Source organism: Uloborus diversus, chromosome 2, assembly GCF_026930045.1.
Source record: "Uloborus diversus isolate 005 chromosome 2, Udiv.v.3.1, whole genome shotgun sequence".
Lineage (NCBI taxonomy): Eukaryota > Metazoa > Arthropoda > Arachnida > Araneae > Uloboridae > Uloborus > Uloborus diversus.
This window is the reverse complement of record NC_072732.1, coordinates 61,058,741-61,113,183: the sequence shown is the minus strand read 5'-3', so window position 1 is coordinate 61,113,183 and position 54,443 is coordinate 61,058,741. Positions and strand designations below refer to the sequence as shown.

Sequence of the window (54,443 nt, the reverse complement as noted above, 5' to 3'; positions counted from 1 at the left end):
CACCACTTTAGGAGCATTCGTGGCCGAGCGGTCTATGGCGCGGCTCTTCGCTGACGTCCACCTCCGGGAATCATTGGTCTTGCGTTCTAATACCCCGTTTACACTGGCCGAGTTATACTAGTTTAACTGCGAAGTTGGTTTAAAATATGACGTCGTTCGGTCATGTGATAGTTTAACTTTGCTCGGAAGCGTGTTAAAATTAAGAGACTTCCGGAAACTCTCTTAACTGCTTTAAACACGTTTATTTACAACAATATGGCCGCCGCAACGCTAAATATGAAAAGGAAATTCGCCGGAAAAGGACATTAAGTTGCTGAAAAATTTATGAAAATCTGTCAGATGTGTTTTTAATGCTTTCATAACTATTATTTATGTTTTTATGATTATGTATGCATGATGCATCATATTTCAAAGTGCTTGAGACCAAATTTATTGCTGAAATCTGCTCATGTTTACAACTATTTTTACATTGAATTAATCGGGGAAGAAAAATAAAAATCGCTGAAGTGATCGGAAAATGAAAGCCTATAGATTAGCGTTGGAAGTGTTTAATATTACATACAAAAAATTAAAGGAAATCTATAACGTAAGTGAATTGTAAATTTTATGTAATTCAACACAAAATCAGAAAATCTGACATCTCTATTCTGGTAAGTTTGAATGCTTTTATTTCATTTATATTTTACCTTTCAAAATGCTTAACTAAAAAAAAACAGTACATAGTTCTAATTTTTTTAGTAAATATATAATATATTTGTAAAGCATTCATAAAATAAGTCATTGAATGTTTCAAAGCATTTTTCTTAGTTTCTTTTGGTTAAAGATCAATTCGTTGAGAATGAATTGAAATTAAGTACAAAATATTTAGTGGTAGATGTTTATTATTAAAATTTTTATTGTTTACTTTTTAAGAATCTTAAATTAATCTTCATTACTGTTCTGTACTAAAAGGGTTAAAAAGGAAAATTAAACTACTATGATTTATTAAAAGCAAAACTATACTGGCCATATTTTAACACTTTGTTAAAGGTGTTGCTTCCACATTAATTTTGCCCAGAAGTAAGATACCGCCTTAAAGTAGAACTGTTTTATCGGCAAGATTTTAATTCAGCTTGAAATTTGTTCCAATAAGTCATGATTATTTAACAGATAAAAGTCTCATATGATATAGAACTTTGAAACAAACCAGCTTTGGAATCATTCTTTGTAAAACCTTTCAATCCAGTTTTCTGTAAAAAGTAACAAAAAAGAAATTGATATTCTGTGTGTTGCGGACCAGCATCCAGGATAATACCTAACGCCTTGAAAATTTTAATTCTTACAGATAATGGAAATTGGAAAAATGCACAAAGCTTTGCCAAAATTTACTCTTTGCCATTCCTTATGTTTACATATGGAAAAACTTATTTGCAGCGCCGAGAAGGGTTATGTCACAAACCAGAGACCTGGCTCGGAATCAAAGCATTATACATTTTATGAGTTTATGTGAGAGAGGGACCCTTGTGAACCAAATTGATGAAGGGCCAGCCTTGGCCCCAGACGGCCTGGCGTATTTGAAGTAGTGACCCTGGAAACAGTTCTATGAGACGTTATGTACTACTTTGTGATAGTGAGTACAGTCAAACCCTGCAACACAAACTTGCTTATCGCAAAATTTCGCTTAGCATGAAGTAAATGCGACTCCCCATCAGATAAAGCTACAAATTAGTGTTAAATCTATCACTTAACACAAAAAGATTTTAGACGAATTCTTGCATAAGACAAAGAATATTTTAAAGTCTTGAAAAAAAAGGAAGAAGAAAAAATTAAATTCTCATTGTTTTATTTGAAATTACTTTTGAAAGTTAAAAGATCTGCACTTGGACACAAGCGACATGAATGCCAGCGAAAAAATTTCTCTCCTTGTTGTAGGGAAATCGTAAAAATCTCGCTGCTTCAAGTAAAAACAAACTTTAGCTGCAGACTATGCTTACAGTAAAAAAGCTTGGATGAACAGTGAAATCTTTACCAAGTGGCTGATAAACGTAGATTTAAAATTTCATCGTAAAAAAAGAAGTTTGATTCAAGACAACTGTTCTGCCGATGTAGAGGTTTATGGTCTAAAAGCAATAAATTGTGTTTATTTACCCACCAACACTGCAGCAAAAATCCAGTCTTTCGATCAGAAGTTTGAAAATGCACTTTCGTAAAGAAATGCCCTAAATAGCCAATGCCTGGTTCGAATTACTTGTGTTTCTTACTTGAACTATTAATACAAATGCTTGGGCGAACATTTTAGTACAAATGTACTTTGGTTACTATATTTTCTGAGTCACAAAAACAAAAAAAAAAAAAACTTGTCAGCTTCGACAAAATCCGGTAAATGTGGAAATCGGTTAACACGAAATATTTTGGGCTTCTTTGTCGAGTTCCTATTAACGAGGTTTGACTGTAGTACTAAATTGTTCCTATGAATGGAAATTTTTGTTTGCTATTCCTTACTCATTTTAATACTGTTTTAATACCTTGAATATTGGTTAAAATAATCCTGCTCACATACTTCTCAGAGTTACAACATGAATTGCGGAGTAATTTATTATTTTCCTGTATAACTTTTCAGCAATCGAAGTTTTTAGAGTCTTTCGATTTCATTACACCCATTGCGGTCTTTAGCTATTCATTGTAGTGAAACTTTGTACCTCTAATAATCCGCAACGTTATTCCGAATTTTATTCTCAGGACAACAGACATGAAAGTTTTACAATACATCAATACATGAGAATGAATGAACACCCAAGGCAAGGTGGGAATCGTACCCATAGCCTCCGGCTTAGAAGACTCAGCTTCTGCCAAGGAGGCCCCTAGAGTTATTTGAATTCAAGTTGATTTTGTTTATTGTGGTTTATCTAGTTCCAATCGCTACTACAATATGTGAATTTTTTTCCTAACCACATTTTTTTTTTTTTTTTTTGTATTTAGTGTAGAAAACTTGTTTTTGATCCCTTAAATACCTTGTTTCAACTTTATTAGAGTTCTTTGCACATGAAATAGCACCCTTTAGTCATCATTCCATTCATATTACCCAGTGCAATGATGCCCAACCTACAGCCCGCAGGCCACATCCGACCTGCAAATCTGATCCGTGTGGCATTATGTTTTGCTTTGAGTTACAGATCCAAAAGAACGATTTATGGCAATGTTACAAACTTAGAGCCAAGTACTGTGAAACTTACCTAAGTCAACCTTAGATAAGACAAAAACTGGTTAGTGGAAGTGAATATTTATTCCCGTTTAACTGAAAATCTAACGTATGTTACTTATTTTTGATAAGCTGAATTTCGTCGAGTCGAAATATTCAATAAGCTGAATTTGATTTCACGATTGTTGTCAAATTTCCCTCAGTAACAACGTAACTGTAGAAGTTCTAGCCATTGCAGTCCATCTCTACATGTTTGTTTCCCAAAATGCTCTGTTTAACTTTATTTTACAGTTATTTTAAGTCATATGTTATTTTCACTAATGGAAAATTAATCAAGTTTTTTTATTACAGAGAGGAGACTCCTAAAACTGAGGCACATCCATTCTACTCTGAAGAAGAGTGTTAACTGTAGCACATGTCTACGCATTAGTTTATTTCATGCAACAGTTTAAAAATTAAAATTTAGTTTTTGTAAAAACAATTTTTAAACACGCCAGCATTGACAGCTGCCAGTCCTAAGCCTGGATAAAGTGTGAAGGAAAATTGTAACATTTTTATCACATTTGTTTGCAGTTCCTTTCATTACCGAATGGCATATAACAGGGAGATTTGGTTTTAATTAATACCAACCTTTCTGTTTATGCTTTTCAGTTTGCATATACCTTAAAGAATTCTACAGAAAGAAGCGGATGGATTTCAAGAAAGAAGCTTTGTATTGCAGCATCTGAAGAAATTGATGTCACTGAAAATTTAAAATAATAAAACAAAGTTGTGTTACTCTCCTTTATATCAAACAACCAGATCTTTCACCATATAATTTTATTTTTAAAAAGGTTATTCAAAAACCTAGTACCTAGCAAGAAAGAATCCCAGACCAAAAGTTAAACTTGACCCATTAAACTTTTTAAGATCTATTTTTTAAGTATGTGTGTGATGCTAATAAAATATATTTTTTTTAATTGAAAACATGTGTGTTTATTATTATTTCACAACAATCTCCCTGGGGATATTTTCCCCTTTTCTTTTGATACAAAACTGAATATTTCTCTACTTTTTATGTCATCCGTACACTTTGGGCGTTCAGTTTTCTGAACTGGTGTTGATTTTGATAAACTCAGGAAATGAGGATTTAACTGTTTTCAGAAGATCACAGAAAAAAACAATGCATGGTGCAAATTCGAATTCATTGCAAATAGACTTTTTACTGGTACTGTCAAAGCACACTTTTACTCAAATGATTAATGTATGAATGTTCTCTAATAATGAAATGTGAAAATGTTTTGAGATTTCAATTCATTTTTGATTATTTATTTGATAATCAATTACATCTCCTAAAATGTATTGTTTAACATTCTGGGTTCCTTTTTGTCAGCGAGAACCTGGAATCATCAGGAAAAGTTATTTGTTTTATTAAAAAACTCATAAAATTGAAAACACCTAGAAGAACATCTTTTGCATCATAAACTGCAGCAGTAAGTAGGTTATTTTTTTTACCCACTGCTTTGAAACCAGAATGAATACATATAGTACCTTGTGAAGCGAGTACGTTCCCCAAGAGTTGCAATATCAGTGGAAATAAGCATTAAATCAAAGAATGAGTATCAATTTTTGTTGAAATGCTGTACTTTGTTTTTGCTTGTTTTAAAAGAAATCATAATTTACACTTCAAGTTAAACATATTACAGCTTTTATTTAATTCCTTTTTCTAAAACCAAGTTGTTAATAAGTTGATTTTACATTCTTTAAGAAAAAAGTACAGTATAAACCGACTTAACAATTGCCAAGGGAATCGTTGAATCCAGGAGCATGAACATTCAATGCAAGTGAAATCCGGAAAAGTGTATCATTAAATTGAGGAAATCGGGTGTTGTTAAACCAAAGTTGTACTGTATATTCATTACCCTTTTTTCTTCTCAAGTTATGAAAATACAGCTAACTTCCGGTTATTCTTAGAACAGGGCAGCAAGAAAAACATTGGATAAGCTAATTTGCCGGATAATCCGAAAGAAGTAGAAAAGAAACTAATATATACAATAGCTTAGATTACCAGTAACATTAACACATGCATTGAAACTAAAAACATGTGAAAAACAAGAAAGATAGGCTCATCATTACAAAAGGATCATACGCATATGCAGAGGCAGACTGGGTACCCTAAGAGGCCGCAAATTAAAAATAAAACATGCACAGGTGCATAAAATCTGAAGTTGCACAGGTTTGTTCAAGGGCAAAAAAAAAAAAAAAGGCGCTCGGGTTCGAAGGTGGGAAAAAAATATACCGAAGAAGCACAGGTTTAAATGTGCAGTTCTTATGCCAAAATGTCCTAATTTTTGTCTTAGGAAAATTAAACTGAAAAAAAAAAGACTTTTTCTTGGGAAATCAATTTAGTAGGTACTTCTACGTGTAACAATTAAGAAACCATTCATACAGTTGGTTCTCCTTTCAGAGACATCCTTGCTAAATATATAAAAAATGCAATTTTTTCGCAATAAAAAAATTGTTTTTGCAGAAAAATGAGCATGAAAGTGAGAGGTTGCAATATAAATGGGTGTGGTCTGACAATATGTCGCAAAGTGAATTTTATTGTGTACTTGAAACAAATTAGAAACATACCGAGTACTCGGTAACTACTCGGTACTCGGCCAAATTCTGATCAGAAACTTGGCCAATACCGAGTAGTTGCAAAAAATTGAATATTGTCCAAGACAGATACTAAAATGTCTAAAAAAAAGAGCAAGCATTATATGCTGCAATCATTTACAATTAAAATTTGTAAGTCAAATTTAAATTTTGAGAGTAATGCAGTTTGTAATGCTTCAATAGAATAAATCTTTATTTTAATGTCCCCAAAGTAAATAAAACTTTTTATTAGAAATTATGCAAAAAAGGTAAGTATACCTTTACTACTTATGGAATTTTTATATTAAAAATGGATTTTTGCTACAAACAAAAATTAGTTATAAAAAATATAAAAATACCTTTGCTTAAAAAATAAAAGGAAACAAAACAATGTTAAAAGCACAGTGCATGAACACTGCAGACATGTGTTTTGGCGTTACAAGGAATTCCTTTTTCAATGCACAAAATGGGAGCTCGTAGATTTAAAGGCATCCGACAAAAGTCGGATTTTTTTGTCAAATGTCTTTACATTCTTTAACTCGCATGTTATGCACTGAAAAAGACGTTCCTTGTAACGGGCAGGGAGGGGGCAGTAACACGTGTCTGCAGTGTTTCTGCATATTTGTTTTATCTGCTTTTAAGAATTATTTATGTTTGGCGGACTAGAACTATGATTGGTATACAGTGGAACCCCTCCTAACAGACACACTTCAAAGGCGGACACCCCTCTTATGCGGACAATTTTTAATTCCCCAGTTCCAATGAAAATAACATTATTAAACCCCTGTCCTGCGAACACCTCTCTATTGCGGACAAAAAAAATTGTCCTGTTAGTGTCCGCATTAGAGGGATTTTGTTATTTGTTTTAATTCCAACTTGATTAATCATACCTTTTATTTATTTATTTTTAATTTTAAAAATAATTTTTTTGTAAAATTTTTGACACAAACAAAATTGTTTATGTAATGAGTAATTAAATTTCAGCAGGAATTTAGTTTTAAAAACCATTATATGGACCAGGAGGTCTATACTACTATTCCAATAAGTTCAAAATTCATCACATGTGTGTCGGTGGTTCTTAAAACGTAATTGGTACTTGGTAACTCGGTACTTGGTCAAAGTGCTACTTGGTACGTCTCTAAAACAAACGATTTGTATAGCATTTCATTATCGAAAGACTTTTTAAAAATGTTTTTCTGTGGGGAATTCGTGAGCACTCAGGGAAGAAATATGATCTTCATTTAAATTGCTTATTAAACAATATTTGAGATGTACGAAGTTGGTGAACAAGAATTCCTGAAAGGCAGAATTAGGCTATATTTGGCTAATTATGGGGGAAGGGGGTCTTATAATAACTTGAAATAACTATAAGTACTTACATTGAAAAGCAACCGTTTCAAATCGAAATAATTGTGCTGAGGAAAAGAAACGGATTTATATCCTTCTCGAAAGCAGTGATTGACGACTACGAAAGCTTTTTGAACAGAAATATAAATAAAAACCGGTTCTAAGGTAAATACACCCATAGTGGCCAGTGCTTCAGTCGTCGTGGCTATTTCAAGGTTTATATTTCAAAAATTAGGATTCCAGGTATTCCAATGAAATCACAATTTCATCAAATGTGCACTTACGATATTACCACCTGCATGTTTGAATCCATTGGAAAACCTGGAACCCTATTTTTTTCAAATATAAACGTTGAAGTGGGCACTGTTGAAGCAGTGGCCACTACCGATATGTTCACCTTAATTGGATGCATGTCAAATGCACTCAGCTGTGCAAAATGTAGACTAATGCACTGTAGATAAATTAAAAAGATTAGTGTATGATCTGTAGAACTGAAAAAGTACTAATTCATAAATACATATTCTCCATTCGGAAAAAAAGAACAAAGTGAACATTATTATTATTATTTTTATGTATTCATGAGAGTGACTGATCAAAATATTAGCTTTACTTTCAAGATAAAAAAAAAAAGTTAAAAAGTCAATTTTTGCTCGTTTGTAATTACAAATTCCTAATTTTTTCCAGGTAACTAAGAACACTTTTATTCTGTTCTAAACATTTTGAGATATTTATCAACCGAAAAATTTTACTCGTCAAAACTAGACAGTGCGTTTCACCTTTGAATTGTTATTGATGTACAAAATCTACTTTCTTCTCATCTATGAAACGTAAACATGAAGGAAAATGTAAAGGAAATCATTTATTTCCCAACAATGAAGTTTCAAAACACTCTATTAATCTGATTTCAAGTTCAAAGCTTTGATTTTGAAGGGGGTTTTTTTATTCGTGCACAAAATCAATGCTTCGAACATAAATTGCTTAAAAATAAATAAGAATCGTACAAACTGCTAAATATATTTCGCAATGTGCTTAGAAAATATGATTCAGTCTTGAATATTATTTTCTTTAATAACAAAAACAGTGTAAGCGAGCATGAAAATAAAAAAGCAACGACGCTACAGCAGAATGACAGAATGTAAACAAACAAAAAGTTACGGTTAAACGTGTTTAAACTAACGCTAGTGTAAACGCCCGTTTCGGCTCGCGGTTTAACTTTAACACCGTTTAAAAATAAACTAGTATATCTCGGCCAGTGTAAACGGGGTATTCTAGATATAGTAATCATTGTAAGGCCCCAGGAGCGGCAAAAGAGTTCTCGTACCCAGCGCCAGATGAGGGGGAGGGGATTATCATTTTGCTTTTATGTAATAAAAACGCTAAATTTAATCTCGTGAATTCTTCCTCTTGGAGAATTTATTTTTTCACGAGCAAAATCTGTAAAAACTCTTACTGGACTGCCCTATAGTCTCTATATATATATTTTTAAAACCATCAAACTTTTATGCCTGAGTGTTTGCGTGTGCCTGGTTTCCGATAGAGTCCTTGTTTTCTTATAGGGACTCTAGTTTCCACGATATCTATTATGTGTTCATGGGAAACAAATTTTTAACATTACCTTTTAATTCTCTTAACAATATTTATTTCTCGAAAAAAAAAAGATTTAAGAATTACTATTAGAGTTTTGAAAGCCATAGAATATATTGCTAATTTTTAGTTGTCAAGCCCTACTCAGAAAAACGTAAACACAAAAGTTGTAGTTATTTTCTAATCATGCGGAAACGAAACTGGCAATAACCTTGTCAAAATTTTCGTGATAGACCAGTTATTTGATCATTTAATGCGTGACACAAATAATAAATTTATACATTTTTAAAATTAATTACCTATCAGATACAAAAATATTTTAAATCAAAGTCGAACAATAAAGATGTTGAGATCTGTTATGGTGTTCCAACTACAGGAAACGGCTGATTCATAAATAAAGAGTAAGGCAGTAAACGAAAGTTGTTTTGTTGTTTACAATTGAATTCTACTAATTGAGATTTCCTAATTGGAGTGTAGCTATTTGCTATATATTTTTGAGAAATTTTATGAACTTTGTTTGTTAAAAGAAATTCATACTCGAAGTATAATGTCATTTCTTTCAATAAATCTTCGGTTTTTATGTTGCAGATTATTAACACGTTCATGAAACATTTCATTGCACTCCACAATTTAAGTTTTTTAAAATTCATTATCAAATCATTCTTTTTCAGTTAAAATGCCATTGGCAAAAGGAAAGTCACGGAAGTGGTATCTAGTAATCGTAGTACTTTACTTCGGCATTGCTGATGCTACGATCGAAGTTGTAAGTACTTAATGATATTTAATCAGTTCTTAATGAAATTAATATCTTTTTCATTTGATAGTTCATTGCACGGTACATTCATATCTGTTTTGCTTAACATTTCCTTTCCAAGCTAATGAAGGAGCATTTTAACTTGGTTGGCAAAATATACGTCATATTATTTGAGGAAAGGGACAAGCTGCTGCAGGTCCTTTTCTTACTTTGTAATTTTTGCTGTTGTAAGTGTAAATTGAGAGGATCAAGGTTTCTGGTTCTGCACCCGTTTTTTACTTTCTTCTATATTTTTACATTGTGACGGATTCGAATGTTTTGAGGTGTGCTGAGTTCATTTCGACCATTTTTGGAAAATGTCTGTCTGTTCGTGTGTGTGTACGTATGTGTGTGACCAGTTTTTTGTGGCGGCTCTACAGCAAAAATTACCGCATGAAATCAAACTAAATTTGGTACACATATGTGCCCCTATGTGAGCTTGTGCCCATTGATTTTTGGCGTGAATTCCTCCAAGGAGGATGGAACAATGGGACGTTTCTTGAGTTATGCATGCCTGCTATTCCCCAAGAACTAACTAGCGGGATCACACAAAATTTGATCCATATGTTGCCCCCAACAGGTACAATTCCTGATTCAATTTTGGTGTCAGTATCTCAAATGGAAGTTGAGCTGTATAACATTGTTGTCGTCAATTGTGACTGCTGTATGTAAAGAAATAACGAATGGTAACAAACAAAAATTTATCGACAAGTAGCCCTTAGAGGGTATAATAAGAGCTGATTATATTCTGGCATCAATAGCTGAAAAGAGGTTTCACAATCAAACCTTTTTTTTCCATTGTGAGTGCCATATCTCAAGAAGTAATGCTACATTCTGGATGAAAGTTGGAATAAATGTGAATCCATATGTGAACAGGTGTTGGTTCAATTTTGGCGCCAGATTTTTTTTGTGTGAATAAAAATAGCTTTATAAATGCAACAAATAAGAAAGATAAATCGTAATAGACTGTCGTCTGCGTATTTCACATGATTTTAAATGTTGGAAAATGACCAGGAAATTGCAATGATTTAAACTTTTTAACTGTTGCCATCTTGTGTTTGTTACTAACAAATAAATGTTTGTTATTATTTCAAGCATGGCTTTTAAAATAGTTTTCAATCTTCATTCTTTGCTTTTGAGATAAATCCGGAATTGGGATGATCTTCAAGTTTTGGGCGTGTCTAATTTTGTTTTTGTTGGGAATATTGCTTCCTCGTCAAGCATGGGGAGGGATCAGAATTATAAGAAAGATATAGAAGAAAGTTTAGTGATGGCCACAGCATACTAATTTATTCATAGAATTCAAATATAGTAGAGTCCCGACTTACGCGAGGGATGCGTTCCAAGACTCCTCACGTAAGTCGAATATTCGCGTTGGGGAAAAATGTATGCATAAACATTTTTTAGAAACATACCAAATTTTTTAGACATTTGTAAGCACCCCTCAAACTGCTTTAAAGCATTCCTCAACTATACATTAGTTTCTTACATAAAAAACTCAACTTTTACTGTTTAAAAAAAATAAAAAAGCTGTTTTATTCAGCATAAAATATTTAAAATGCACAAAAAAGAATGATTGATAAAATAAAACAACTTGATACGTACAGTATGTAGTAGTAATAAAATGTTGCACTATAATAGTACCTTACAGTAGATACAGGAATAATATTTATGAGTTAAAAAATGAAGATGATGAAGATTTATGCTGCATAATCAGATCGTTAGTTTTTATTAAATACATTTTAAAATACAGTTGCTCCACCTTTTCTTTTATAACGTTTCCATTTATGGCAACAATCCCCTCTTCCCAATCTCTTTAATCCACAATGCGAGAGCAGCTTTTGTTTGACTTTTTGTTTTGACTTTTAACTGTACGTATGGAAGATTCACTCATACTTATTGCATTGCTACTGTCAACTTTTGGTAGTTGTACAAGCAATATCGAGAAGCTTAATCTTCTTTTTATTGTCAGAAGCTTTATTTTTCCCCCCATCTTCATAAACTTTAGATGAAACAGCTCACTAAGGTGCCATTATATTTCATCAACTTTAAAGTTTAGAATGTAAAAAAAAAAAGAAAGCTGCTGAGCGGTTATTTTATGCACTAACAACGTGATGTTTAGACTAGTTTGACGTGGGAACTTTTGATGGTCAGTGTGATGCTAATGGGATGTAATAACGTTTGCAAAATGCATATTTAGTTGTCAATAACAAAGCCGCTAATTCCTTCTAAAGAAATTCGTGTTATGGACGAGGGCTTCGCTCGTGTCAGTTCTAAAATTTGCTACTCGTGGAAAATTCCTTGTTATAGCCATTTCGCGTACGTTGAATCGCGTTGTAGCGGGAGTTGACTGTATACCATTTCAGGGATTTCTTAAACATTGGAAATCGGGAACCTCCAACTTTACTGGTTATAATGATTTCTTCTTTAAAATTCGAGATTCATACGAAATGTATTCAGTGAGATCCTGTTACAATGAACTTCAAGTGAAGGCAAATTTTGTTTGTTGTAATGTAGTTCAAGCAATTTAATGGAAATAAAATTGAGACTAAAAATTTATTTTAATGAAACGGATATTTCGTTGTGTTGATATTTCTTATAACTATTCCATCGTACAGATTTTGCATTAAATTGTACTGTGTGCTAAATTTTATATGCAATGTTGTGTGTAAACAATTTAAAATTATTTAATCATTGTGATTCTATATTTAATTTTAACCGACTTCAAAAAGGAGGCGGTTATCAGTTCATACCGTATGTATGTTTTTTTTTTGTCCACTCACAGCATCTCACCTAGTGACCGGATTTTGATGATTATTTTTTTAATGGGTAGGGGATGGCTCAACTTAGGTCCCATTACTTTGTTTGACCATATTTCTTCATTAGAAAAAAAGTTATGGTCAAAAAACAGTAAATTTCATACAATTTCCCTATTAAATGATTAAATATAGAACCCACTGTTGCATAAGTTTGATGCCATACAGCAATAATATTAATAGTAACTGTAGTGATAATTTTGAATGAAGGCTTTACTGAAGCAAGCATCAAGTTTCTTCAGTGTTATTGCTCTGTAGTAGGGGTAAACCTAACCTGGAAGCGAGATAATGCAGTGATTAAGGTCTGCTTAGCCTTCGCAATGCTACCAGGTTAGGTTTGCTTTAACTAAAGTAGTATTTTTATCGTTATCATTTTTGCTAATAATAGATGATCCGTGTTAAATAACGAGATACAGGATTTTCATCACAAGCAACTTGTATGCTGTGAAATGTAAATTAGTTAGGGAAAACATAATATTTAAATGATTATAACTAAATTAGCACACAAATGAATTCCAGAGAGGAACAAAGAAATTTTTTAGTGCCAATTGCTTAAAGTGTAAGGCGGTTTTATAGTTTTTTTTTAGTATGGAGTATTTTTATTAAAAAAAATAAGGTGAAGTTTTGTGATGGTTCTTACTACTTCTGAAATACATTTACACTAAAAAGAATAAAATAAAAAAAAATTTTGAAAAAAAAAAAAATAGAACCGACTTCAAAATTGCTCTAAAAAGTGAAAAATAATTTTATTCTTTAAACATCATTGATAATACTTTTCAACATAATTTTTGAAGTTGGCGCAAAAACGATAGATAAAATCATTCACAGCCATAACTCAACTACAACTATAAATTTAACCAGGCCCAGTTTCTTGACTACCACATACATGATGCATTGTTGACAGCATATTTGTGTGTGAATAATGATATAAAGTTTCGTTCCTAAAACTTTGGATGATTTTCCGGGAAAAAAAAGAAAAAAATGAATGAAGCTTGGTTACACTGGATTTTATTTTTTGTTTTTGCGCCAACTTCAAAAATTATGTTTAAAAGTATTATCAATGATGTTTAAAGAATAAAATTATTTTTCACTTTTTAGAGCAATTTTAAAGTTGGTTCTTTTTTTTTTTTTTTTTTTCAAAATTTTTCATTTATTTATTTTGTTTATACTTACTAGATGAACATCTTAAACAGACCTGGCTCTTGGGGTAGGCAACTTAGGCGGCGACCCAGGATAACAGATTTTAGGGGAGGCAAAGTTCGAAATTGAATTTTTTTTAAGTATGGATATCTGTTTCAGTGTCCTAAGATTCACTGCTTCAATGTTAAAAAAATAATAATAATAATAATTTAGAGTGTATACCAGTGCAAAACATAGTTTGTAATTAAACTAGAAATTCAATTTACTTTTTAAGGCGGAAAATTGCGCGATTTAAAAATCATTTGAAAGTATTAACATCTGTTCCAGCGCCATACGATGCATAACTTTAATGTTAATAATAAAAATATAATTTGAACTGTACTTGGAGATGCAAAACCTGTTTGGAATGTAACCAAAATCACCCTTTAATTGTAAACATTTTACTATTATTTTTATTTTATTAAAACATCATTATTTTATATTAGCATTATTATTATTCAATGGGGGAAATGGCGGCACTTGTCAATGTAGCCTAGGGCAGCAGAACTGCTAGAGCCGGCCATGATCTTAAAAAAAGTATTTGATAAATTACCACTGTACCTCAATTTGTTGTAACATTTTCTTTGGTAAATTGCAATAACTGAAGATGCGTGGCACATTATAAAACTGCGTTACTATTTTCTCATGGCAATGTAGCAGTGGACTTCTCATTTACTAAAAGTCTTTTTGTAAAACATCTGGAAAGTCTCACTTCACAGTGAGAATCATATGATGTAGTTAAATTCCATGTATGAATCTATGAAGAAGGTACTTACAACATAAAAATTGCTAACATGTATCCCATGGTACTCTTAAAATTAGTGTCCACTAGGATGCTTTGTTTTGCATTTTTTTTTCTTGAGCAAAATGTAGGTAATATCTGCCAAAAGTGGCCAATCCCTATGGACAGTACAGTTATAAATTCATCTTCAAATCAAATAACGTCTTCCGTAAGAAGTATGGCCTCAAAATTTTGAGCAAAAATACTAAAAATGTTCTTTAATTTTAGTTATAGTAAAAAAAGTCAACTTTTGTGTTAAAAACAGTCGACTGTGGTGACATTTGATGATGTAATATGATAATATCTCTCTTATTTTTTGTTTTTATAGTCTAGATAATTTAAAATTGCTACTTTATGATGGGTTTATGAGATCACAAAAGGAGTGCAGAATGTGCAGTGAGCTTGGTAGCACTGAGGACATCAGCTTTACTTAATATTAGACGCAGGTCGCATTTGATCATGCGTATTTATCATAATATTTTGAAGAAAAGAGTAATGTGTGCAGGGAGGGAGGAAAAGATTAGGAGATTCAGATATCAGTGTAAGATCTTCAGTGTCTTAAAAGAGGAATTCTTTTAGTTCTTTAATTTTCGTCCTGAAGAATTAAGGATTTGGATCCCATTTGATTCCAATCCTACGGGATCGGGTTAAAATCCCTATTTTGAACCCATGCACTTCAACACATTTCTTTAAAATTCCTCGAGGAGGTTAACAAGAACATGAAATCTAGGCAGAACGGTCACTTCTGATGGTAACCCTCTCCTTAGCTTTGTTAAAGTGTCATAGCATTTTTCTGTATATCCCAAATACTACCATGGTCAATGTAACACCATCTCACATTCATTTTAAGAAATGAAAATTAGTTTAAAAAGTCTTTATAGTGAAATCTCTCTGAGCGGCCACTTTTGTTTAGCGACCACCCGTGTTAGTGGCCAGTTTTGCACAGCACAAAATTTTTGGCCCATGCGCACAATGTTAACTCAACCCTTCAGAGCGGCCACTCACACCCCTCTGAGCAACAGGGTTGTCGCCTGTCTGGACTTCGAAATAGACTGGCGATTGCTCTTCCCTTTTGGTTTATGATTTTATTTCTTGAAGGTTTTTCGTTAAGAGAATGACCAGATGTTTTCTATGTTTTGATTTTTGTGACGGGAGGCTGGGGTGGACATTTTGAGAAGGCTCGCATAGGTGTAAACTATCATTTCTCTCATTGGGCTGTTTTAGAAATCAATGAGAACTGATAATTTTTTGAAGTTAAATCTCTTGGCCATTTTCATTCTAGAGTTTTGACTACTGTGACGATGGCAAAGCAAGTTTATTTTACTTTAGATCAGGGAATAGAAGTTGGTTTGCATGAGTATGATGAAGGGAAAATCGGTAAGAAAGTTAGCCGAATATTTTAGTTGCGATAGGACACAATTTAACAAGATTATTAAGGAAAACCTGACATTTAGAAAGAATACGAAAATCTTAAGTTTCGTGGAGTTAATGTTAAATTACTCAGCAGAGTTCAGCAGTATTCTCATAAAAAAGAATTTTATTTTGACTCTAACAATGGCAAACAAACATATTAAACATATAACGTAACTACGAAACACGACACATAAAAAAAAAATGGAATAAACTGTTGAACTGAATCTAGAAGAATGCAGCACATACAAAACCCCTAAGAGTGTTGCCAAAATTGAAATTCCGATAAAAATATTAAGTAAAATTATGTAAATGAAGCTGATTGTTTTAAATTAGATTTAAAGTCTTAAATCTAACACCCCACCTCAAACAGCTACATCAGAAATAATTTTCTTCCAAAATTTTTCAAATTTAATTTTACCCAAAGGTTTCGTAAATATATCTGCTATCATATTTTCTGATTAACAATACTTAATGTCTATAGCTTTTTCTTTATACAATTCTCTAATGAAACAGTACCTAACATCAATATGTTTTGATCTTTGACTCACCCTTTCATTCTTGACCATTGCTATGCAGCCTTGATTATCCTCATGCATCACAAATGTTCTATTTTTATCACTTTCAATTTCAATCAGTAATTGTACTATCCACTTGCCTTCTTTACACGCTTCCGATACTGCAATAAATTTAGCTTCAGTTGAAGACAAGGATACTGAATTTTGTTTTCTACTTGCCCATGCAATCGGTGAACTTCCAAGCATGATGACGTAACCAGTTGTTGATTTTCGATCAGGAATATTTCCTGCCCAATCTGTATCGACAAATACTTCTAAACTGGCTGTATCTGTTCCAAATTTCAATTTAAAATGAGAGGTTTTCTTCAAGTATCGCATTACTTGCTTTACAGCTTTCCAATCCTTTTCTGTTGGCTTGCTTACTTTCCGTGATAAAATTCCAACTGTTGTAGCAATATCCGGTCGGGATGTTGTTGAAATGTACAAAAGTGATCCAATAACTTCTCTATACGCGACATTATTTTCTAATTCTTCTGATTTTTCTTCATCTTTTATAAATTCAGAATTCATCGGAATATTTGCTTCTTTTGCTTCAATTTATCCATATTTCTTTACTAGTTGCTTAATTTTCGTTTCTTGATTAATTGCAAAACTTCCATCTTCAAGTCGTTCTACTTGAACACCCAAGTAGTATGTGATTTTCCCTAAATCGGAAATTTCAAAATGCTGTTTAAACATATTTATAATTCTTAATTCTGTATCTTCATCCAAAGTATAAATCAGAATGTCATCAACGTAAAGTAGAATATAACTCCAACCATTCGATTCTTTTCTTGAGTAAAAACATGGATCTACGTTACTACTTAAATAACCATTTGAAGCTAAAACTTTGTTGATCTTTTCATTCCAAGCTCTTGCAGATTGCTTTAGACCATACAGACCTTTCTTTAACTTATATACTTTTTCTTTTGCATTTTCTTTAATATAGCCTTCTGGTTGTTTTATGTACAATTCCTCTGTTATCTCAGCATTGAGAAAAGCATTTTTCACGTCTAAGTGCTTAAACTTCGTATTTCTTGCTTGCTAATATGAGCAATAATCTAAATGTTGCATTATTCGAAACTGGAGCAAATGTCTGACTGAAATCCTCACCAGGCTTCTGGGTAAAACCTCTTGCACAAAGCCTCATTTTAAAGCGATTTATTTCGCCTGCTTCATCTCATTTGATTTTGAATACCCACTTTGTGTCAATTGCTGTTCTTCCTTTTGGCAAATCTGTCAGTTCTCATACATCTTTCTTTTGGATAGATTTCATTTCTTCATTTGCTGCTTCTATCCATTTTTCCTGCTCTTCCTGCGGCAACATTTTCATTTCTTTCCAAGAAGAAAGTTCTTCAACGAATTGAACAGTTTTATAAGTGCATAAGTATCTATCTGGTGGTACACCCTTGTTCGATCGTTCAGAACGTCTACATTTGTCTTTTGTCTCTTCAACTTCACACTTAGACTCATTTTCTTCATATAAGTCACAAGTTACTTCATTAATTTGCTTTTTATCTTCTTCAACTCTTGTTAAAATTTCATTGCTGCAATTGTCAACACAAAATACATTTCTTGTTAGAATTACATTGTTGCTTTCTTTATCTAATACAAGATATCCTTTTGATTTTTCTGCGTAACCGAGAAATATACCTTCTTTTCCTCTATTTTCCAATTTCTTCCTTCTTACAGATGGTATGTAATATACAACACTGCTCCCAAATATTTTTAGGTGTTGAACTGTCGGTTTTCTTCCATTCCGTATTTCATAAGGAGTTAAGTTGCACGCTTTTGTTGGTAAACGATTTTGCAAATAGCATGCTGTTATTGCTGCAGCTCCCCAAAACTTTTGGTCTAATTTGGAATCTTCTAGCATACATTTGACCATTTCAACCAAATATCTGTTTCGTCTTACCGCGACTCCATTTTGAGATGCAGAATAAGGTACTGTTTGCTGATGCTTTATGCCATTCCTTACAAAATAATTTTTCAGCTTCTCATTTACGAATTCCCCACCTCCATCGGTACGTAGTACTTTAGGAGTTCTTTCAAACTTGGTTTTCACATAATTGAAGAATTCTATTATCTTATCTGCTGCTTCACTTTTCTGTCTCAGCGGATAAACTGTAAGAAATCTTGACTTGTCATCTATCAAAGTCAATATGTAACGCATTTCACTTGGAGTTTGCTGGGGAAATGCTCCGCAAAGATCAGAGTGAAATAGATCTCCAACTTTCAATGCTCTATTTTCACTTTTCTGTGGATGAGGAATTTGAACAATCTTTGTCTTTACGCAACATAAAAATTTCATTTTACATTTACAGTTCCTCATTTTAAGACCGGTAACTAAATGTTCATCCTGTAGTTGTTGAATCGCTCGAGGCTCATGATGACCAAATATTCTGTGCTACATATGTATACAATTTAAATGCGATTCTTCTGTAACTTTACTTGCAACTTCAATAGTGTTCAATTTGTATAAATCATTTTCTAAGTGTCCTTCTATGATAACTTCATTATCTTTCTTAATTGTGCACATACTGGATCCAAATGTAATAAAATAGTTCTTCTGATCAAGACACTTGACAGATAACAAATTACTATCTAATTCAGGAATGTACAATAAGTAGCAGATTTTTATATACTTGGTTTCTTTATCTTTGCCTTCGTATTCAATAAAACCATCACCTATTCTTTTAATATCTAATAGCTGTCCACTAGCAACTCTTACTTTTCCTTGTTTTGACTTCATATTTCCAGAAAAGAAATCTTCGTCATTCGTCATATGTGCTGAACAAGCCGAATCAATGTACCAATTTTTACAAGAATTCCTAGAATTAATTTTGAAACATTGAAAATCTTTATCTTCTATCTGTTTGCATTCTTTATTTTCATCTAAAATTTTCTTGACTTTATGGTCTTCTAATTTACGTTGTTCCGCCTTCCACAAATAACAGAATTTCTTTATATGATTAGGCTTCTTACAAAAATGACAAACTCTTCTAAATTTATTTTCAGACATTGTCTTGAAGTTTTCAGTTTTAATCTTCTTAGATTTCACTGTTGTTTTTAACGCATTTTGCTCAAAGTTTAATTTCACAGTTTCTTCCCTACGTTCATATATAGCAATTAATTTTCCTTTCACCTATTCTAATGACAACTCTTCTGAAGGTCGCACTTCTAAACTTGTAATTAGCAAATCATAACTTTCCGACATTCCACACAACAGTTATGCCACTATATCATCTTCAGGAATAATTTTTCCCAAACCTCTAAGTTAATCGACAACTTCTAAAATATTTTGAATATAATCTTTCATGCTAACAGATTCTTCGTACTTGAATGTATGCAATTTTCTTTGCAAAAATAGCTGGGTATTTAAATGCTTCTGTTCATAAACTTTCCGTAAGGAATTCCACATACCTTTTGCATTTTCTTCATGATTGATATGAATCAGCTGATTATCTTCAACACACAGCGCACTATTACATCCCATAAGTCTTTATCAGTCAAGTACATTTCCATTTTAAGCTTCCAAACTTCATAGTTTGTGCCGTTAAGTTTCACGAAGGTTACTTTTTCTTCCACCATTTTACAAATACTATTGTCAAAATTTTTACTATTTGTTATTACATGTGTAGAGAATCACACGCCTGGGCCCATAACCCGTTAAACTACTCAGCAGAGTTCAGCAGTATTCTCATAAAAAAGAATTTTATTTTGACTAAAATTAAACAATGGTAAACAAACATATTAAACATATAACGTAACTACGAAACACGACACATAAAAAGAAATGGAATAAACTGTTGAACTGAATCTAGAAGAATGCAGCACGTACAAAACCCTAAGAGTGTTGCCAAAATTGAAATTCCGATTAAAACATTGTTAAGTAAAAAAGTCTTAAATCTAACAGTTAAGAGAGTGACAGGAGAAATTCACTAATATAAATGAAACTACTAGAATGGTTTAAAAATGCAAGGGCGAAGAATGGTTGTAAACAACATTTCTGTGCCTTTTAGGTGCTTCTAGCAAAAACACCCAGCATTGCCTGGGTCAGTAATAATTGTAAGAAACAATCACCAGGGGTCTGTCCAGGATTTTTCACAGGGTCCGTTTTTTGTGAAAAATCAAATAATTTTGTGAAAAATGAATTAATTTTGTGAAAAATCAAAAAATTTTGCAAAAAAAAAAAAAAAATTTTTTTTTGTTAAAACGAAGTTTTAGAATTTAGAGATGGCACAAACTGCATCAATTAAACTTAAAGTTGAGTGTTTTCCTCTTCTACGTCGAGAAAATCATTCTGGATTTTTTTCTGCTATTTGGCGGGGGGGGGGGGGGGAGGGGGGCATCGCTCTTTCAAGTATCAATATTTATCTACCATTCTACATTATGTTAAATTATACTAGATATATTTCTGTACAGTACTTAAAATAATTGTAACAAAAATATAAATAAATAAAATAAATTTCAGAATAGGGTTCAGCATTCAACTTTTTAACCCAAGACACTCTTAAAAAGCGCAGAATTTCGTTTAAAACTTATAAATTCCGTGATTTTAACAAAAATAAAAAGATATTTCAATTGTTTACCTCTTAACAAAGCGTAATAATCATTAAAAATTCGAAAAATCGGATTCCCATAGCAGATGCAAAGAGATCGCAATTCTCAAAGTGGATTCGTCAAAAGTATAAAAACGGCTTGTAAAAGAAATATTTTTGATAAAATTATTTTAAAATTGCATTTTAGAGTCCTATGATAAACATATCATTAATATCTGTGGACACAGTTGACCCATAAAATAAAATAAACCATCTATTTAGCATTTTATTTTTTGACTCATAACAGAAAATGGAATTTTGCTTTAAAAACTTGAAATGAGAGTTCTAACAGAAATAAAGAGACTTTTCATTTATTTGAATCCTAATAAAGCGAAGTTAGCTTGAAAAAAGAACAAAATATGATTCTCATATCGGATGTTAAAAGATTGCATTTTTCAAAATGTAGACATCTAAAGAAAAAATAAACGGTAATTAAAAGAGTTTATTTAAAGTTAGTCATCCTTGTTAGCATCGAAAAATCAAAACCCATATAATTTTCTCCCAAAATAACAATTAAACATCGCACCGCACCATAAAAACGCAAATATTGACAAGCTGGCAAAATGATGAGAATATTTTCTAATCAAGTGATTATAAAGGTTCAAGGCCAGACGCTAAGTGGTGATAATTTTGAAGTTGGTAACACTATCTGAAGCGATCATATTTTTTCTTCACCCTTACTATCCCTTTGCAGTTCTAAGTTCATTTTGCAGATGTATATTATTATTGTTTATTAAATCATGAGCGGAGAAAAGTGCTTACCAATGCCTTTTCAGAAAAGTTTACAAAAATACCGCTGCTAATTAGCTATGATAAAATAAACAACCATTATATTTATTTGGCAGTAGCAATTATTTATCGCTTGCAGCAGCATCCCAAGAGTGCCGTTTTTTTTTTTTTTTTTCAAAATTAGCCGATTTTGTATAAGCTGATCCCTCTAATTTGACTTAAAAAAGGTTCCAAAAATTATCGGTTTATACACAGAAATATGCGTTATTTTGCTTTCAGATTTGCTCTTTCAATAAACAATTTGACAGATCCGATCTTGTTTATCAGAATTTTGTGAAGGGTCCGTTTTGTTTGATCGGGATTTTGTGAAAGGTCCGTTTTGTTTGATCGGGATTTTGTGAAAGGTCCGTTTTGGTTGATCGGATTTTTGTGAAGGGTCCGTTAACGGACCCAAATATCCTCTGGCCAGACCCCTGATCACTACTTTCATTCGTTTTCAGTTTTAACTGAAAGAACTCAAAACATCCCGCTTTGATGTGATTCACCCATAAAAGTAAAATAGCAACAAGTATAAAGACAGAAATTGTATTTCGTTAGAAATGACAGCATGACATTTATGCAAAAAAATTTGAAGAATTTCCAAAACATGAAATTTCACTTGTTTATAAAGATTTATCAGGTTTTTTTTTCTTTCTTTTTGAACTTAGTCTAAAACTTTTTCTATATGGCTGTTGAAACACCAATGGTTTTAAAAAATATAGCCGCCCATAATCCCACTGTACTTGCTTTGTTTTGGGAAATTTCAATTATTGTGGGTTCTTGGTGCGATTTAAAATGTTACCAATTTTGCGGTAATCGTTTTGGGATACTTTAGATAATGCTCCCCCTCCTCCCTACTTTGTAAAACTGTCTGTTACTAATTTTCATCAAAGAGATATTGTTGCCAAATACTGAGATATTTGGTGATCATAAAATGATGCTAAATATTTTCTTCCGAAATTAGTGGCAAAACTTGACCAGTGTTTGAAATTGTGAACAAAGACAAACTAATGGAAGTTTTTGTGCTGTTTTTCAGATCTACCTAATTTAGTTAGCGGATTATTTTACATTTTAACAAAAGTTTTAAAGATTATTTTAATTGCAATATTTTGGTTACATGGTGCAGCAAAAAGACATTTGGTTTCACAGAAAGCAGAAAAACATTATTACGTAGTCTTTGGCTGCAAAAACAGCACCAGTTGAAAAGATTGCCTTCCATTATAATTGATTTGTTATGATTAATTATTACTATGTTCTTATTTCTATGAAATAATTATATATATATATATTTAGTAATTGATTTCCAGTTGTATATTTGTTGCATAAACTCTTTTGTAAGTGCAAGTAATAAGTTTACAGATATTTTGAAAAGACTCTTTCTCTCAGAATAGGAAAAAATAGGTTTTTCTGCCTATATGTTAAAGCGTAATTGGTGAAAATATCTTTATGATTGAGAAAAATGGGTGTCATACTTAAAATCAGTGCATCCAGTAGAATAAAAGTCACTCAATACCGTACAATCACTTTTTCATGACCCGCATTTTGCAGCCCTGTGTAATTTTTGACAATAAACACTTTCTATTTTCCAACTGTTGCCAAAATCAATTGTCTTTTTACTTCGTTCCGTTATCGATTATTGGCATAGATGAGGATAAAAATCCTAAGCAAGCAATAAATTTCATGCTTGCTCCAGAGAAGCCTTGATTCAAAATTTTTTTTATGATAACTATTAATATTGCTGTTATAAGGCAACAAATTTTTGTAACAATGGGTTTTATATTTGTTCATTTAATGGGGAAATTACATGAAATTTACTGTTTTCTATCACAACTTTTTTAAATTGAGGTTTTTAGAAATAAATTATAGCCTATGTTGCTTCCTGATAATGTAGCTATCTATGGTGAAAAAATTGTTATTATTGTTTCAGTATTTTTGAAGCTTACCCCGGACATACATACAGAAGTAGCCATTTATGTATAAAGATTTTGGTATCAGATGATGAAGTTCCTGATATTATTTGTAATTAACAAAAAGTCATGTTTTCGGCTCGGCAAACTTTGGAGAAAATTGACGACACCATTGCTAATTCGGAAGCCATAGCTGATGACTCAATTTCATATTCGTTTTTACAAGTTAAAAACAAAGTTGAAAACAATTTGGTTTCTATAAAGCTGGAAAATTGTAAGCAAACACAAATTGAATCATTTGTAGAAATCATGAAATAAAGCATTTTCCTGTCTTAACTTTCGTAAAAAATAATTTTAAAGTGTTGAAGTGTATCATTAGTTGTTCAGTTCGAGTTCAATAATCAAAACACTTAAGAGTGGCCACCCCCTCTGTGCAGCCAAGTTTTGACGGAACCGAAGGGTGACCGCTCAGAGAGGTTTCACTGTACCATAATTCTGACACTTTTTTAAATCCTTGAAGACTGCTTGAAATAAAAGTTCATTTTAAATGCTTAAAATCCTTGAAAAAGTTTAAAATGTGTCTTTAGCTTTGAATTTTGTAAATTTTTTGAAAAGGTATATATTGAAAAAACTTGTCAAAAGTTTCGAAGTTTCTTGGATTTTATTTGTGCACTCCAAAATTCATCTTTAAAAACTCGATGATTTTGGGATTTTTTTTTTAACTGATGCCAAATTTAGTCTACTTAATTGACAGTCAAATAATTCATTTTTAAAAAATCTTATCTTTGGAACCTTATTGAGGTTAAGCTCCTGCTTTGCCAAAAATTGAATTCAGTGTTTGAAATTTCAATCCTTTTACTTCTTGTTAATTTTTCAATTATTTTTAAAGTTGGAAGCTATTTAGCATGCTTAGCTACCTTAAATCATTTTTTTTTGTACAGTTTATCAATTTATTTTGTTGGTTTGATTTAAGTCATTACATAACTGACCACAGCAGCAGCACTGTTATTTTCCAAAACTGCAGGTTCTTATACTAGCACATTTAGATCATATGTGAATAAAAACAATACTAGATTCCAAACTTGTGTGCACATAAAAAATAATGGCTTGTATAAAGCCAACAAGCATTCGGAAAATGCCTCATTATATTGTTCCTAATTTCAGTCACCGCAAAAATCTGATGTGAATTCTGAAATTGCTTTTGAAACTTGTTAAATTACTGACTGTACAACTTGTCAATTTTTAAAAATTTCAATTTTTTGTATGAACCATGTTACAAATCACGTGTCCAACTGCAATTTTTTAACCTAAAAATTATTGTTTTTTTTTTTTTTTTGAATGTATTATTTTAGTATCTCTTTAGTAAATCTTTGCTTTTGTAACAGTTTAGGTTCTTGTTTAATGATAGACTCAAACCTGTTTTGGGGCGATTTCACCGTTGCGTGTGTGACATTTTAACACTATCTTTTCTTTTTCAAGCTCTTTTTCAGTAGCTCAGCATCAAAAAATCAATTGGTCAATATTATCTGATTTTACATAGTGTTCTAAAACAATTACATACACAATATAATTATTCTCAATTCTTATAATTAAATATTGATTTTATAAAACTTGTGATGTGTGTGACAGTTTGGGATTTCAGTTGTGATGTGTTACAAGTTTTATAAAATTAATCATTAGATAAAAAAACTGAGAATAATTATACTGTGCATGTAATTGTTTTAGAAGAATGAAAAATCAGATAATAAAAATCGATATTTGATTTTTTGATATCAAGCTAATGAAAAATAACTTTGAATGAAAAGAAAAAAATAGTGTAAAAATTTCACGCACAATAAGGTGGAATTGCCTTTTTGTGTGGTGAATAGGGACCATATTAAACAAAAATCATTCAAAACTTAAGGAGTGACTGTAAAAATAGTTTTTGCAATAAAAATTACTGCAAAATTTCACAAAAAAAATCGAAAAAAAAAAAGCAGCTTTGAGTATATTATTGATTGGTTTAAAGCAACATTCATAATGTGACCATTTTCCTTAATGACAAATTTTCGCAGAAACCAGAGATGTTCTCTAAAGAGGCTCAGCTGTATGTAAAATATACTTGTATTTATACATATGTATCAGGGTCTAAAATTTTTTGGACAGAATGACAAGATTCCCATTTCAGTTTCTAATATTGCCTCCTTGAAAGTTGTTGAGGTCAGAGTACATGAAACTTAATGGAGAGTCTCGACTCCAAAAGTTATATTTTAAAATGCAAATTTTAGCCCCTATTTAAAAGTGAAGGTATATAATGTGAAATTCAGTATATGTTTCAATTTGTAGAATATGTAATTTCTTTTATGTTTTAACTCGTATGTTTCTTCTTTTTCTTTCCCAAAGTTACATATTTGTTTGAAATCAAAAATAAAAATTATTTGCTTTTTCAACAAAATTAGTCAGCTTTGAAATTTATTATTATGGCAACTGCTCATATCAATGTTTTCGAATGGAAATTTAATTAATTTATTTTTTGGTAGATTGATAGTTTTGGAAATCAAGTGGACAGTATCAAAGATAGAGAATCTGCATATGATGATGATTTTTTGACAATAGAGGTAAGTCTTAGTTAAGTCTCAAGTTATGTGTTTTAACCAGTGGTTGGAAAGTAACGCACTACAAGTAGCCACACTAGTGTAGTAGTTACATTTTTTAGTAGTTTGTAGTGTAGCACACTACTTTTCAGAAAAAGTAAAGTAGCGAGTAATTCAGTACAAAAAAAAGTAGCTTGTAGCATTTTCTGAAAACTACTTTATTAAAAAGTTTCAAAAAGAAAAATAAACAAGGTTTTAAATGAATCTGAGTGGTGCAAGTCTAATAGGGGTAAAACGTGCACCAACCAGATTCGTAAGACTCTGAAACCTCAAACTCTTGACCTTGCATATTATTTGACTTCATACGTTCTATCTGTTCGACGTCATTAATTTGTTTGGCATTTAAATTTTCACCTGTCCCCAATGTTCGCCTTGAATAGAATATGGCTTAGAAAGAAAAGAATAAGCCATAACTGCCAAGTGTAGTATCGCGTTTGTGTTTTCTGGCAGCAGAGAATGTCCAGTGGATGAACATTTTAGATGTCAATGAGATTCTTGTGCCAATATATCCTCCTAATATGGAAGGATATATTGGCACAAGAATTGGCTCAGAATCAATTGTGTTCTGAGCACAAGAATCTCGGAACACAATTCACCATGTGTTCTGAATATCGGTCAGAGCACATGGTTGAACGAGTGTAGCAACATTATTCGTTTTATTTTAATTAATTTTTTTTGTGGAAAAATTTCATAAACAGCAGTTTTTCTTCTTTGTATGCTCACCATACATATGGGGCTCACAATAACCATAAGGACAGTTAAATGTCATGTGTATAGCATGTTAGACCAAGCTATACAGGTTTCGCTTAATTGGACCAGCTGGTTATTAGGACCAAATTAACCTTGTATCAATATGGTCCTATTAACCAGATTCGACCGTATTCACTATCAGGAAAGGATTAAAAATTTGAAGATAGAATACCTTCAACTTTTAAAATAGGGCAGAGAATTTTCGTAAAAATTGTAAAAAAATTTTGAAATGACAAATCGGCTCAGTAAAGGAAAGAAAGAATAAATAATTCTTAGTAACATTCCATGTTCAAATGATCCAATTTATTAATCTAAACCCCTTTTTCAATTTTTTCGTTCAATCCCCAATCGGTTTGTATATGTTATGCCTTTCATTTATTTATTTTTTTAAACTAGTGAAGTAGCGACTACCTTGCAAAAGTAGTTTGTAGTTACTACATTTTAAAAAAAGTAGTTGTACTTGTAGTTTAGTCTTCAAGTTTTTCCCATATAGTTTTATCCTAGTATTAAGAGAAACAAAGGGCCAAACCCAAAGAGAGAGTTTTAGAGGTTAATCTCTCCTTTAAGGGGGAAAATAACAAATAATAAATTCAAGGAAATGATGTATCATTTTCGTTTTAAAGGGCAATGTAACGGCTTCTTACTCTAGCATTTTCAAATTTTTATCACCTAACAAACTTCCCGATTTTTTGGGGAATAAAAAAGCTCATTTTTATTTTTTCGTAAGTTTAAGCAATTTTTTTTCGTCATGAAGGACTACTAGTATCAACCTATTTTTTACTGTGCTTCTAATATGCTTAACTAACTACAACAAGAAAAAAGAAAGCTTCGTACTGAAAGTCCCTCATCGACTTTTTTAAGCTCAAAATGACGAGAACGGCATGTTTTCAACCATGATTCGACAACCAAAAATTTCTAATTAGGCTTAACCTAAATCTTTTCTTGTTATGCAAGACAAAAGTTCATTCTTTCACCTTTAAAGTAAGACATGTTTGATCTTCTTACTAATTTAAATGAATTTACTAGAACTTTTTGAAAAAAGATCAAAAATGACAAATGTTACTCATCCATGAAGCAAAAGAATAGCTATATCACAGGAATAAAATTTTTCTAAGAAAAAAAAAACAGTTTGGGGGTACAGAATATTGGTACATATTACTTACCAAATTTTATCAAAATCAAAAAAAGTTTGGCATGACCCATTTGTTGATTTAATACGAAATGACCCTAACATATTCCGACATCCAGATACTGACTGAAGTCCTTGATTAAGAAAAATTTAAATGTCAAAGGAAAATTCTTTTTTTTTCTTAGGTTTTTTTGTTTAAAATATCCTTAAACTCACTAGCTTGTAAGAGAACTAGTTTTTCCCAAGATAGATGGTGAAATCACCCTGGTAAATTCAGCAGTTCCGCCTGGATCTGGTTTTCAAAATTTTAATTATATTAATAACCTTTGTTTAAAATCGTAAGATATTTAAATAGTGCTTTTTAATATTTTTCAATTTTAATACATTCTTTAAAAAAATGACCTCAAAATTTCAACACAATCAACTATACAGAAAACTAACGAATCAAAAATGTCATTTCCTGCTCTTTTGGTATAGTTGGGCTTTCACTATAATTGAAGCCTTTTTTTTAACAGTTATACAATGTAAAATTATTTCAGAATATGTCACTACTGTAAACTCTCAGTTATCTGCAAACGGCTTATCTGCAGTCTTTTCCGATCTATTTTTAGGTCTTCTTTCATCGTCTCTCTCATCCAATGAGATCAAGGTCACCGAAACCTGACTAGTTAAAACTTATGATCTACGCTACTTACTGCTTTAGATCTGCAATACAAACTGATTTTTAAATGTACACTTGAAGTTGAAACTAAATTTTTGGACAGGGGCGGATACACAGGGCCGTCCGAAGGGGGAGGTAGGCAAATGCCCTGGGCGCGCTATGAAATGAGGGGACGCCGCAAGATGCCCCTCGTTTCGACGAAACACAACGACATTCACACGATGTGAGGGGCGCCTTTGGGGGGCCCCCCTCATTTTGTGGATCATAGATATAGTCATAGACGCACAAAATAGAGAATCATTACAATAATTCTGTATTTTTCCCAGGGCATGAAATTATTCCTCTCTCCTAGTCTCCAGAACATTCGTTTCCTTTTTATCATTGAAGCAGATATGGTTTCTGCGAATGTAACTGTTTTGAATCAAACAAAAGGGGCTTCTCCTTTGTCTAGTTCCCGCCAAATTTGCTTGAATTCTGCCCTTGCATGCAGTGATGTAACCAGAAAAGTTTTAGGGGGGGGGGGCACATTGAAAGAACAAAAAAAAACAAAAGAAAAAATGTTTTTTGATCAGATAGGAAAGGTAAATATTTTGAAACTTTTAGTTTTAAAAACACAATTTTAGCTTTAAAAACACGATTATGGGCCTTGTTTATTGACGTAAGAGTAAGGGAGGAAACTCAGAGACTGTTTCAGATGAATTATTTTTTTAAATAGATTGAAATCCATTCTTTCTCCCTCCAGCAAGTTTTCGAAATTGAAGTTTCAAAAACGCAACTTTGACAAACTTTGAAGATTTTATAGGTAGGAGGATTGGGAGCATTTCACTTTAAATTTTTTCAAAATTGTGGTCCAAAGAATTTAAGCAATGTTTCACATTAAATTTTTTGTAAGTTTCGATTGAAAACTCCATTGCTTGTGATAGTAAAGAAAGGCGGTATGGGGTCCCTTGCACGAATATTTTCATAAACTCAAGTCTTAAAATGCAATTGTAAGGCCATATTTTGTAATATTGGGGCCAGTAATTGTTCGAAGTTAGAGCTCCAAAAAGGTAATTTTGAGTGATTTTCGAAGTTGTTAAGTATTTGTAAGCTTTCCCCTAAAACTTACAAATATTTGATGCAAAAGAATGACATCTTTGTTTTTAACATATATGAAAGCTAGTACACGTAACACCAAAAAACTCTTAAAAAGAATCATTGGATGAGTCCAGATCGAAATTTGATTTTGATGTAATTTACTTCGATAAATACCCTTTATATTTATCATTGGCAAATTATTTATTCGTATTCTTAGTTTTATCAATATGAATTACTAATTCAGTTTTAACTGTTTGTTTTTTATCTAGTGGCAGAACATTTTACTAGATAAATCTTAGGATTTTAAACCTTTCCATTAATCTTAGGATTTTAAACCTTTCAATTTTTGACACATTTATGGGGTATTAATGTTTTACAAATAATAGAAACACATTCATTGCTTGTGTTTCAATTTGTATTATGCATAATCCACTGATTGCTCTGTTTATTAATATGTAAAAAATTCAAGTATGACTCATTCACGTGTATTTTGCACTGATGATATAACTAATTTGATTTTTTCTGTGTGTATAAAAGGAAGGGGGGCACCAGGAAACTTTCGCTCCGGGCGGCGTCAGCTCTTTGGACGACCCTGCGAATACAAATTACTATTTTAGGAGGGTTCACGCTGGATATGCCCCCCCCCCCCCCCCCCGTCCATTAACGTAATTTACAGTTATCAACACGAAAAATTTTTGAAATTGCTTAAATGCAGGGCTCCCAAATAGTCCGCTTTTCCCGCCAAAGTCTGTTTTTTAAGGTTAAGTCCGCTTTAGACCGCTTTTTAACATTTTGGTCCAATTAGTCCACTTTTATATTCTTTTTACTTAAAAATCAGATTTTAAAAGTTTCCATTGTGTTCAAAGATACTGTACACCCAAACACGCGGCCGCGGCACCTTAACCTGACTTTCCCGTATTATTTCACTTCAGATTGACGTCATTACTCCTCCAACCGCTGCAGCATGGAAATCCATATGAAAGAGGTTTGGGGGAAGAGTTATGACGTCGAATCGCGGAGCAGGGTACTACCGATATTTCTCGGAATTGCAGCCTCATGTTTGCAATGATGAATGAACTTTCCGATCTCGGATCTCGATAACTCAAATATTCATCTCAAAGTTTTCATTGGATCCCAAGCTCTTGAGACTGTTGCGTCGTGCGTTGACTGTAATAGTAACGCCGCTATGAACCACCTCTTTTTCAAATAAATTCGGAAGTAATCTCGTGGCGCATGCACCATTTTTTTACAGGCGCATATGTTCGTAAATTTTACGCCCTTGAAAAACCTTGAAAAGTTCCTGAAAAATATAAAGTTTTTTTTCCAAGTGCTTGAAAGTCTTGAAAAAGTATGAAAAGTTTCTTTATTGCTTGATTCTTTCAAAAATCATTACAAGCAATCTAAAGCATACTTTAGATTGCTAGTAATCCTTTTAAAAATATTTCATCAGTGCAATTTTCTGAACATAGGTTCGATATCCAGTATCGCAGAAAAATTGCTTTCGTGTTTGAGGTTTCAATCCTTTTGCATCTTGTAAATATTTTGATGTTTATGACAATAGGAAGTTATTTTGACATATACTACTTTAGATTAACTTATTTTTCACTTAATTTCAATAATTAACGAAGTAATTATTTTTTAAATCGTGGCAACATTGAACTTACTTGGACTTCGCGGAAAATGGGTTTTAGTGTTTGAAATTTCAATCTTTTTGCATCATGAAAATATTAAAATATTTTGCCCAATCGAATGTTATTTTCCCAAATGCTACCTAAGACTAGCATGTTTTGTGTTTAATTTAGTAAAAAATAAATAAATTATTTTATGGAAAGTATGCCAAAATTGAACTTGGTTCGTAAAAATTTGCTTACCTGAGCTTTCAATCGTTTTGCATCTAATAAATATTTTTGGCAATTTGAGGTTGTTTTGACATGCTGCATTAGATTAACTCGTTTTAATTTTTATTTAAATAACTAAAAAATTAATATTTTTTTTAAATTCAAATTTCTAGTTTTGCAACCTTAACTTGCAAACTTATGTTTAATTATTATTACCTTTTTTTCGGTTATTACTGTTTCTTATAGGGGGGGGGGGTATTAAATGTAAACAATTGAGTGCATAACATTTTAACTTAGTTTTTGTATTTAAAACAAAGTTGAAATATAAAAGTTTATAAAGGTGAATTTTTGTACATTTTTTTCATTGTCATGATGCCTGCTAAAGAGGGGAATCAGTCCCCGTCCCCCCACCCGCACAAAAGTTCAAAGCACTCATGGTCTTGCAATCATGGAGTTTTTTTAAATCTAAGTTGATCTGCTTCTCTTTGTGATTAAGCATTTCAGACATTTTTAGGAAAAGCTTCAATACAGTAAATCTTTTATTAAAGTATCTCTTGTAGAAAAAGCAGTTTGTTTTCGTATACTTTTTATATTACTTTCTTTTATTTATATGTTAGCATTAAATGAAATCTGCATGTAATATTTATAGTGCGAATTTAGGGTAGTACTTTGAAAAACATTTTTTTGCACTTGAAAAGTGCTTAATTTTTTTTTCTCCCTAAAGGGTATGAACCGTGTGATAAAGAGATTAAATTTAAAATTCAAACAGGAAATAATTTTATTATAAACTCAGTTGTAGCTTTGTTGAAAATCAAAACTATTTTTTAGGTTTCAGTGTGAGTCATGAGGAAGTGCAAATCTCTCAGCAGATAGTTAGATGAAACTGATGAAGATGGGAACAAAATTAGAGACTGGGGAAAACAACAAGAGAAAAAAGTTTTTTTTTTTGTTTGGTGTATGATAACGCTATATTAAGAAGCAGTAAAAGACAGAAAAACATAAAAATAATTTTAAACTGAATAAAGATGAAGTACAACTTCACCTATCCTTCAGAGAGACGTCAAAATGTATCATTATTCCTATTTAGTTCTAAAAAGGCTGCCTTTAGTGCTAAACTAAGTACCCTCCCCCTCAATGTTATGCACTTTTATCAATGGATTTTTAAAAAATTCAGTTTCACTGGTGATAAAAGAATTGTATCTCTCGTTATTAGAGTTAATTAACGAATTATCTTCACAAATTTAGCAGCTGGCAACTAATTTGCCTTTTGGTGCTTCATGGGTTTAACTATGAGTAGTCCTCCCAAGGTCCTCTTTTTGATCCTAACTGGTCCTCTTTAGTCCCCTTTTTGATTGAAAATGGTCCTCTTTTACCCTTTTCTGAAGCTAAAATGTGTTGGGAGCCCTGTTAAATGAATAAAAAGCACCAATTCAGCCAAGGATAAGGCATAAACGAAACAAATTAATTTCGCAAGCAATGAAAAGAAGTAGTATTTCAAACATGTCTTGATTTTCAAAAATAATTGATGAATTGAAAGTCTACTGAAATCCTTTACATTTTATTCATAAAATGTTTGAACATAATAGGGACGCATACTATTGTCAACGGTTTAGGGGGGGGGGGGGGGGTCATGACCCCCATGACCCACTTTGCATCCGCCACTGTTTTTAGACTTACATTATTTACTGATTTTTAAATCCACGCTACGTATGTGCAAAATGAATGATCAGATCAGTTTTGTTCAAAAAAAAAAAAAGAATAAATAAATACCCTTTCTTCCTTTATGTGTTTTTGGTGTAACCTTTGGTTGATTTGTTTCAGTTGATCTGTTGTTATTTACTCGCGCTTTTATTTTAGGTACCGAAAAAATGAGCTATGCTTGTTTAGCATTTACATTCACTATTATTTTTTTTAGCTCTAGTTTAAGTGTATGCAAGCAATATTGATTTTTTAAGCTATTGCAAATACTGGTATTGTTTTTTTTTTTAACCTATTTTGCAAATTATCTGAAATTTCCTTAACCACAGGTACTGTGCCACCCTATTCTCCAGATAATCGAGGGTTTGCTGCATTTATTTCTTCATTGTTTAGTTTAATGGGTTAGAATAAAGTTGGGAATATTTGAGAATATATTCAAGTTTTGACTGGTGCTTTTTCCATCTTTTTCTTACAAGTGTTGTTTTGAAAATGTTGCCCCCTTTTTAAATTGATTACTTTAAAGCTTGAAGTTATGACTTTAAAAACCTTGTACCTTGCGCTAAATGGCTCAAATTACAACTCAGAGTATATGGTAGTAATCATACAAATGTTCTGTATAAGCAGTATAGATAATTTTATTATGTAAACATTTATATTTTGGTCCAGTTTATGTGCCTATAGAAGATCTGTTTGCATTAATGTTTAATAATATTTTATGTTTTAAAATTCATATCATAACCTCTTAATGATATATAACTTTTTGTGCTTTCAGGGTTTCATAACATTAGCAGATCCACCAGAAGCATGCACACCTATTGCAAAGCCTACTTTCCTTACAAATTTTACTATGGGGAAGTTTGTTTTGATCAATGGAACTGATAAATGTGGATATAAAATGAAGGTATATTTCCTGTTTTTATGATTAATTTCTATTTTTAATTGGTTGAGAAGTTTAGTTGAGCACTTTTTCTGGAAAAAATGGCCTTTTTGCCAAGACAATTTAAAAAGACTAGTAAAAACCTTCAAAAAGAAGGAAAATTTGCTTTGTTCCAAAAAAAATTTAAATAATTCTCAAACAAAAATTCAAAATAGGTTGTGAATAACTAATGTATCCCAACTTTTTTCTGCATTTGTTATATAATTTTGAAAAAACAGAAAATGTTTGTTCTGATCTTTAAAATTCAATGGAATTTGGTGAGATTTAATAATTTTATGTTTATTATTTTCATTATTAAAGTTATAGTGTAGTACTGAATATAGTTTTTTTTTTTTCATGTTTGTATTACACATTAATTATTGTTTGTTTCACTTCAAATTTCTATTTTTCTGGTTCGCTACTTGTGTTAGAAATTGATTTGCAAGATACGAATTTGTTGTTTAATCATTACATATGTTATTTTCTAGTTTTATAACTTTAAGCTAAAGCGAGCGAGTAGTTTTATGGTTCTTTACGTTAAACTCCTACCTTTGCTCATGTTCTGGATTCATAGCAATTTTAAAAGGATTTTACTAAAAGGCATTTGAACTATTGTTTAAATGATATATTAAATATTCTAAGTTTGAAAAACAATTTATTTGGCATTTGTAATGTATAATTAGATTAGAGTTAAAACTAGTTAAAATAATTACATCCCAGTAAATATAGCAGACCTGTCTTTGCCCGAACAATTTTTTGCCATTAAGCAGTAAGTTATTGCCCTTAAGCCTAGGCTGAGCTAAGCCAGAACTACGTTGAATGCAAACTTTAAAGAAATTTTTTTGAATTTTAAAGAGATTGCAGTTTTGTCCTTGTTATGGACGCTTCAGTCTAGAATAGTAAAACACCTAGCTGGAGGAAAATGTCACTCTTTGAAGTTGAGAGTGCCAACAAATTGGTAGCTAAAGTAAATTTAACTCGCCAGCGAGTGCCTGCATTCATGGTTTAGTTCAACTGGTGTTTTCCAAGATTTTTATTGATTTTATCTTATATCAAAAATATGTGGAAACTAAAATTTGTTATTTAGTTGATACAATTTGTGAGAAATATAATCAGCAAAAACTATTAAGTGAGGTTGCAACTGGGGGGTGGGGTGTAAATTACATTTTTAAAAAAAGTTTGTTAATTTGCTGTAGACTCAAGGCGGAATTTTAGTGTTATGAATATTGTAATCAAATCTAAAAATAGAAAACTAAAGAGTTGAAACTTAATCATCAGTTCAAATAATATTTTTTTTCCTTCACAAAGCAAAAATAATGCTATTACTCCTTTTTTTCTTGCCTTTTCTGTTTAAAATTTACATGAAACTGGTATTCAGTTTTAGCTATAATTTTTAGAATAATATTTTGTGTCCAAGATTCATAACTCCTTATGGAATATTGAATAATCTTTCTTGTAATATTGTTCAGAGAATTAATACTGAGCGTTTTGCTTAATATATTTGAATAAAATTTTTGTGAACTTTTATTAATTTTATTTCAACAAAATTTTAACAAAGACCATGTTTAATGAATAATCCTAGATTCTTAATGCTGAAAATGCTGGATTTGACTTGGCTGTTATATTTGATCGAATATCTGCATTTCAATTCATTCGTCCAGGTAACTTTTTGTTCATTTTATCTTATTTTTTGGAGCATAATGCTATACTTTTTAGATGTGCTTTAGAATTAGAATTAAATATTCTTTAAATTTTTTGTCTATCATCAAAAATGATATTACAAAATAAGTGGACAAAAAAAAAGTAACATATTTGCTGCTAAATACTTATACTCCTGTCCCTTTTTTGAATGGGTCTTGAAAATATATTTCTTTTTAATCTCGTTATTTCCCCATTTTATCTCACGTAGTTGCTCCCCACCTTCACTCACAATATTTGTCGTTTTTCCCATAGGTATTCCTGGACTTGAAAATATTCCAGTTGTTCTTGTGTCCTTGGAAGATGGTGTGATTATAAAAAACAACTACTTGTATAATAATAGGTAGGACTTTTTCATTGCTGTTCAAATTGCAAATTGATTATTTATTTTTACTTTGTGAATTTTATGCTTATAATTATTTTTTGTATACTTTCCAACATATAATTTAATTTTGCACGTAGCTATTTTCAATATCATTTGCTACAGCTTTCTAAAATGTTGGCAACTTCAATTTTGAAGACTCTTTTTGGATTGAACAAAATCATTCTGGAAATGAACATAAATTCCAAGGAGGCCACAGATCGGTAAAACTAGGAATACTAGGAACTATGAAGGATTTGAACTATTTCGGAAAAATCAGGGAATTTTTAGTGAATTCCAGAGAGAATCATGGAAAATCCCCAGCCTTTTTCATTGGATGGACAGTTGTAATATGTCTCTGTTAAATACTCCAGAAATCTCCAAACTTATGTCTTTTATCAAAAATTTGCTGGGGTGGGTTTAGGATTAGTAGGAAGAAGAAAGGGAACAGAGGAAAAATAACTCTTTGCTTATTGCTCCTGCAAAGTGCGTAATTAAAGTGATCCTTTCTTATCAAAGGCTTGATTTATCATTACAAAGCAGGGGTGAATATATTCAGGTTAAACACTGGAATTCCGGTATTTTTTTCACGTGTTAATACCGGAAATTTAATTTAACTAAATATATTTTAATTACCAAAACAAATTTTATGCAAACATTTGATATCAATACACAACTTTTCATACCACAGGCCATCAAAAATACATACATAAAAACTTTATTTAAAAAAATGTCAGTTTTTACATATTTAGCAAACTTTTAAGGGCCCTGCAAGGGATCCAAATATATTTTAATTTCCAAAAAAATTTAACACTAATATTTGATGCCAATGCACAACTTTTCCCACCACAGATGAGTTTGATTTCAAAAAAAAAAAAGTTAAAATACAACCGCCCTAATACTTAGCCTGTAGTTTCTTAAGCTACTAGCTGTACCCGACGCGCGTTGCTACGCCAACAAAAAAATACATCATTATACTGATTTTCATGACAATCGGTTGAACGGGGCAAAAGTTGCTACTCTGCAGTGCCACCTGGTGGCAAGTGGCTTCAATGAGCATATTATGCACCTTCTCCGTGGAAAAATACATATATGTAGCAATTTTCATAATAATCGGTCCAGGTATCAAGTGAAGCCGTGACTATACTCAAATTTTGTACTCACGCAGTTTGCAAGATCAATCAATCGCTAAAAATATCAAATAGAAAAAGTTTTAAATCCCCCCGTTGCATGAATAGTCATAAAACAATAAAGAAAGAATTTATTTGTTCAAACTCAAGAAAAATGGCGACAGCTAACTTCTTATCAATGAGATCTTTCACGCGAATTAATTTCTGCAGCCGATAATTTTATTCGTATTTATCAAATGGATTGTGACTTAAATTGGAATAAAAAAGGAACTATTGATCGGATTTTTTTCGAACTGGTCTATAAACATTCCCAGTACCAAAAATAACAAATGGTGAAAGTTTCAGCCAAATCTGCCTGGTAGTTTTTGAGTTCATGGATGACATACAGACAAACATTCATTTTTATATATATATAGATATTCGAAATTAAATATTACCTGATGGGGATAAATGATATTTTTTGTATGTATGTTTTTTGAATGATAGTTGTTTTAAACATATCATCTTAACAATATTTTCTTTTTCAGCCATATCTATAATTATAAACTCAGAGTGAAACCTAATATTCCTGATGTAACTTATTACATGTGGTTATTTGGAGCTGTTATTGGAGTCTGCTTCTTCGTTATGCTCCTCTTCATGATGTGTTTGGTAATGCTTTCATCTGCTCATATTTATCAAAATGTATAACTTTTTGAAAAAAAAAAATATTTTTCTTTCTTCTCAAAAATCTAGCAAAATGAGCTTCATTTAAAATTTATATTTGATTATAGTTAACTGAAAATAGGAAGATCTCCTCAAAATTTTTTAAACAAATTTTAAACTAATGTAACATTAACTATTCTAAATAAATATTCATTGTAAATCCCTTGATTCAAATAATAATTTTAAATCTGTCTTTTTAATTTTTTGTAATCAAATTTTTGAATGCAATGATACCTAAGGGAAAGCTCATTTAATTTCCTACAGTTAAATGTTAAAAATCTGCAGCACCATTTTGATAGTCATTTTTGAATATTAGTTTCCCTGTATGGTCCTAGTAACAGTTTGAATCCAGTTTTTGGTAGAAATATGACAAATATTTAAACTTAAACATTTCACATTAAAATATAAGCATACGTTATTTTTTGTAGACTGAATGAATAAGTTTTACCTTTCTCATGACTGGCACTGCATGTTTTACTCTGACTAACCACAATGTACATTTATACTTTCTGCATTAAACCATAAACTAGAAACAAACAGCATTTTTTAAAAAAATTTCAATTTTTTTAAAAAATTATTCTGTTATTATTTGAAGGGAGGTCTTTTACTTTTATTTTTATGAAGTAACTTATGTAGTGTTTGACTATTTTTTTAGAATATTCTCAAAATCCATTTAAATCCATTTAAATGCTCTGGGAAAAAAATTTCAAGAATATGTTTATACAAATATAAAAGTTGAAGTATGAGAAGACAAAATATTTAAACACAATAAAAACAGCAATTGCTAAAGATGAAAATTGAGATCATGAGACCTGAGACTCGTTAACCATAGATAAGTTTTAAATACAAATCCCAACATTTATTTCTGTAAAACGAGAGACATAAGGCAAGTGCACTGTGTCCCTTAGATGCTTGTAAAAAGCAAATAATGAGAGGGGGGGTGGAGGTCGTTAATTTTTTTGTCTTTCTTACAGACAAAAGATGTAAAAATTCCTTGTTTCCATTCTTTACAGAGAAATTGAAGCAAAATAACATATACCAAAAAGCTGATAATGTAAATGTCATTTCATGCTCTGCTGGTCAAAATGCTGGCAGTCAGCAAAAAAAAAAAAACTATTTAAGAACAAAATTAAAGATGTAACCCAAAACTCTGAACCATTATTCTAGCAAACCTGCTATAAGAGTGACCAACAGGGCTGTGGAGTCGAAAGGAAATTGTCCGACTCCTAGATTTTGAAACGCCCAATTCCGGCTTATTTTTTTTGTTTATTTTATTTTATTTTTTCAGTTTTGCTCCTCATGGGAAGGGGAAAAACCTCTCAACACAGAGATCGAAAGATCAATTCCTTTTCATGAATTTTTTGCGTTGTATTTTATTTTAAACCTAAGATGCATACAACGTTAGAAATTCAATTTGAAAATCAAATTTTCCAATAGTTACAATTTTAAAAGTGAGATTACTTAAAAATCCTATTTTTTTTTTAATTTGAAATTTGCTCCCCTTTAATGTCTAACAAATAGATGCTGATCAAATCGTGTGCTTTTAATTTTTGAAACCACACAATTTGCTTGAGAGGAAAAAAAGCTTTTTTTTTTTTAATAAGTCCAAAAACTTTCTTGAGAGGGGGAGGTTCACACCCGGTTGACACTAATCTGGTGGGTGACACTCCAAGTTAATTTCAGAGTTTGTAAAAAATATCAATGCATTAATTCTGGAACAGTTCCCATATAAATAAATTATATTTCGATGATAAAATTTAAGTGTAATTAGGGCCTTGGATTACGGAGAGAGGCCATGTACATGCACATCTTGAGCAAATTTTACTCAAAATATGACGGTATACAGCTTTGTGCAAATAGTTTTTATTATACCTTCGTTTCTTCTTCACTCAATTTTTAATTTTGATTTTATTAGTTGCTTTAAAATTAAGCTTAAAATAGAGACATTAAGATTGACTAAAATTATTGAATGTTGTACCAAGAAATCTTATACTTATTTTATTTCATACACTTTAGTGAGTACCAAGCTTATAGACATATTCTTTAGATTTGAAAACAGATATATTTTGTCGGATCTTGTGGATTTGTGCTTTTGCACCAACACTTATTTGAATTTACCGAACACTCTCAGAAGTTTCTTCCCGAGCTACGGATCCCGACTTGCTCAAGGAGTACATTGCTTTTACTATTTAACTGAGATAGAAGTAAAAAATATATTATTACTTTTATTTGAAAGTGATTACTGTAAGTGCGTTTGCTGACAGTTACTGTTAGTTGAAGAAAGTTAAAAAAACATGCAAACTAGCAGGTCAGTGGAAGTCTCTATTACAGAAAGTGAAAGTTTGATAAATAAAGAAGCCGGTTATAGTTGCCAATGGCAGTTATTTTCTTATATGTATGTCTTGATACATAAATTGAATCAATTTGTAATCTTTTTTTTTTTTTTTTTTCAAAAAATGTAAAGAAAGTCTGAAAATTAGGTGTAAAAAAGTTCGGAGTATGAATCTGTTTCAACGACTCCAAATCCTTTACACCAAAATCACTCCGACTCCACAGCCCTGGAGACCAAGACATCCGAACATCTACCTCATCCTATATCTATTTCAGTACATCTCTTCACCGAACAGGCAAGGTTCTAATAACTCCAAGGGAGCATAACATTCACTAAATTGAACCTAGTAGAATAATGTTCACTTCAATAATGTACATGAAATTTCAAAGGCTGATTTATTTTCAAGCTTTTTTTTTAGTAAATGAATTTCATTGTTAAAAGCAATTGAAATGTGTGTGAAAGCTTTTTCCGAGTTGTAAACGTATATTGTTTTGGACCTTGGAAAAAAAATAGTTTGCTTTTACAATAATGTATTACTTTCAACATTTTTATTTCATCTAAATTGAAATATTTACTGTTTTTATGAAATATTTTAGCTCATTAAGTGTATACAAGAAAGAAGAAGAAGTAGGCGTAATCGGTTGTCTAGTCGACAAATCAAGCAAATTCCAACTGCTAAGTTTTCAAAAGGTTTGTAATAATATTTGCAATTGATAACTATTTTGATACTTATTTGTTATTTTCCTTCAATGCTTGTTAGCACTGCCTATCATAAATATTTCATTTTCTAGAAAAAGGTTCCTTTTTAAATTATGCTATCTGGCACAAATTCTAAGCTATGTTTAAAAGAAAAGGTAGTACCTATATAGCAGAATGATTAAATAGTCTGTAATTTAAGCTTTTATTTTTCAAGAAAACTAGGTTTTGCTGAGATTTTTGAACCTAAATGTTTTAAGAATGATGTAGAGTGGCTCTGGCCATTCATTTTAGAATCCAGGAGAACCGGGACTTTTGAAATACTACTTGAAAAATTGGGAAAACTTCTAATCTACTCTGGAAATTATTTGCATTGATCCATTCACTCTGATCCTCACGTTGGCATTATTGACCTAAGTAACATGTTGACTCTTGTACACTGAGAAAGTTTATCCTTTTTATATTCTTGAGAAATTTTCATTTTTGTGATTGTGGATTTTTTAAAGAATTCATTTTTTGCGATTACGATTTTTGTTAGTTTTCATTCTGAATTGATATCAAAACATTTTACTTTTCAATTTGTAGTAGCCTTGTTACATTTGTTATTTGAAAAGTAATCATTTAATTCCCACAAATCAACTATAGTACCCGCCACTAATAAAATCACTGGATTATAAAATAGGCCACTTTTTAAAATCAAATCTGGAAGAACAGAATCATTGCAATGCCAAAACATGTTAAAACCATCCTTTAATAAAATCACTATCGCCGTTTTATAAAATCAAAATTTTGGACATTATACGTAAAATATTTGATAAAGAAGCACCAAGAAGTGAAGGAATTGATCTCAGAAGATGAGGAAATATCAGCGCCAAATTTGCCTCTTCAATAGATGTCAGAAAAGCGCTTGATGATACATGATGCACTTTAGTGCAAAGACGAAAATATAATGTTGAACGTTACAAAACAATTTGTAAACTCGCTAACAATATTAAACCTTTGCTCTCCAATTTTGTTAACCAAACTGCCAGGGCCGGATTTGGAAGTGTGGAGGCCCCTAATCAGGGTTCGAAAAGATCATCATATTTTTTAAAATATCCGATACTTTGATATATATCCGAATATTTTGATGTATATGTATATATCCGATATTTTCGACCCATGAAAGTTAGGATATTTTGTAAAAATTTTATTGTGGGGGCCCCGGGGCAGTAGCCCCGCCTGCCCTCCCCTAAATCCGGCCCTGCAAACTGCAATACGCCAATATTTTAAGACCCTTCTGTTAAAAAAAATAAAAAATCCTCACGTTCAGTAAAAATGACTACTGTACTTTGAAATACTTAAAACAAAAATAAATGACGTAATTCATTTTGTTTTTTACAGTATTTAAACTTCAAAACCTTTCATTTTTTTAAATGTACATATGCCGGTTAATAAAATCAGCTGCTTTATGAAATCAAATGTCCTGAGAACGAATGTGATTTTAATAAGCAACGGTCACTGTATAAGGAAAATTCTCGAATTCAGTATTTCCCACACTTTTGTTATGAACTGGTATTCAACTTCACCGCTTTAAGACTGATTTATAGAGTCACCTTGATTCTAGTTAGCTCCAAATTAAGTAAAATCTAGCAGCAGAAGTATCATAGATTTACCTAAGTGAAAATCAATTTAGAAAATAAAAAGAAATTGCCAATGTACTATAAACTATAGTGCTACAAAATGTAATGTTAAAATTAATCTTACTTCATTTTTGAAAATGATTTTATTAAATTTTTCATAACTATAACATTAGTAAATGTTTTGGCTTGTGGGAGAAAATGTATACTATGCTTCAAAACATTAAAGTATCCATTAAAAATAAGCTATTTGCTCTTACCAGTGGTTGGAAATAGCGGGCTACAAGTAGCAACACTACTGTAGTAGTTTTGCAGGGGTGGGGGGTGGGGGGCATGACCACTGCTGCAGATTTAAACAGTGATAAGTTGTCAACAGTATAAATAGTAAAAACAATGAAACGTAACAAATTTCAAATATGATACGAGAAATATTATGAAGAAATTTTAAAAAATTATATTTTTAACGAAATGAATCAGCGTCACAATTTAAAAATCGATCCATCTTTACACCATGCAACTTTCAATGAGCGATGCATGTTGCGCAGAGACCATCAGCGCATGTGCAGAAGTTTATTTATTTGAACTTACCGGTTTAATTTTCATGCTGGTTTTTTGTGTTCTTAAGATTACAAATTTGAAAAAAAAAAAAAAAAGAAAATCGTAATTTTTGGACCCGCTTTCATAGTGTCGTAGTTTAAAGTTGTAATCCGTAGAAACTATGATTTGTTTTGTAGCAGTTGGCAGCTCTGCATTTTTAAGCTCTGAATCTTTTCTTTCACTATCCGTCAAATTAGATAGGTGTCTTATAATTATGTCTACCATTGTATCTCTTCCACTGCAACTGTTAACTTAATTTTGAGTAAAATATCAAATCTACATATTGTTATTGAAAAACAGAGGTCTAACTTATTAAAAATATGTACATTCCAATGCTTTACAGATGTTTTCTGGGTTGTTTTTTTTCTCCAGGTGCTTCAAAGTTTTGAAATAACATTAAAAAAATTTTGTTAATGAAAATTGTTCCTGTTGATGTTGAAAAACTTAAGTATATATATTTTTTACTTATATATATGTTTTTTAGTCTTATATTTTACTTTCTCATCATTTGTACTTATTTTACAGGAGATCAATACGATGTCTGTGCCATATGTTTGGAAGATTACAATGAAGGTGACAAACTTCGAATACTGCCTTGTTCTCATGGTACTTTATTCTTCAGCTTATTCTCATTATATTTGTAATTTATTTTTGAGTATTCATTATTAATGGCCTGTGTTCAAAACAGCCCTAATTTTTAAGTGCAAGTTTAAAAATTATCTTTTAGAGTGTGGTTTAAAAGTTTCTCTGATGCAAATTAAACATCAGTAGTGACTTGTACTTGAGCAAATTGTTAAGTGATATAATATTGAACATAGATTGATCAGGGCATAAAACTGGTGAGTAAAAGTCAGTTAAAGTCAGTATTTTAAAATTTATCTTTTTTTTTTAACTGAAGGACATAAACCATGGCTTTGTAAAATCCTAGCTGCCGAGAGATCAGGACGGTCCTTCCTCCTGTTATACTAATTTTACTCGACGCACAATACTTCAATTCTGATACTGGTGAACTTATGACCAAGCATTTCCATCAGCCAACAATTATCGGGGATAGACAAGGGAAGCGAGCTGGGATTGCAGCCCCTTAGCTTCATAAAATAAAGCCAGTGCCCTGTTTTGAATTTGCTCAATCCAAATCAACACTTTTCAAACTTATGCTTCCGAAGTCATGGATGCCGGCCCCTCATTTCAGATTTTTCCAGGGGAGATTTTGCATGGAAAAATCATTTTTACTTCCTATACGTAATTAAGACTAAAAGGCGGAAGGGGGGGGGGCATCTTTTTATCGCAAAGTAATTAGCTAACATGGTTTTTTAAGGAGCTGGTTGATCAAGAAGTCATAATAATTATCTACAGAACTATAACATACAAAAGCAGAAAAAAAACTAGTCTTTCCTGCACTAATTTTATTGGTTATGATTAATTAACCTATAGGGGAGCTCATAAAAACCTGCACACAGGTGCAGTGGCGTAGCTAGGGTGGGGCAGAGAGGGTGGCTCGCCCCAAGTGGCATTTTTCGGGGCACGGCAATTTCACACTTTTGATGCAAAAAAATTCAATGTATTTTCCCAATAAGGAAATAAGACTTTTCATCTATTACTAGAGGCAAAAAGAAAAGTTCCTTGAATTGTAAAGTTTTGGTACGACTATGATAATAAAACTACTCTAATACAAAACATATCTTTCTTGTGGACATCTCCGCACTATTCTTTGTTTTTTCTCTCTCTCTTCATATGAATCTTCAGACTGAGGGAGGCTGCAGTGTAAAATCAAGGAACCTAGGCGTTTTTTTCACTGTAAATGTTAACTATAGTGGAGAAAACAATAAATTTCATAACCTTTCGTTACATGATGAATGAACCACTTAATGTTAGGAAAGTTCCTCGGAAACCACCTCATTTAAAAAAAACACCATTTTTTTTCAAGAAAAGTGAATACATGATTAGGAAGAGAAAAGTCTCAAATGGAGGGCAGTTTATTGCTCAACTGCAAGGTAACATTATTTATTTCAACAATTGTTTTGATTGGTCCTGGGTTACAAAATTTTCATTGAGACAGAATGAATTTTATGTACACTTTATAAAACCACTTATTCACAACTTAAATAATATTTGCTGTTAATATTACTGTTTTATGTCAGCAAAATTCCATTAAGCAATGAGTTTCACATTTAGTCATTAATTTTAATGAAAGGTTTTTAATCAATAAAATGTCTAGGCAAAACCTTTTACATTTACATCAAAAGTATTTGATGCGCAACTTTTCCTTCTCTTGAATCACAGTATGGTTAATCAAATGTATAGGGCCTTTTTATCTTATCGTCCTCTATCAGCAAAGAAGAGAATCATCCAAATTTGGTAATAGCAGTACCGCATCTTAGTAAGTATTGCTCGTAACCTGAACGGCAACTTCTGACTCCCTTGGAGAAACCAAAGAGACCCTAAAATTGAGTTTCTGAAAGTTCAAATTAGGAAAATTTCCATATCGGAACCATGACCTTTACTCTCCTTCCAACTGTCACAATGCTTAAAATGCATTTCCAAGACATCCATTTTGAAAAATTTCCGGAGCAGACCCACTTGCTAGCCCTTTCTCTCTTTACTTGGCTAAACATAGCTCAAAACGTCCTTTTTTGGGGCTACATTTTCCACCCCTCCCCCCACCCCTTCACAGTCTAATGTTACCAAACATAGTTTTATAATGTGCTTTCAGGCAGGTGAATTTTGACCCCTTCCCATATAATAATAACCAAGACAGCTTAAAATTGCGTTGTTAAAGCCTCAATAAATCACATTTTTCGGGAAGAGCAACCGAACCCTTCTACCCCTTAAAGTCACCAAACAGTCCAAAGATGCAGTTTTTGGCCTTCAATATCTCAAAACATTTCCGTTTAAAACTTCAGTAGCAACAAATCCATCAGGGCAGTAGAATTCTGACCGGCCTGACCCTTCCTTTAACGTTATTAAATATTGTGTAAAATGTGTGTTTAGTACATTAATTTCAAACTTTAAAACATCCATCTCATCCAATACCTGCAAAAATCGCATAAAGATGGGTTTTTGAAACTTCATCTTTAGAAAAATAGTAAGGATGAGGTCCAAATGTCCATGCAGTCACTTAACGTCACAAGCTAGCTCAAAGTTTCATTTTTAGAAATTTCTGAAGGAAGTATGTGATGCCTTTTTTTTTTTTGTTCTCAATGATGGAGAACCTAAAATGAGCAACAATTTCGAGAAAGATTTTGGGTGGAAAACCAGCATCCGACCTCTTTCTCATAACGTTGTCTGTCCTTTCAAACAACTGTTAAAATCACGTTTTTAGGATGTCATTTTCAAAACGTTTTCAAGGGAGACCGAAGAGCCATATGACTTCCCAAGATTTTTAAAAACAATTAGCCACTCCCTAACGCCCACCAACGATAGCCTTCGATTGTGTTTTTAAAACTTCGGCATCAAAAAATTTCCAGAGTTCCCCGAAAGTTCCTTATTTTTTTAGCGTCATCAAAGATAATCAACAAATGATTTTAATATTTAAAATATTTCATCAGGAAAATCCATTGGGAAGCCCTTACACCTCTAAATACAGCCTACACATTTGTGTTTTTTATAGTCTAGTAAAAAAACTTTCCGGACAGCGCCCCCGAACCTCCCCAATCTCTTCACGCATTAAAAGATAGCCTAAATTGCTTTTTTAACACTTCAATTTTGGAAAATTTCCTCGAAAAATCCCCAGCCCCTAACTGCAACAAAAAAAGCCTAAAACTGATTTTTTTTTTTCCCCAAAATTAATCTAGTTTAGAGGGAGCCCCAAGTCTCTTTTCTATTACTGTTACTGAAATTGCGAATTTTGACTAAACTTTTGGAATTTTCCGGTGGAGCCCTGAACTCTTTTTTTCCCCCCTTCTGCAAAAAAAAATATGAAGAAAAAAATGTTTCCTTTTTTCTTAATTAAGTTCTTATTTTTACTTTCAATTTTTTGATTCTTTAATGTATTAGCTATTTCTCATAAAAAATGCAGCAGAAATTATAGCTACGCCCCTGCACAGGTGCACGATTCCCTAAAACGTACTGGTTACACCCGAAGAAACAGTCAATATTTAGTATAATTTAATTTGATTTTACTAAGGGCAAATCTATTTAAGTGGCTAGTGTTCGGGTTCAGTCCCACCAAAAGTGCTTACTTACCTCTCTCTGTAACGTGTAAAAACGACTGTATAAAGAGTCGCTTCTTGCTCGCCGCCCTGTTTTGCCGACTTCTTTTGTCGTTCAGTTATGAAATCCCACATACACAATTTTTATCGTATCTGTTAAGAAATTTTTTTAAGTTTACTTATGCATTACTTTCTTTTTTTCCCCCCAGTTTCAATATTTCAGTATTTAATATGCCAAGTACTTCCCAGAATTTCTTAGAATAAGCAATTTTCTCCTGCCGGACGCACCACTCGAGTTTGCCGCCCGTGGCTAGAACCTTGGCTCCCCACTGATGCATCCAATTCAACAAATCTGTAGTTAACATGAATAATATCAATATCATTGGAATGGCCATCGTTTAGTCCAACTTAAATCCAATGTTAAACATGTGACAACATCAAAGACAGATACGACTTGAGGAACCCTGCATTGGTAATTTCTCTCAATTGAGGCCCAAAAACAATAGTATAGGCCATCTTTGATATGACTTGAAGAAAAGGAATATGGTTCAAATCTCCCTCCAGCAACTTTTTGGAAGAAAAATTTTAGAAGGGAGATTTTAAAAGGTCTTTGGTGATATCTGGAGAGAACCAGCATAATTATAGCACAAATGTACCGGTTGTATATTTGTGCTATAATTACATTGGTTTTCTCCAGTTAGTTCTCAGCGCAGGGTTATTCCTCGATCTTTAGTGATGTTTGGAGGCCTTCCGCCAGGCATTTTTCAAAATTTAATTCTTGAATGACGGGATTGTATATATCTCGGGTAGTGTTAGGGGAAGGAATGGGTTCAGTGATTTTCCTCGGGTAATTTTGCAAATCTGAAGTTCCAAAAGGTGCGATTTTAGATGACCTTCAATGATGTTAGGAGGAGGGGGATCCGAAACAATGCCTAGGATTTATTACGAAATTGAATTTATAAAACGCCATTTTAGAGTAAATGTAGCTCAGATATGTTGGAGAGGTAATGGTAAAAAAAAAACAATCGCCCGCTCCTTGATAAATTTCTGGAACCGCCCTTGGGCAACATCGGACACCAAAATTATATGAAACTGGAAGCCAATATTTTTCAACGCAGGAATGACTTGATACTTACGATGGAAAACCATATGGCTGAAGTAACTAGAGGTAATGGAAACGGAATTTGATATTTTCTTTTGTAACTGTGTTTCTCAACCCTAAAAAAAATTCATAAATTAAAAAGTGTTTGTAATTATAGGCACCCTATTTTCTAGTTTTCTTGATAAATTCAGCACATGGTGTTTTTAAAATAAGTAACTCTAACTTGTGTTTCACGTACTGATTATCATTATACACATATCTGTTATATATCCCTCCATTCCCATTTTTATTGTGAATTGCATTTCGTGTTTGTGTCTATATTTTTAGGACAGGGTGTAGTTTTTGTACATGCAAAAATATTTGCTTATTAGTAATTAAAACAATCTTCTAAATGTGTTCTGAGTTTTACTAAAAGATGTTTTTAACTAAATATTTAACAGAAATAAGTGTATAATTTATATATTTTTTCCACTCATTATTTCCTAATTTCAGAATTTTTCTTAAAGTTGTTTTCCACTGAGTTTTTAAAGAAGAACAAAATGTGAATGAAAAACTACTCTCAATCACTTAGTAATATTTTAAACAGTTGCAAGATCTTTTAATTTATGTTCCTAGTTTCAGAAAAGTTTTATTCATTATACAATAAATATATGAATTAAACTTAACTTTCAGTAGAAATTAGTACCAAATTAGCTGTAAATTATGTTGCTGCATATTACAAACTAAGCTAGTATCTTAAAATGCACCACTAGCTCAGTTATTCCTTCCGAGGACTGCAGTTTTGTGCTTTGTAGCACTCATCAGCCCGGAATAGGAATCACATGAGCTGGAGGTGAAAAACCTCTTAAGGGAGCCAAGAGAGCCAAACAAACAGGTAACTAATGTAAAATTAGCGCACCAGATGAGTGACCGCAGCAATGGTGCGGTTCAACTCCATTAAATTTCAAATTCCTCCCTTAAGAGGATTTTCGCCTCCAGCTCGTGTGATTCCTATTCTGGGCTGATGAGTCCTGAAAAGCACGAAACTGCAGTCCTCTGATGGAATAACTGAACTGGTGGTGTATTTTAAGTATTTCTGCTTTAGCCCTGGCCGGACTTAGAGCCGTAACTTACTACAAAATAAGCTAGTATCTATTTCACTAAGTATAATACTCTTTTTTGTTTCTTTGTTGCCAAAGTTTATTTTTTTAAATTTTAGTTAGTATATGGTCAGTATTTAGTCAGTATTGGTCAGTATCTTATAAATTTTGGTCAGTAAAGTCATTATTTTTGACCCTCCAAACAATTTTACCCCCTGATTGATGCATATATAAAAAATATGGAAATGCAGAAAGTTTATACAAAATGTTTTAAATAAAAATACAGTTATTAAGATTCCCATTTTAAGTAACAGATTCTTAGCCTACCTGTGAAAAGAAATAAAAACCTTCAATGTTTGCAAAATGTGAAGCAGTAAGGTATGCTGTGTGGCCTCAAATTGCTCATTGTTGCTCATTCCGGAATAACTCTTTCAGTTGATCAATGCCTTCTCAGTTAAAAAGCCTTTGCAAAGCTGTACTACACCTCTGGTTCTGGGTTCAAGGTTTCTAAGATCATTATTCAAAAACATTTCTTCATCTGATACATTCATACAATATATATATATATATATATATATATATATATATATATATATATATATATATATATATATATATATATATATATATATATACAGGTGCAAAAAGTCTCTGGTTAAAGTCTTTAATTCTATTAAACCTAAGAATTTTATATTTCTCTAAAGTAGTGGCATGGCATGCTAAGAAACTTCAAAACAGAATTAATAGAGTGCTGGGTTGTAACTAACTTCAGATACATAAAAAGTAGTTGAAAACTTTGTACTGCATAGTGAATAAAGTATGACAACGTATATAAAGTACAAATTCAGAATGAAAAAAGGTTAAAAAACCAGCAAACAGCTGTTTCGGCATTCTAAAATACAAGTGCCATCATCAGTGCAATTAAAAACGAAAGACAGGTTCAACCCGACTAAAACACAGTCGAGGCGAACAACTGCTCTCATATCTTTTACAACTCGTCTCTCATTCCAATGTTCGCCTCGACTGTGTTTTAGTCGGGTTGAACCTGTCTTTCGTTTTTAATTGCACTGATGATGGCACTTGTATTTTAGATTGCCGAAACAGCTGTTTGCTGGTTTTATAACCTTTTTTCATTCTGAATTTGTACTTTATATACGTTGTCATATTTTATTCACTAACTTCAGATAGTTATTTCCCATTCAAAAATCACCTCATTAAAACTGCAGATGGCTTTCAGTCATTATGGAAGCGCACAGTAAAAGGTATGATTGGTATCATGCCTTCTGGTGCCATTTCTATTGTTTCCGATTTGTATTATGAGAGACCAAATCAAAGGAACTCTCTCTCTTACTGCTGGACTCACTTTGATTGACCACCCCCCTCCCTCTATTATCACACAAAAATATTTGGATTACCCACTGGGTTTCTCTCATTAGCAGTTCCGACCACTTTGAGAACCGCTTGTTTTGACTACTTTTTATTTTTTGAATTTTTATAATACAGTTGCCCCGTTAAAGCAATTTGCTGCCTAGGATCATATTGCAACTGCATCGGTGTGCTTTCTGCTGCTGTGATGTATTTTGAATATGTATTCTACCAGTGATATAGTCGTGAGGGATGACTAAGGAAGGGTATCCCCAGCCTCTACTTTTTAAATTTTTCACGAGTGCCCTGCTTCCCCCACTTTTTATTGTTTTAACATAACCGTCCTCCCACTTATTAATTTCATTATCTTATATTCATATCTGTAAGTCCCCCACCTTTCACACCCCATTACAGTAACTCTAATATCTGCATTCACAGAAGTTTTATTTCAAAGTATAGAATTCTTACATGTTTTTTTTTTAATTAAGAAATCTTAGCATAACTATGTATATTAACTTTTTCTTTGGTTAGCTTACCATGCCAAATGCATAGATCCATGGCTAATGAACAATCGTAGAAATTGCCCTTTGTGCAAAAGGAAGATAACTTTTGGAGACTCTGCTGATGAGAGCGAGTCTGAAGATTCTGAACTGACTTCTCCAGCTGAAAATACTCCCCTGTTAATTTCACCTGCGCATCGTGGCCAAACATGGGGTACTTTTGTTAATCCTGTGCTCACTGTTAACGGCAGAGATGCAGCTGGACCGTCTTCGGTTCCTGATGATTTCCTATACACAGATAATTCTTTGCCATCAAGTGTTGCTCCAACTCCGATTGCTGAAAACATACTCTCAGAAGATGAATCTGAGAGTCTGTTACCTCCTCCGCATCGTTCTGTCAATAATGGTAAAAATGGTGATGTGGCTTCAGAAACTCCTTCGACTGTTCAGGTGAACTTTAATGATGCGGATAACAACTCATCTAACACATTTCATGGCTTATCTGTGTAATTATTTTCAATTTTTTAATGAAATATTTTATATAAATAACTTTTCTATAAGCTTTTTTCACTTTTGCCATATGGAATGGAGGCTGTATTCGTAGATGTATATGTGAGACCATTGCTAATAATGCTGGCAAATATGTATTCCAAGCTAGCTAATTTGGAAAGCTTATAGATGTAATTGCTTTTAATTGCCATTATAATGTATATAGAAATTGGAACCTTTTTTTTCTCAAGGGAGGATTGTAAATATATATATACAGGTGCATCTGTTGACTTGAGGCTATTTGTTAGTGCTCATATTGCTTATTGTTATTGTATTGATTTCTTGTGCAAAATAAAAACAATCATTATTTTTACTATGCCTTTTTTTTACTAAGTCATGAAAAAAAGTTCCACATTAAATTCATATTTTTAAATACCTTCTTAAAAAGAAAATTAAGATATGATATCCTTGTATCTTTATCATTGCTATTTTTTGATGCAGATATCAAATATTATGATAGAATTCATAATACGTTAATGCTTACATACTAATCATAATGAACTTAAAACTAATTTCATTGTGTATGGAATCAGATTTCTAAACCTGTGAAAAAATAGAGAATATGTATTTTTCCTTTTTGTGACTTCAGGAAGTCCTGAACATACGTTTCACTTTAGTTTACTAGTTTTTATTTAGATGTAGTCCCGGTGACTTTTATTTTAATAACTCTGAAAATAATGTGAAGCCATCGACAATCTCTGAACCAAAATTCAACCCAAATGCTTTTTTTTTCAGATTTATTTATTGATTTAAATTATCAATTTATTATGATGAAAATAATTCCATTGTTCTCTTAGCTTAACTTATACTTTACTGCTAGCTTTTTTCTTTTTTTTAAATGAGTAAATATATATAAGTTAAATAGATTATTACTCTTGCAAATTGGTTAAATTCTTTAATTTCTACTTATTTTTGAAATTTAATATCATTTTTAAATTTTTAAAGGTTTTTTAATTTATAATCAACTTGTAATTGCTCTAAGCTTTTTAAAATATTACTATTTAACTCTTGACTCCTGTTTGCGAACATGCTGCCGCACTATACATACTCTAATGATCTTTTCTTCTGTTAAAAATCTTCAGGCATCCATTCAGATTGATGCAACATTCTTAAGTGCAATAAGCAACATTAAACAATTTAGTGCTAACATTTGAAAGGGTTGTTGTTGATTGCTACTTCAGTGCAAATTTAAGATTTTTTTTTAGTGCAACTGATGTTGCTTTTTGTAGGATGCAAGTGCAAACAAAATACGTACAGAAATTAGAAAATGTTTACAAGACATTGGAAGAGATTGTTATTGATTGTTACTCCCGTGCAAATTTAAAAAAGAAAAAAATTGGCCTTTTTTTGTGCAACTTAGGTTGCCTTTTGTACTAAGCAAGTGCATACAAAACATGTACAAAAGTAAGAAACTTTTTGCAAAATTTTCTGATATTCAGTGGTATGCATCAGTTGAACCAGTCAATTTGTTGTTTAGTTTAAGAGCCAGTTTTTTAAGGATCAGGCAGGCTGGATAGTTGACATTTTTGATTTTGCTGAAATTTTCAGGATATGTCCCTTATTTAAAACTACTAAACAAGTGTTTTTTTAATTTTGCAAGAAAAAAATTTTTTTTTTAAGTTTTGGGAAGTCAAAGTTGGACTTAGTTCGTTTTTTCAAGAAAAACATACCGATTTACCTAGGCCAATACTTTTTACTTTAAGAGTGAAACATGGCACTAGCAATTATTTTGTGTTCTACTACATCTTCGATATCTGTTAGTGCATAATTAGTTGTGGTTGACTTCTTTTGCAAAGGTCAGGGGTCACTCAAAGCCGTACGAAAAAAGGTTTTTTCTGCAACTTTGACCGTCGAAATCTTCTTGCGCGAACAGTGAGCCACAGTAGTACATATTTCAGTAAATACATACCATAGTGTAGTATCCAAAAAGAGAAAGATTTATGTGGCTGACATTTGGTGCACCGAAATATTTGACTCGGAAAATGCAGAAATCACAAAATTGCATAATTTTCAAGGTCATTAGTTGCTTGCGCCAAGAGTCGGCAGATATGAAACTACCTGGAGAAGAAGCCTTTCTTGTCATAGAAACACAATCAGTTAACAGACCTATGGCTGTTTCAAATTTTACACAATGACTCTAAACTTTGCTCAAAGGGTGTTTTTCGGCACTTGTGAAAAAATGCCAATTACCTGCTTTTAAGTATTTATTACTATAATTTGTGAGAATATTATAATAAATTTTCATAAACTAACTAAAATAGTAACAAAAGACAACATAAACTAGGAATCAAATTGAAAATTAAGTCCATAAACTCCT

General features: G+C 31.9%; 1 protein-coding gene across 3 annotated transcripts; it reads left to right on the top strand.

The window, feature by feature from the left end:
- Nucleotides 1-8,958: 8,958 nt before the first annotated feature.
- On the top strand, nucleotides 8,959-52,804 carry LOC129217075 (E3 ubiquitin-protein ligase RNF13-like). Of its 3 annotated transcripts, none has more exons than XM_054851322.1 (10): nucleotides 8,959-9,129; nucleotides 9,400-9,491; nucleotides 26,060-26,137; nucleotides 34,099-34,227; nucleotides 35,825-35,903; nucleotides 36,196-36,283; nucleotides 37,959-38,082; nucleotides 41,065-41,158; nucleotides 43,906-43,986; nucleotides 51,609-52,804. In XM_054851322.1, the coding sequence occupies exons 2-10, from the start codon at nucleotides 9,405-9,407 to the stop codon at nucleotides 52,085-52,087; spliced, it is 1,239 nt and encodes a 412-aa protein (XP_054707297.1). In that variant the 5' UTR covers nucleotides 8,959-9,129; nucleotides 9,400-9,404; the 3' UTR covers nucleotides 52,088-52,804. The 3 variants fall into 3 exon arrangements, with proteins under 3 accessions (XP_054707297.1, XP_054707296.1, XP_054707298.1); XM_054851321.1 differs by having other exon boundaries at nucleotides 8,959-9,137; nucleotides 51,609-52,803; XM_054851323.1 differs by lacking the exon at nucleotides 8,959-9,129 and adding an exon at nucleotides 9,143-9,270.
- The last annotated feature ends 1,639 nt before the right edge of the window (nucleotides 52,805-54,443 follow it).

Coding starts and splice junctions, on each gene's coding strand:
- LOC129217075 (XM_054851322.1), top strand. CDS start 9,405: ATGCCATTGGCAAAAGGAAAGTCACGGAAGTGGTATCTAGTAATCGTA. Junction 9,492..26,059: donor CTGATGCTACGATCGAAGTT/GTAAGTACTTAA, acceptor ATTTTTTGGTAG/ATTGATAGTTTTGGAAATCA. Junction 36,284..37,958: donor AACTACTTGTATAATAATAG/GTAGGACTTTTT, acceptor TTTCTTTTTCAG/CCATATCTATAATTATAAAC.